General features: G+C 35.2%; 1 protein-coding gene and 1 pseudogene across 1 annotated transcript; one reads left to right on the top strand and one right to left on the bottom strand.

Moving 5' to 3' along the window:
• Positions 1–11,652: 11,652 nt before the first annotated feature.
• LOC129527880 (putative uncharacterized protein C5orf17) lies at positions 11,653–38,352 on the top strand. The gene is made up of 3 exons (XM_055366863.2): positions 11,653–12,101; positions 36,308–36,361; positions 38,092–38,352. The coding sequence occupies exons 1-3, from the start codon at positions 12,075–12,077 to the stop codon at positions 38,293–38,295; spliced, it is 285 nt and encodes a 94-aa protein (XP_055222838.2). The 5' UTR covers positions 11,653–12,074; the 3' UTR covers positions 38,296–38,352.
• Positions 32,502–32,608, bottom strand: LOC115931338 (uncharacterized; annotated as a pseudogene).
• Positions 38,353–72,089: the final 33,737 nt, after the last annotated feature.

The raw sequence follows: 72,089 nt of genomic DNA, 5'->3' as shown, positions 1-72,089 counted from the left end.
GAAAAAGCTTCCAGCATCAGTTAAAATGATCATGTTTTTGTCCTTTATTCTGTTGATACGATGTATTACATTTATTGATTGCATGTGATGAACCATTCCCACATCGCTGAGTTGAATCTCATTTGATTATGATTAATTGTCTTTTTATTGCATTGTTAAAATTAATTAGCTAGCATTTTGTTGAGGATGTTTGCATCTATGTTCACCAGATATATTGGCTTATAATTTTCTTTTTTTGTGTGTGTTTTTTATCTGATTTTGAAACAGGGTAATACTGGATTCATAGAACAAATTTATAAGTTTTATCTTCTCTTTAATATTTTAGAATAATTTGAGTAGGATTGTAATTAATTATTCTTTAAATGTTTGATACGAATCAGCAGTGAAGGCATCACATCCTGAGGTTCTCTTTGATAAGAAACATTTTATTACTGCTTATATATTGTAACTTAATATTGGTCTATTCGGGTTTTGAATTTCTTAATGTTTCAATCTTGGTAGGTTGTATGCTTCTAGGAATTTATCCACTTCTAGGTTTTCCTATTTTTTGGCATATTGTTGCTTGTAATAGTGTCAAATGATCCTTTGAATTTCTGTGGTATCAATTGTACTGCCACCTTTTTCACCTCTGATTTTGATATTTTAGGAGGATCTTTCCCCTTTTGCCTTGATTCATCAGGCTAAAGATTTGTCAGTGCTATCCTTCAAAATAACCCAAGTTCTCATTTTTTAGATCACTACACTTTTATAGTCTCTATTTTTTTTACTTCTGCTCTAATCTTTCTTATTTCTTTTAGTTTACTAATTTTAGGTTTAGTTTACTCTTTTAGAATTATTTAAAATGCATCTTTTGGTTATTTGTTTGAAATTTTTATTACTTTTTCATTTGGGCATTTATTTCTATAAACTTCCCTCTAAGTATTGATTTTGCTGTATTCCACAGGTTTAATATGTTGTGTTTCCATTTTTATTTGTGTTCAAAATATTTTAATATTCTCTCTAGTTTCTTCATTCGTCTAATGGTTGGTCAGGAGCATATTGTTTAATATTTATGTTTTTCTGTAGATCCCAATGTTTCTCTTGTTGTTAATTTCTAGTTTTTCTGTGTTAAAAATACATAATATAATTTATTTAAAAATATTTGAGACTTGTTTTGTGGCCTAAAATATTTTCTATCCTTGAAAATGTTTCATGTACTGAGGAGAAGAATGCTTATTCTGCAGCTGTTGGATGTAATGTTATGTAAACGTCTGCTAGGTCCATTTGGTCTATATTGCAGATTAAGTCCATGTTTCTTTATTGATTTTCTGTGTGAATGATCTGTCCTGTGCTGAAAGTGAGGTATTGAAATCCTCCCTCATTATCCTATTAAAGCCTGTCTCTCTTTCTCTAGCTCTAATAAGATTTGTTTTATGTATCTGGGTGCTCCAGTGTTGAGTGCATAATTTATAATTGTTAAATCCTCTTGCTGAATCAACTCCCTTATCATTATATAATAACCTTCTTTGTTTCATTACAGCTTTTGTCTTGAAATCTATTTTGTCTGATATAATTATAGCTACTCCTTCTTCATTTCCATTTGCATTGAATATCTTTTTATTTGTCTTTATTTTAAATCTGTTTGTGTCTTATAGGAGAAGTGAATTTCTTATAGGCAGCATGTAGTTGGCATACTTTTGACAGGCTTGGTAGAGCATTCCTTTTTGTTGATAATGTTCCACTGAATGGATGTACCATTATTTGTCTGCCTTTCACCTATGCAAGGATATACTGTTTGCTTCTAACTTGGGGCAATTATAAATAAAGCTATTATAAACATTCATGTGCAGATTTTGCTTAGTTATAAGTTTTCAAATCATATGAATAAATAACTAAAAGTGTGATGACTAGATTATGTGGTATGTCTATGATAGGGTTTGTAAAAATGACTGCCAAATTATTTTCCAGAGTGATGTATCATTTTGTATTTTCATTAAAATTAATGTCAGTTTCTCTTGCTCTGTATTCTTACCAGCATTAAATATTATTTTTTAAAAATTAACATATGTAGTGGTATCTCATTATAATTTTAATTTGCTTTTTTCTAATGAAAACTATTGCTTTTCATATGCTTAAATGTCATTAATACATCTTTGTTGCAAATTTTTAATTGGGTAGTTTATTATTATTATTACTATTTAGTTTTAACTTTATATGTTGTATAGTTTTTTAATCAAATATGTGTTTTGAAATATATTCTGTGTGTTTTCTTTTTGTAATATCATCTTGACAAAACATTTTTTTAGTAAAGTGTAATTTCCCAGTTTTCTTTAATGAATTGTGCCTTTAGTATTGTAGCCAAACTCTTGTACTAGTTCATTTTCACTCTGCTAATAAACACATACCCAAAACTGGGAATAAAAGAGGTTTAATTGAACTTACAGTTCCACTTGGCTGGGGCGGCCTCAGAATCATGGTGGGACATGAAAGGCATTTCTTACATGGCAGCAGCAAGAGAAAACTGAGGAAGAAGCAAAAGCGGAAATCCCTGATAAACTCGCTAGATCTCGTGAGACTTATTCACTATGAGGAGAATAACATCAGAAAGACCAGCCCCCATGATTCAATAACCTCCCTCTGGGTCCCTCCTACAACACGTAAGAATTCTGGGAGATACAATTCAAGTTGAAATTTGGATGGGGACACAGCGAAACTATATCATTCTGCCAGGCTTCACCAAATCTTACGTCTTCTCATTTCAAAACCAATCATGCCTTCCCAACAGTCCCCCAAAGTCTTAACTCATTTCAGCATTAACCCAAAGTCCACAGTTGAAAGTCTCACCTGAGACAAAGCAAGTTCCTTCTACCTATGAGCTTGTAAAATCAAAAGCAAACTAGTTACTTCCTAGATACAATGAGAGTACACATATTGGGTAAATACAGCCATACAAAATGGGAGAAATTGACCAAAGCAAGGAGGTTACAGGGCCCATGCAAGTCAGAAATCCAGCAGGGCAGTCAAAATTTAAGGCTCCAAAATGATTTTCTTTTGACAGCAGGTCAGGCATCCAGGTCACACTGATGCAAGAGGTGGGTTCCCATGGTCTTGGACAGCGCCGCCCTGTGGCTTTGCAGGGTACAGCCTCCCTCCTGGCTGCTTTCATGGGCTGGCATTGAGTGTCTGCAGCTTTTCCAGGTGCATGGTGCAAACTGTCAGTGGAGCTACCACTCTGGGGTCTGCAGGATGGTGGCCCTCTTTTCACAGCGCCACCAAGCAGTGCCCCAGTAGGGACTCTGTGTGGGGGCTCCAACCCCACATTTCCCTTCCACATTGCCCTAGCAGAGGGTCTCCATGAGGGCCCTGTCCCTACAGCAAATGTTTGCTGGGCATTCAGTAGTTTCCATACATCTTTCTGAAATCTAGGCAGAGGTTCCCAAACTTCAATTCTTGACTTCTGTGCACCCCTGGGCTCAAAACCAAGTGGAAGCTGCCAAGGTTAGGGGCTGCCACCCTCTGAAGCCACAGCCTGAGCTGTACATTGGCCCCTGTCAGCCATGGCTGGAGTGGCTGGGACACAGGGCACCAAGTCCCTAAGCTACACACAGCATGGTGACCCTGGGCCCAGCACATGAAACCACTTTCTCCTCCTGGAATTTGGGGCCTGGGATGGGAGCAGCTGCTATGAAAGTCTCTGACACGGCCTGGAAACATTTTCCCCATGGCCTTGGGGATTAACATTAGGCTCCTTGCTACTTATGCAAATTTCAGCAGCTGGCTTGAGTTTCTCTTAAAAAAAAAAGTTGGTTTTTCTTTTCTAGTGCATTGTCAGGCTGCAAATTTTCTGAACTTTTATGCTCTGTTTCCCTTTTAAAATGTAATGCTTTTAACAGCACCCAAGTCATCTCTTGAATGCTTTACTGCTTACGAATTTCTTCCATCAGGTACCCTAAATCATTGCTCTCAAGTTCAAAGTTCCACAAACCTCTAGGGCAGGGGCAAACTGCTGCCAGCCTCTTTGCTAAAACATAACAAGGGTCACCTTTGCTCCAGATCCCAACAATTTCCTCATATCCATCTGAGACCACCTCAGCCTGAATTTTATTGTCCATATTGCTATAAGCCTTTTGGGCAAAGCTATTCAATAAGTCTCTGGGAAGTTCCAAACTTTACCACGCTTTCTTTTCTTCTGAGCCCTCCAAACTGTTCCAACCTCTGCCTGTTATCCAGTTCCAAATTTGCTTCCACATTTTTGGGTATTTTTACAGCAACGTCCCACCCCTGGTACCAATTTACTGTATTAGTTCATTTTCATGCTGCTGATAAAGACATACTCAAAAGTGGAAACAAAAAAAGGTTTAATTAGACTTACAGTTCCACACGGCTGGGCAGGCCTCAGAATCATGGTGGAAGGTGAAAGCCACTTCTTATACGGCAGCTGCAAGAGAAAAAGTGAGGAGGAAGCAAAAACAAGAGACCCCTGATAAACCTATCAGATATTGTGAGACTTATTCACTATCATGACAATAGCTTGGGAAAGGCTGGCCCCCATGATTCAATTACCTCCCACTGGGTCTCTCCTACAATACTTGGGAATTCTGGGACATAAAATTCAAGTTAAGATTTGGATGGGGATACTGTTAAACCATATCAGTACTCATCAAACACAAGATCACAAATAATTTTAAAATGTTTTCTTCTAGAGTATTTTAATCTTGCATTTTACATATAAATTATTGTGTATTTTTAGTTTAGTTTTATGTAATATGCAAGGTCTTTAGATCTGTGTCTGTTTGTTTTGTTTCTTTTTGCATATTAGCATTCGATTGCACCAGCACTATTCGTTAAAAATAGTCTTGATTACTCTAGCTTTATATTTTCTTAAAGCTGGTAATATGAGTCTTCCAACTTTGAGTTTCATTTTTTTTTATTAATCTGAGACTTTTCCTTTTCCATGTAAACCTTAGAATCCACTTGTCCACATCTACAAAATAGGCCTGTTGTGATTATAATTTGTACTGTCTTGAACTTATATATCAAGTTAGGAAGAACTGACATCTAAGCAATATTGAGTCTTCTTATTCAAGAACTTGAAATATATCTTTATTTACGTCTATTTTTTCTTTATTTCATGAGTCATTTGTAGTTTTCTGCACAGATGCTCTTTAAATATTTTATTAGATTTATGCATACTACTGTATTCTTTTATTGGTGGTGGTACTTTTATTTCCAATTAATTATTCATTACCATTATGTAAACAGTACTACATCTTGTGACATTGCTATACCTGCTTATTATAACAGTACCAGACATTTTTGGTATATTATTTTGAAATTTTATCCATAGATAATTGTCATCTGAAAATAAATTTAGTTTTACTTCTCCTTTTCTAATTTGCATTATTAAATTATTTTACTTCACTATCTAGGTATTTGAGTACAATAATGACACAGAGTAATGAGACATGACATATCTGCATATTTTCCAGTAGGAGAAAAGGTCTAGTCTTTGTCCATTAGAAATGGTGTTAGATGTACGTTTTTTGTAGATGTTCATTATCAATTTATGGGAATTCCACCTTTATTGCTAGTTTATAAAATGTTATTTTTTTGTTTTAATTATAAGAGTTGGAAGCTTTTCAAATACTTTTCTGCAGCAATTGTTACTGTTATATGAACTACCATATGATCTTATTCTATTAATATAGTGGAGTGATTCACATTCACTCATCATTCACTCACTCACTGACTTCCCAAGGGTAACTTCCAGAACTATGAGCTTCATTCATGATAAATGCCTTATTCAGGTGTACCACTTTTTATCTTTTATACCATATGCATATTTGAGTTAAAGGAAAATACAACTTAGCAAAATTTGTGGAATACAGATAAATTATGCTTAGTAAATGTTATTGTATTAAATGCATGTATTATAAAAGAGAGATATAAAATAAATTAACTAAGCTTTTACCACCTTAAGTAATGAGAGTGAGAATAGGAATTTAAGTCTAAAGTACAGTCACTCATCATTTACCAAGGAAGCTACTTTCTGAGAAATACATCATTAAACAATCTTGTCACTATGCAAATATCAGAGAAGTGCCTATGCAAACCTAGATGGAGTCTCTGCTCTTGTCTGTAGAAGTTATATGATATATCCTATTTTTCCTATTATACCTATGTGCATAAAATGCTACTGCACTAAATACTTTAGTTAATTGTAACACAATGATTTTTGTGTTTTTTATATCTTAACATATAAAAAGTACTGTAAAATATGAGGGGGTCTTCAAAAATTTATGAAAAATATGTATTATAAAAAAACTATTCATGGCTTTAAATTTCTTTTGCACCAAAATAATCTGGTACTAACTTGTTATAATACGTTTGAACAGAATCCAATTTGAGGCACTATAAGACACCAGTTTTAAATGAAGTACTATCAGAGCAACACTAATTCTGCTAACATTGAAACAAGAACATCAACTTTATGATTAAGCTTGGATAGAAAAATGGTAAAATCATTGATGCTTTACAAAAAGATGATGGGGAGTGTCCCAAAGAAAGCAACAGTTAACTCATTTCAAGAAGGGACAAGACAATGTTAAAGAGAAAGCCTGCAGTATAGACCATTCAAATGAATTTATGACAAAAATAAATATTTTTCTTGCACTAATTGACAATCAATAATTAAAAGCAGTAACAATAGCAAACACCATAGACATTTCAATTGTTTAAGCTTACACTATTCTGATGAAAAAATTAAAGTTGAACAAACTTTCCACTCAAAGGGTGCCAAAACCATTGTGCCCAAATTGGCTGCAGACCAGAATGTAGCTTTCAATGGAATTTTAAACAAATAGGATCATGGTCCTGACAATTTTCTTTACAGAATTTCCACAGGAGATGAAACATGGCTTTTCCAGTACAATCCTGAAGACAAAGCACAATCAAAGCAATGGTTACCAAGAGGTGGAAGTGGTCCGGTCAAAGCAAATGTGGACTGGTCAAGAGGAAGTATCATGGCAAAAGTTTCTTGGGATGGTCAAGGAATTCTGCTTGTTTACTTTCTTGAGCCCCAAAGAACAATAACATCTGCTTATTATAAAAGTGTTTTGAGAAAGCTAACCAAAGTTTATCAGAAAACCTCCTGGGAAAGCTTCACCAGTCTTTCTCCACCACAACAATGCTTCTGTTGATTCTCCTCAAACAAGGGCAATTTTGTGAGCATTTTGAAGAAAAATCATAAGAAATCTACCTTAAGGTTCTGATTTGGCTCCTTCTGACTTACTTCTGTTTTCTAATTGTAAAAAAAATATTTCACGGGCATGCAATTTTTTTTTTTTTAGTTAATAATGTATAAAAGCCTGAATTGACATGATTAAATTCCCAGGACCCTCAGTTCTTTTGGTATGGACTAAATTGATCTGGTATCATTGCTTACAGATTACACTGAACTTAATGAAACTTAGGTTTAGAAATACAGTTTATATTTTTTATTTGTACCTTTTAATTCCATTTTCCTTTGACCTTTTTGATATCTCCTCAGTAACTTCTTCCATCACTTTTTCTTTTTTCTATACTTTAACTGTGCATCATTAAATTTCCAAATATTTGAGTATAGCCCTTATATATTTTTATTTTTATTGTAGTATGAAAATACACTTTATATTATTTCTGTTTTTTGAAATGTGTTAATGTATGGGAGGGCCCACAATGTTGTCTATCATTATATGTTCCATGTGAACTTGAGAAGAATACGTGTGCTGTTGTTGTTGGATGGCGCATTCTATAAATTTTGATTGCATTAAATTGATTGATAGTGCTGACTGGGCCACTAGTATCCTTATAGATTTACTTCTATATCTGTCAGTAAGTAATACAGGGGTAATAAGTTTTTGAACTAAAATAGTGTATTTGTTTACATTTATTTCGGTCTTATTACCTTTTTGTCTCATATTTTGATATTATTTTGTTAGGTGGATACATTTATAGTACTGGTATTACTTCTTGAAGAATTAACATCTTTATAATTATGTATTGCTCCTTTTATTATGAATAATCTTTCTTGTAAATTTTTTTGTCTGAAGTTCATATATCTATTCCAGGATTTTTGTGTGTGTGTGTTTGTACAATATATGTTTCTATATCTCTTTACTTTCAATTTACATGAGTCTTTATATTATAGTGAGTTACTTAAAATTTGTATTTTTTGTTTTATTTTATATTTTAGTCTACTTTGATAATATCTGTATTTCAATTAGTGAATTTATAAATTTACCCTTAAAGTGATTATGAATTAATATTACCATATCTGTAATTGTTTCTTATTTGGTGCATTTTTTCCTTCATTCTTTCCTCTTTTTCATTGAGCATTTTATATGATTCATTTGATTTCTTCTTTTAACATACTAATTCCTTTTATGTTTCCATGATTGCTCTAAAACTTTTAATATCCATTAAAAGTAATGTAAGTCCATTATAAAATAACACCATAGCCCTTCACATGTAATACAAGTAACATAACCATGTATACCTAATTCCCCCCTTTTAGCTCTTATAATATTGCTGTCATTCATTTTTTGTTTTTTAATTAACTGTATGCAACATGTTTTCAAATTGTCTCACAGTTCTTGGATATTCTGCTTGTTTCAAATTTACTTAGTTTTTTCATTCTTTTTCTTTTTGCTCTTTAATTTGGGAAGCTGACCTATCTTGACCTATATTTTAAGCTCACCAATTCCTTTTTTATCCTTGTCAAGACATCCCAATATTTCATAACAAATTTATTTATTTATAATCTTTTTATATTTAATTTATAAAATTTAATTTTGGCTGTTACTTAAAATTCTATTTCTGTGCTTACAATGACTATATGTTACTGCATTTTGTAATGTTTTAAATAGAGCCTTTAACATAGTAATTATTGCTATTTCTACATTCCCTGTCTGATAATTCCAACATTTCTGCTAGTTTTTAGTTTTATTCTGATGATTGTGTTTTCATTTGCATTTGGCGTGCCTTATCATTTGATGTCGAAAGTTGTACACCTTCCATCAAGCAATGAGAAATAAGGTAGATAGAACCATGTGTGAGTATTTAACTAATATGACTAAAAATTAAGCTTTAAAAAGTTTTTGCTCTATCTATAAGTGCCAGAGGCTCCATTTCTTCCCAGTTTTTTGATATTTTTCTCTACTCTTGACTTTGGTTTTTCTACATACTCCTGCTCAGAGATAGTCTGTGAAGTTTAGCTCCTTCAAATTTAATACACTGTTATACTGAGTTTGGCTGTTGTACAACAAAGTGTGAAGAATGATGAGCTCTCTTTAATCTTTTAATTAAATCTCAATATTTTGTGTGCCTATGTCTCAGGCTGTTACCTTCCCAAATGTTTATACAGTAGTATTGTTCTTTTTTCAACCTTTATAATCTACTATTTTCCCTGGCTACAGCATTCCCAATATATTTCCTTTAAGCCCTGACCCTGCAAACTATATGCTTTTCCCTCTTAGGTGAGACAGAAAAGCCAATGGAGGCTGGAGTGGAAAAAATATCTTTCTCTCAGCTCAGCAATCAGAGATAACTTGGACCTCAGTTCTTTACTTGATCTAAGGATGATCACTACTCTTTAGTGTCTTTTCTTCCTCCTCTTCCTCCTCCTCTCCTTCCCCTTCCCCTTCTTCCTCTTCCTCTTCTTCTTTCCTCCTTCCCTTCCTCCCCCTCCCCCTCCCACTCCTCCTCCTTCTTCTTCTTGATAGGGGCCGGAAGCAGTGGCTCATACCTGTAATCCCAGCACTTTGCGAGGCTGAGGCGGGTGGATCACCTGAGGTCAGGAGTTACAGAGCAGCCTGGTCAACATGGTGAAAGCCCATCTCTACTAAAAATACAAAATCAGCCAAGCACGGTGGCACACATTCAATCCCAGCCACTCAGGAGGCTGAGGCAGGAGAATCACTTGAATTCCGGAGGCAGAGATTGCAGTGAGCCAAGATGGCGCCAGCACACTCTAGCCTGGGCAACAGAGTGAGTGAAATGAATGAGACTACATCTCAAAAACAAAACAAAACAAAAAGAAAGGCAGGAGTAATGACTTCCAAGTTTTCTACACATCAAAGCTGTAACTGGAAGACTCTCACTATAGTTTTTTAATTTCTCTTTTTAAATTGTTTTTAAAAAACTTTGACAAAAAAGACATAACTTTAGATTTGTTTTTTTTTTTTTTGGAAATTTTCTTACCAGATGGTTTATTGATTGATACTAATCCTAAATCCAAGAGTTGTCATTAAGTATACCAATAGTATTTTAATTATGAGTATCAATCCAAAATTTAACTGTTTATGTAAATTTTAAGTGTAATAATAGTTGTGTGTGTACGTGCATGTACACATTAATACTAAGAAACAGACCCAGCGAAGATAATATGTATGATACAAAATGAGATACTTCTCAACAAACATTCACTCCTTTCTGGCTCCATAAATTTGGGATTTGCTCTCTGGCTTGCTGTGGTCAAAAGAGAGTAAAGTGAGATAGATATAAGCAAAGGCTATACATATGATTCAGGAAGTTGGCCTGTCTTTTTGCTGTTTTGGATCTGCCATCAAAAGACAGTGATTTGAGGAGCTGAATAGTAACCAATGATTTAAAGAGAGTTAGGAAATATATGGAGGAGATTTGCATGTAATCTGCAGCTTAACATTAAGTCAAGACAATCATATATGAGTCTAGTAGAGCAATGGTCACCCTTCAAACATGGAAATATGGGCATAAGCGTTAGAAGCCAGAGTGAATTAGTGTTGATTACACAGCAAGAAATGGCTTACTAAAAATGTAATGTTACTTACAATATGTGGAATTACAACCAAATTTATTAATCAACGTAACTACATCACATGGGTAAAAAAAGAAGTTATATTGTACAATTTAAGATGTAAATACTCCTTTTTTCTCTAATATATGAAGTTAAGTCTTACGTAACTCTCAGTGACTGAAGATAAATACAATTGTGTAATTAAAGAAATTTGCTAAGATAATTATCTCTCCAATTTATAAATGAAATATATTATTTAACTATTTAGATATAAATTATAAGTGATAAACGAGTGAGAAGAACTTTTAGAAGGGGTCAAAATTAATTAAGCAAGATTTTTTTTTTGCTAAATGCCCATCTCACAGGTTTTTAAAAAAATTTTTTTTGCTAAACGATAACTAAGCAAGTTTCAATGTTTTTTAAGATGTATAGGTCATGAATATAATTTTATTAATGTCATATGTGGTGTGAGATAAAATATTTGAAGCATTTTTGAATTGCATCCAGATTCTACACTTTGTTTCATTAACATTTTCAAATAAATCTTAAAGTATTATAAATATTTAATATTTTAAAATTTTGGAACTCATCAAAGATATTGAGAGGTGACAGCGTGCTGGTAGTCCTCACAGCCCTCGCTCGCTCTCGGCGCCTCCTCTGCCTGGGCTCTCACTTTGGCGGCACTTGAGGAGCCCTTCAGCCACCGCTGCACTGTGGCAGCCCCTTTCTGGGCTGGCCGAGGCCGGAGCCGGCTCCCTCAGCTTGCAGGGAGGTGTGGAGGGAGAGGCGACCGCGGGAATCGGAGCTGCGCGCGGCGCTTCCGGGGCTGCGCGCGGCGCTTGCGGGCCAGTTGGAGTTCCGGGTGGGCGTGGGCTTGGCGGGCCCTGCACTCGGAGCAGCCGGCTGGCCCCGCCTGGGCCGAGCAATGAGGGTTTAGCAACCGGGCCAGCGGCTGCGGAGGGTGTACTGGGTACCCCAGCAGTGACAGCCCACCGGCGCTGGGTTGGATTTCTCGCTGGGCCTTAGCTGCCTTCCCTCGGGGCAGGGCTCGGGACCTGCAGCCCGCCATGCCTGAGCCTCCCACCCCCTCCGTTGGCTCCTGTGCGGCCCGAGCCTCCCCGATGAGCGCCGCCCCCTGCTCCAGGGCGCCCAGTCCCATCGACCACCCCCAAAGGCTGAGGAGTGCGAGCGCGCGGCGCGGGACTGGCAGGCAGCTCCACCTGCAGCCCCGGTGCGGGATCTACTGGGTGAAGCCAGCTGGGCTCCTGAGTCTGGTGAGGACATGGAGAACCTTTATGTCCAGCTCAAGGTTTGTAAATACACCAGTCAGCACCCTGTGTCTAGCTCAGGGTTTGTGAATGTACCAGTCGACACTCTGTATCTAGCTACTCTTGTGGGGCCTTGGAGAACCTTTATGTGTAGCTCAGGGATTGTAAATACACCAATTGGCACTCTGTATCTAGCTCAAGGTGTGTAAACACACCAGTCTGCATCCTGTGTCTAGCTCAGAGTTTGTGAATGCACCAATGGACACTCTGTATCTAGCTAATCTAGTGGGGACGTGGAGAACCTTTGTGTCTAGCTCAGGGATTGTAAACGCACCAGTCAGTACCCTGTCAGAACAGACCACTGGGCTCTACCAATCAGCAGGATGTGGGTGGGGCCAGATAAGAGAATAAAAGCAGGCTGCCTGAACCAGCAGTGGCAACCCGCTCGGGACCCCTTCCACACTGTGGAGGCTTTGTTCTTTCTCTCTTTGCAATAAATCTTGTTACTGCTCACTCTTTGGGTCCACACTGCTTTTACACTCACCGCAAAGGTCTGCAGCTTCACTCCTGAGCTAGCGAGACCACGAACCCACCAGAAGGAAGAAACTCTGAACACATCTGAACATCAGAAGGAACAAACTCCAGACGCGCCACCTTAAGAGCTGTAACACTAACCGCGAGGGTCCAAGGCTTCCTTCTTGAAGTCAGTGAGCCCAAGAACCCACCAATTCCGGACACGATAGTATCTCATTGTGGTTTTGGTTTTCATTTGTGTAATGATCTGTGATACTGAGTTTGATATAGGTTTTTTGACCACATGTATGTTTTCTTTTGAAAAGTGATTGTTCATGGCTGTTGCTCACTTTTTAATGGGGTTGTTTTTGCCCTGTAAATTTGTTTAAGTTCCTTATAGATGCTGGATATTAGATCTTTGTCAGATACATTGTTTGCAAATATTTTCTCCCATTCTGTAGGTTGTCAGTTTACTCTGTTGATAGTTTCTTTTGCTGTGCAGAAGCTCTTTAGTATAATTAGATCTCATTAATCAATTTTTACCTTTGTTGCTGTTGTTTTTGGTGTCTTTATTATGAAATATTTGTCAGTTTCTATGCCTATAATGGTATTGCCTTGTTGTCTTCCAGGGTTTTTATAGTTTTGAGTTTTACATTTAAGTCTTCAATCTATCTTGAGTTGATTTAAATATAGATGTATGTGTGTGTGTGTGTATATATATATATATATATATAATGAAAGAGGGGTCCAGTTTCCATTTTTTGCATATGGCTAGCCAGTTACCCATTTATTGAATAGGAAGTCCTTTCCCTATTGCTTATTTTTGTCATTTTTATCAAGGATGAGATGGTTGTAGGTGTGGAGACTTATTTCTGGGGTCTGTATTGTGTTCCATTGGTCTACGTGTCTGTTTTTATACCAGTACCACACTGTTTTGATTTCTGTAGCACTATAGTACAGTTTCAAGTTGGTTAGATATGCCTCTATCTTTGTCCGTTTTGCTTAGGATTGCCTTAGGCTTTGTTTATTTGTTTGTTTCTAATGAATTTTAAGAGTTTTCTTTTCTAGTTCTGTGAAGAATGACATTGGTAGTTTGACAGAAATAGCAAATCTGTAAATTTCTTTGGACAGTAAGACCATTTTAATTATATTGATTCTCTCTATTCTCAAGCATAGCATGTTTTTCCACTTGTTTATGTCATCTTCTCTGATTTTTTGAGCAGTGCTTTGTAATTCTCATTGTAGAGATCTTTCGCATCCCTGGTTAGCTGTATTCCTAGGTGTTTTATTTTTTTGTATCCATTATAAATTAGATGACATTCCTGACTTGATTTTCAGCTTGGCTGTTGTTGATATATAGGAATGCCAGTAATTTCTTTTTTTTTTTTGAGATGGAGTCTTGCTCTTTCGCCCAGGCTGGAGTGCAGTGGCGCGATCTCGGCTCACTGCAGGCTCCGCCCCCCGGGGTTCAGGCCATTCTTCCGCCTCAGCCTCACGCGTAGCTGGGAGTACAGGTGCCCGCCACTTTGCCCGGCTAATTTTTTGTATTTTTAGTAGAGATGGGGTTTCACCGTGTTAGCCAGGATGGTCTCGATCTCCTGACCTCAGGTGATCCGCCTGCCTCAGCCTCCCAAAGTGCTGGGTTTACAGGCGTGAGCCACCGCGCCCGGCCGCCAGTAGTTTCTTATGTTGATTTTATATCCTGAGATGTTGCCAGAATTGTTTATCAGCTGGGACTTTTGGCCTGAGACTATGGGGTTTTCTAAATACAGAAACATGCCGTCTGCAAACAGGGATAGTTTGACTTCCTCTCTTCCTATTTGAATGCCCTTTATTTCTTTCTCTTGCCTGATTGCCCTGGCCAGAACTTCCAATAGGAAGAGGAATGTTGAGGAAGGGCACGCTTGTCTTGTGCTGGTTTTCAAGGGAAATGCTTCTTGATTTTGCACATTCAGCATGATGTTGCCTGTGGGTTTGTCATTGATGGCCTTTTTTTTTTTTTCTTTTTTTGAGGTATGTTCCTTCAATGCCTAGGCTATTGAAAGTTTTTAACATGAAGGGATGTTGAATTTTATCAAAAGTATTTTCTGCATCTATTAAGATAATTATGTAGTTTTTGCCTTTGGTTCTGTTTATGTGATGAATCACATTTATTGATTTGCAGATGTTAAACCAAACTTGCACCCAGGGAATAAAGTCTACTTGATCATTGTGGATTAGCTAGCTGTCTGATGTGCTTCTGAATTCAGTTTGCTAGTATTTTGTTGAGAATTTTTACATCAATGTTAATCCAAGATATTGGCCTGAAGTTTTCTTTCTTTTTTTTTTTTTTTTTTTTTTCGCTGTGTCTCTGCTAGGTTTTGGCACCAGAATGATGCTGACTTAATAGAATGAGTTGGGGAGAAGTCCTTCCTCCTCATTTATTTGGGAATAGTTTCAGCAGAAATGGTACTAGCTCTTCTCTGTACATCTGGCAGAATTTGGCTGTGACTCCATCTGGTCTTGGGCTTTTGTTAGTTGGTAGTCTATTTGTTACTGGTTCAATTTTGGAACCTGTTATTTGTCTTTTCAGGGAATCAGTGTCTTCCTGGTTCAGTCTTGGGAGGGTGTATGAATCCAGAAATGTATCCATCTCTTCTAAGTTTTCTAGTTTGTGTGCATAGAGGTGTTCCTAGTAGTCTCTGATTATTATTTGTATTTCTGTGGGGTCAGTGACAACATCCCATTTGTCATTTCTAAATTTGTTTCTTTAGATTTTCTCTCTTTTCTTCTTTATTAATCTGCCCAGCCACCTATCCACTTTACTATTTTTTTCAAAAAGTCAACTACTTGATTTGTTGATCTTTTGAATTTTTTTTGTGTCTCGATCTTATTCAGTTTAGCTGATTTTTTAATGTCTGTCTTCTTCTAGCTTTAGAGTTGGTTTGCTCTTGTTTCTCCAGTTCCTTTAGCTGTGATGTTAGGTTGTTAATTTGAGATCTTTCTAATTTTTTGATGTGGACATTTAGTGCTATAAATTTCTCTTAACACTGCCTTAAATCCCAGAGATTCTGGTAACTTGTGTATTTGTTCTCATTAGTTTCAAAGAATTTCTGTTTTATCCTTAATTTCATTATTTATCTAAAGCCATCCAGGAGCAGGTTACTTACTTTCCATGTGTTTGCATATATTTGGGCAATTTTTAAATTATTTATTTCTATTTTTATTGTGTGTGGTCCAAGAGTGTGTTTGGTGTAATTTCAGTTCTTTCACATTTGCTGAGGATTGTTTTATGACTATATGATTGATTGTAAAATATGTGCCTTGTGGTGATGAGAAGAATGTATATTCTGTTGTTTTGGGTGGGGAGTTCTTCAGAGGTCTATGAAATCTATTTTGTCCAATTTTGAGGTCATGTCCTGAGTATCTTCTGCCTCGATGATCTAAGTATCAGTGGAGTGTTGAAGTTTCCCCCTATTATTGTGTGGGAGCCTAATTCTCTTTGTAGGTGTCTAAGAACTTGCTTTATGAATCTGGCTGTTCCTGTGGTAGTTGCATATGTATTTAGGGTAGTTAGGTCTTCTTTTCAAATTGAATCCTTTACCATTATGTAATGCCCTTCTTTTACTTTTTTTTTTTTTTAATATTTGTTGCTTTAAAGTTTGTTTTGTCTGAAATTAGGATTGCAACCCCTGCTTTTTTTTACTGATTTCCATTTGCTCAGCAGATTTTCCTCCTTGTCTTTATTTTGAGCCTATGGGTGTCATTGCGTGTAAGGCTGGTCTCTTGAAGACCACATATCAACAAATCTTGCTTTTGTATCCAGCTTGTCACTCTGCTTTTTAAATGAGACATTTAGCCTATTTACATTCACAGTTAGTATTGATATGTGTGGATTTGATCCTGTCATTGTGTTATCAGCTGGTTATTATGCCAACTTGTTTGTGTGGTTGCTTTACAATATCACTTGTCTGTGTACTTAAGTGTGTTTTTTTATTGTCTGGTAATGGTCTTTCTTTTTCATATTTAGTGCTTGTTTCAAGATCTCTTATAAGGTGGGTCTGATGGTAACAAACTCTGTCAGCATTGGTTTATCTGAAAAAGATCTTATTTCTCGTTCCCTTTGGAGTCTTGCTTTGGCTGGTATGAAATTCTTTGTTGAAGACTTCTTTTTTTAAGAAGCTTGTAGAGTTTCTGCTGAGAGGTTCACTGTTAGTCTAATAGGGTTCCACTTGTAGGTTACCTGCCTTTTGTCTCTGGCTGCCTTTAATATGCTTTCATTTCGTCCTTGGAAAATCTGACAATTATGTGTCTTGGAGATAATCTTCTTGTTGTAGAATCTTGCAGGGGTTCTCTGTAATTGCTGAATTTGTCTGTCGGCCTGTCTAGTGAGACTGAGGAAGTTTTTATGGATAATATCCTGAAATATGTTTTTTAAGTTGTTTGGAAAGTTTAATAAGGTATCTGAACATAAAATTAATATAAATTGCTGGTGTCTTTCTATACATAATTGACAAATAAAATTAAATTGTTCATTTCTTAGAAGACACAAAACACAATTGTTAAAAATGTGGAGAAATTCATCTATTTATATTAGAAAATATAATATAAAGGTATCAATTTTCCTCAAGTTTATTTGTACAGTCAATGCCATTGATTTCAATAAGATTTCTACAGAATTTTAAAAATATCTATTAAGAGGATTTGAAATGCATTTGGTAGATTTTATGCCCAAGTATCTATCTAATTACAAAATTAGAAAGAGAAAATAGTAGATTTTACATCCAAGAACAGGCAAAATACTGCCGCAGAAAAAACTAAATGTGGGATTTGCCCTAATACTTATTGAGATGTGAAGCTGTAGTTAATTCTTAGAAAACTGATAGGAAATACTATCGGTACAAGAACAGACAAGATAATAGTTCAGTGGAATAGAAGTGTATTAAATTTATTGGCTGGGAATGTTTGCTGACACCTGTAATTCCAGCACTTTAGGAGGTTCAGGTGGGTAGATCACTTGACATCAGGAGTTTGAGACCAGCCTAGCCAAAATGCAGAAACCCAATCTGTACTAAAAGATACAAAAATTAGCTGGGGGTGGTGGGATGCACCTGTCACTCCAGCTGCTGGGGAGGCTGAGGCAGGATAATCACTTGAACTCAAGAGGCGGAGGTTGCAGCAAGCCAAGATCATCCCACTGCACTCCAGTTTGGGTGACAGAGCAAGACTCTACCTCAAACCAATAAATAGATAAATAAATTTCTTATATCTTGCTGATATGACAAAAGTATCCCTATTACGAATACATAAAGACAATAAGAAAGTGCAATTAAAACCAATAGAAAGTGGGAAAAGTCAGGAATTTACTTTCTGTAGAGAGGAGTCACATAGAGGCAAGCATCATTGATAATGAAGACATTAAAATAAAGGTCATAAGATAAAATTTTATGACCATTTGATGGAGAAAATTAAAACATTTGAAAACATCAGATGTTGAAGTAAATGCTGATGAATGTACAAGTATCCATTGATACAACCACACTGGCAAAGAGTTTATTACTGTATGATTTTATAAAGATGAGGAATTACATGCTCTATACCTTAAAATACTGCTTCCACTTCTTTATACAAGAACAATTCTTTCACGCATTAACTCAGAGATTTATACAAGTATATTCTTATCAGCTATCCACAGTAGCAGAAATTAAGAAACATAGAGGCCATCAAGAGGAGATTTTTACACTCAAATAATGTGATTTGCCACATTTATCCAAGTGAAAGAATTACAAAGCAAGTACTCTAATATAAATAAATATTTATGTACATAACATTAAGCATAATATTAACCCACTGGAAATAAAATCAGCATATAAACTCATATAAATGTAACATAAAATATAATATATATACATATACCCTATAAACAAATACATAAAAATTATATGGACAAATTCCTGGACACATACACCCTCCCAAGACTGAACTAGGAGCAAGATGAATCCCTGCATAGATCAATAACAAGTTCCTAAACAACTGAGGCAGTAATAAACGCCTGCCAACCAAAAAAAAAAAAAAAGCCCACAACCAGAGGGATTTATAGCTGAATTCTACCAGACGTACAAAGAGGAGTTGGTACCATTTCTTCTGAAACTATTTCAAACAATTGATAAGCAGAGATTCCTCCCTAACTCGTTTTGTGAGGCCAGCATCATTCTGATACCAAAACACAGTAGAGGTACAACAACAACAACAAATTTAGGCCAATATCTTTGACGAACATCGATGTGAAAATCCTCAATAAAATACTGGCAAACTGAATGCAGCAGCACATCAAAAAGCTTATCCACCATGATCAAGTTGGCTTCATCCCCAGGATGCAAGGCTGGTTCAACATATGTAAATCAATAAACATAATCTATCACATAAACAGAAACCACATTATTATCTCAATAGGTGCACAAAAGGCCTTTGATAACATTCAACAACCTTCAAGTTTAAAAGTCTCAATAAACTAGGTATTGATAGAAGATACTTCAAAAAAAAAGAGCCATTTATGACAAAGCCACAGCCAATATCATACTGAATGAGCAAAAGCTGGAAGAATTCCTCTTGAAAACCATCACTAGACAAGAATGCCCTCTCTCACCACTCCTTTTCAACATAGTATTGGAAGTTCTGGCCAGGGCAATCAGGTAAGAGAAATAAAATGTATTCAGATAGGAATATAGGAAGACAAACTGTCTCTGTTTGCAGATGACACTATCCTGTATCTAGAAAATCCCTTCATCTCAGCCCAAAAGCTTAAGCTGATAAGCAAATTCAGCAGTCTCAGAATACAAAATCAATGCCAGAAATCACAAGCATTCTTATACATCAACAACAGACAAGTGGAGAGCCAAATCATAAATGAACTTCCAATAACAATTACTACAAAGAGAATAAAATACCTAGGAATACAGCTAACAAGAAAAGTGAAGGACCTCTTCAAGGAGAACCACAAACCATTGCTCAAGAAAATCAAAGCAGGCACAAACAAATGGAAAAACATTTCATATTCATGGATAGAAAGAATCAATATCATGAAAATGGCCATACTGCCCAAAGTAATTTATAAATTCAATGCTATTACCATTAAACTACCAGTGATGTTCTTCAGAGAATTAGAAAAAAACAACTGCTTTAAAATTAATATGGAATAAAAAAACAGCCTGTGTAGCCAAGACAATTTTAAGCAAAAAGCACAAAGCTGGAGGCATCATGCTACCTGAAATCAAACTATACTACAAGGTTACAGTAACCATAAGAACATGCTACTGGTACAAAAACAGACATATAGACCAAAGGAACAATACAGAACTGAGAAATAAGACTGCACATCTACAACCATCTGATCTTTGACAAACCTGACAAAAACAAGCTGTATTAGTCCATTTTAACACTGCTGATAAAGACATATGTGAGACTAGGTAATTCCTAAAGAAAAAGAGGTTTAATGGACTCACAGTTCCACGTGGCTGGGGAGCCCTCACGATCATGGTGGAAGATGAAAGGCAAGTTTTGCATGGCAGCAGACAAGAGGAATCAAAGAGAACCAAGTGAAAGGGTTTTTCCCTTATGAAACCATCAGATCTCGTCGGATTTATTCACTACCACAAGAACATTATAGGGCATACCACCTCCATTATTCAATTATCTTCCACCAGTACCTCCCACAACATGTGGTAATTATGGGAACTACAATTCAAGATGAGATTGGTGGGGAGGGGACACAGCCAAACCATATCACAATCAATGGGGAAAGGGTTACCTATTTGATAAATGGTGCTGGGAGAACTGTCTAGCCATATGCAGAAAATTGAAACTGGACCCCTTCCTTACACTTTATACAAAAATTAACTCAAGATGAATTAAAGACTTATATAAACCCCAAACTATAAAAACCCTAGAAGAAAAATCTAGGCAATACCATTATGGACATAGGCATGTGCAAAATTTCATGATGAAAACATTAAAAGCAATTGTGGCAAAAGCAAAAGTTGACATATAGAATATAATTAAACTAAAGAGCTTCTGCACAGCCAAAGAAACTGTCATCAAAACAAACAGACAACCTATAGAATGGGAGAAAATTTTTGCCATGTATCCATCTGACAAAGATCTAATATCCAGAATCTACAAGATACTTAAACAAATTTACAAGGAATAAAATGAATAACTCCATTAAAAAGTGGGCAAAGGACATGAGCAAACACTTCTCAACAGAAAACTTGCATGAGGCCAACAAACATATGAAAAAATAACACATTAAAAAATGCAAATCAAACAACAATGGGATACCATCTCATGCCAGACAGAATGTGATTTTTAAATAGTCAAGAAACAATAGATGCTGGTGAAGCTGTGGAGAAATAGCAACATTTTTACACTCTTGGTGGGAATGCAAATTAGTTTAACCATTGTGGAAGACAGCGTGTTGATTCCTCAGAGACCTAGAACCAGAAATACCATTTGACCTAGCAATCCCATTACTGAGCGTATACCCAAAGAAATATATCATTTTATTATAAAGATACATACATGCATATGTTCACTGCAACACTATTCACAATAGTAAAGACATGGAATCAACCCAAATGCCCATCAATGATAGACCGGATAAAGAAAATGTGGTATGTATACACCATGGAATACTATGCAGCCATATAAATAAATGAGAGCATGTCCTTTACAGGGACATGGATGGATCCAGAAGCCATTATCCTCAGTAAACTAACTCAGGAACAAAAAATCAAACACCAAGAGTTCTCACTTACGGGAGCTGAACAATGAGAACACATGGACACATGGAGGATAACAACACACACTGGGGCCTGTCATGGGAGACTGGGAGGTGGGTGAGCATCAGGAAAAATAGCTAATGCGTGCTGGGCTTAATACCTAGGTGATGGGGTGATAGGTGCAGCAAACCACCATGGCACATGCCTACCTATGTAACAAACCTGCACATCCTGCACTTGTATCTCTGAACTTAAAATAAAATAAAAAAATAAAAAGATTGAACCAAAATTTAGGGTAGCATTTACCTCAACCAAAGAAAATCTTTAATATGAAATGAGGTAGAATATAAAAACAAATATAACTTCATACGTATGTTCATATTTTCATGCCATAATGGTAGTTCAGGAGGGATGTTTAGTTCAATATTAATGAGTCTATGATATAAAATAAAGTATAAACATACATAGATAATGTATGAAAGAATAAAGTTTTAGAATCCCTGGCCTTTGAACTAATAATATTTTTTATATTTTAAAAGTTTTATAAAAAACAAGAAATGTGTGGCTAGGGTATATGTGACCCACAATACATAGATTATTTTATCTTTTACAAAAATACAAAAAAAAAAAACTTTGCCAAACTCTTTTCTCAACATGAAGATAACTTACTCACTGGAAATTACTTTTACATTTTTCTTCATCCTTTCATAGATATTTTAGGTATTTGCAAAAATACATGTATATTTATTCACTTTTAATAATAAAGTGTTGGATACTATAGTTGTATTCTGAACAGTACTTTTTAACAACGTAACAATATATTTTGCAATATTTCAAATCATTGTATATGAAAGTGACTAATTCTTTATAATAATTTTTTGTATTTCAATACATAAATACAATATGATTTTTTAACATTGTTCTTTCTTAAAGGACATTTAGATTGATTTCCATGTTTTGGTGTTTTAAAACGATGCTCTTTATCTCTCACAGGTGAGATATTGTAAATACAAACACTTCTGGTACAAGGGTTATGTGCATGTCTAAATTAGACACATATTAGCACACTGCATTTTTAGAGGCTATACAAATTTGCACTTCACTGGCAATGAAAAATAATGACTATTTACACTATTTTATGACTAGTGTACTCGTTTTCAGTAATCATCTCCAATCTGTTTGGCAAATATAAAAATTCCTTGTTTGTTTTTTTTTTAATTGACAATCCTCAATGAAAATAGTTTAGATTGGTGCTGTTTGTAAAAAGCAGTTCTTCTGGTTTGGATTTGTTTTGATCATCTACTTCTATAGGAATGTGTCTGATTTAACTTTGTTTCTACCTTTTAAGGTAAGATTTGGTAAATTATGTACTTTTAGAAAACAGATTTCATTGAGGTGATCTACTTCATTTCTATAGCATTATCAAACTAATATGTCATGGCCAAGTGTAGTGGCTCATGCCTGCAATCCAAGAACTTTGGAAGGATTCTTGAGCCCACGAGTTCAACACCAACCTTGGCATCATAGCAATACACAGTTTCTACAGAAAAATAAGCTGGGCATGGTGACCTGTGCCTGGAGTAGCAGCTGAGGTGGGAGGATCGCTTGAGCCCTGGAGGTCGAGGATGCAGTGAGCCATAGTCATGACACTGCAGTCCAGCCTGGGCAACATAGTGGTGCCCTGTCCAAAATAATAGTAATAATAATAACATAATGTATCACAACCTTTTAAATTTCCTCCTTATTTTGTTTTGTAATCAATTATTACACATTAGCAATATGAATTTTTCTCAATATGTAAATTTTTAATCTATTTTTAATCATTATTTGGATTCTTATTCTAATTTCTAGTTTATTAACTTATTATTTTTATTTTTATTAGTTATGCTGTTTTGTTTTCCTTAGTAGTATTGTGTTTTTCTAAAGAATTTAATTGATTGCATGAATCATGTAATTTTCTTCCCAATTTATTCAGTTTATATTTAATAGTGTAACTTTTGCTTTCTTTTGCTAACTTTTGCTGTTTTTTAACCCATTTATATATTTTTACATGCATAATTTATTTTTATGTTCTCACTTATGATGGAGTAACTGGTATCTGAATGACCCTCTTGGGAAAATAATTTATAAAATTAGAGAAATTATATTTGAAAACATATTTCAGGGATTATACATCATTTATCTACCTGTGGTCTCTGTGAGAAGGGAAAAATCACAAGATCAACTCCATATTTTCTCTGGCTCTTAGCCTAGGGACTCTTCCTCAACTATATGCAGCAAGCTGATTCCAATAAGAGCATGATAGACCTGCTGAGGTAAGGAGACAAAAAAACTTGTGACAACTGAATCAGCTAGAATGCACAGAATGCAGTGTTGAAGGTGAAAAGATATGGACAAGAGGCAATCTAGGGGCCCCTGCAACTCTGCAGCTTAGGACCAAACTGAACATGCATGCACAAAGCGAGATTATCCAAGAAATACCAGAGAATGGCAACTCTGTAGTTGGAAACCAAACAGAAACACTACAGGTTGGGCAGTATAGGGTTAGACTAGTGCCTAAAAGTATGGGACATGAAAATTTTGGCTTGCCATAAGATCTCCTTAATATCTATTGCTGACTTTGCAAATAAATTTGCTTTGAGTAAAACAGTGCCATATAAGTAAAATATGCTCTAGATATTAAGCAAAATGTTTTTAAGTGATCAGTGTTTCAAAGAATAAATCAAAATTAGTCTGTTCTCACACTGCTAATAAAGGCATATCCTAAACTGGGTAATTTATAAAGGAAAGAGATTTAATGGACTCACAGTTTCACATTGCTAGAGAGGCCTCACAATTATGGCAGAAGGCAAAGGAGAAAGAAAGGCACATCTTACATGGCAGGAGGCAAGAGAGCTTGTGCAGAGGAACTCTCATTTATAAAACGATCAGGTATAATGAGACTTATTTATTACCCTGAGAATAGTATGGGAGAAACTGCCCCTATGATTCAATTATCTCTGCCTGGCCCCACGCTTGACATGTGGGGATTATTACAATTCAATTTGAGATTTGGGTGGGGACACCCATATCAACACTGAATAATGAAAATACCTCATATCAAAATGTAGGAAATTTGGCTAAAATAGCATTCAAAGAAAAATTTGTATCTTTAAGTATTTGTAGTAAAAAAAAAAGAAGAAAAGTAAAAAAAGAATCATCTAACAAACAACAGAAAAATTAGAAAAGCAACTTAGTGAATAAGTAAACAAGTAAATAAGCAGATATAAATAAATGCTAAAAATAAAGAAAAAAATGAAAAACAAAACAAATGAACTAAGCCAAAAATAGTCTTTTGAAAAGATAAATAACATTTACAACCAAATATACAGACTGATAGGAGAAATCAAAAGGAAATGTAAGGGTTACTAAAATTAGGAATTAAAGGGAGAATATCTCTGTAGAGTATTGAAATATTAAAATATTAACTGAGGATAATATAGATAGCTTTATATCACTAACTTCAAAAAAAAGCTCAGAATAATTCCTCCTCAATGATACATTAAAACATTTGACAAAATTCAGTATATCCATTCATGATAAAAAACTCTCACAACAGTAGGTATTGAAGAAAATACCATCAAACTTTTAAAGGCTATCTCAAAAACCATATGGAAAATATCAACCTTAATAGAGAAAAAGTGAATAACTTTTTCCCAAGATCATAAGCTAGCAAAAAATACTCTCTCTCTTCAAGGATATCCAATCACGCAAGTAGGTTTACTTACTGTACCATACTATAGAGAAGGTTCTAGGTAGTCTATTAAAGTTAAAAAGAAATTATACATATTGGAAAATATAAACGTAAAATTTTCTTTATCTCAGATGACATGGCTGTTTTTGTAGAAATGAAAAGCAACAATGATAACTGTATTCGTCTGTTCTCATGCTGCAAATAAAAACATACCCAAGACTGGGTAATTTAAAAAGGAAAGAGGTTTAATTGACTCACCATTCCACATGAATGGGGAAGCCTCAGAATCATGGTGGAAGGCAAAGGTTCATATTACATGGTGGCAGGCAAGAGAGCATATGCAGGGGAACTTTGTTTTATAAAACCATCTGATCTCATGAGACTTATTCATATTATGAGAACAGCACGGGAAAAGCCTGCCTCCATGTTTCAATTACCTCCTACCAGTTCCCTCCCATGACACGTGGGGAACATGGGAGCTACAATTCAATGTGAGATTTGGGTGGGGACACAGAGCCAAACCATTTCTATAACCAAAACAAGAAAATTGCTAGAATGATTAAGCAGTTTAATAAAATCACAAGTTACAAACTGAATATAGAGAATCAATTGCATGTTTCTACAGTAGCAGCAAATTATTGGAAAATAAAGTTTAAAACTGCCATTTACAATAACATTAAAATCAAAATGTTTCAGAACACATTTAATGAAGTATGTATAAACCTCTAAAATGGAAACTGCAAAGTATGTTAAGGGAAGTAAATAATATCTAAATAAATAGAAGTGGTAGCTAGATTCTAGGCTGACCCTCAAGATTCATGCCTACTGATATATATGCCCTATGTAATCCCCATCCCATAAATATGGGCAGGATCTGGGAATATGATGGGTTATTACTCCTGTGGGAAGATCATTATATATGGCAAATGTGAAGGACTTTTGTAGACGTAAGGTCCCAAATCAGGTGACTTTGACTTATTAAAAAGGAAGATTGGCTTTCCTAGTTTTCTCTGACTTAAACAGTGTAAAATATTTAAAAGAGAGATTAGACACTTTCTAAAGAAAGAGATGCTCTCCTTCTGGTCTTAAAAAAGCAAAGAGCCATGCTGTAAACTACCCGTGGATCTGGGAAGCCTCCCAGTACCAAAGGCCTCAATCCAATCACAACCAGGAACTGAATTTTGCCAACAACTGGAATGATCTGAACAAGTCCCAAGCTCCTCGTGAGAACACCATCTGCGCAACATTTTGATCTCAGCCTAGTTAAGACTCTGAGCAGAAGACCCAGATAAGTCATGCTAGGGTTTCTGAATCATAAAAACTGTGAGATAATAAACATATATTGCCTTAAGGCAGTAAAACTGTGAAAATTTTTATGTATTACAATACAAACTAATAAAATAGAGACGTATCACAATCACAGAATGAAAGACTTCATATTATTATAATTTTCAATTTCCAAAAATCAATATGTAAATTAAGGCAATCCTAATTAAATTTCAAAAGGTTTATTCTAAAAAGTGACAAATTGGACTAAAATATTTTAGGAAATGCAAAAAGCCTAACATTTCTAAAATCATGTTTGAAAAAGAACATACAAAATTGAGGGATTCACCTTTTCGAAGTTCACAACTTACCATAAATCTAGAGCAGTTATCATAATATCTCATTCTCACATGATACATAAATAAATCATTGTATAAATTAATAAATACAGAAATACAATCCCAAAGACACCACTGATTAACTTTCAACAGAGGTGCCAAAGTAATTCAATGTACCTTGATACCTTAAAGATAGCAATGTACCTAATTAGGTAGGTGAAGATTGAAGTTTATTTTTCCACACAAGTGTCTACCTTTAAACAATGTGGAACAAAGTAGATATTTGCGCGAAAAGACGAACTTCAATCTTCACCTATGGTGATACACAAAAATAATTGAAAATGAATTGTAGACATAAATTTTAAAACCACAAATATTAAACACCTACACGACAACATAGGAGAAAATCTATGCAATCTTGGTAAAGGCAAAAGTTTCTTAAATAGCATACAAAAAGTATTACCAAAAAGGGCAATTTTGATAAATTGTACTTTATCAAAATAAAACTTTTTGCTCTTCAGTAGATACCATAAAAAATAAAAAAACATGAATGGATGAGTCATAGTCTAGGAGAAAATATATAACACAGTACTTCCATCTACAATATTCAAAAACCTCCCACAAATTAAGGAGATTAAAAAATCCTATGTCATGTAAAGCACTTGCATAAACATGTCCCAAAAATAATATGTAACTGGAAAATATTTACCTGAAGAGAACAGTGACATTATTGGTCACCAAAACACTGCAAACTAACATCCTTGGAATATATCACTTATATTAACTGGTATGCTAAAGTTAAAAGGGTATCAACTGCAACATTTCATAAGGATGTAGAACACAGAGCTCTCACACACTCCAGAGAGTGTCAATAGGTAAATTTATTTTTATTTTTCTCTTTGGAAAACTGGCTGACCCTCTTTAAAAAGTAAGCCTAAACTTATCATATGACACAGGAGTCAAACATCTAGGTATTTTTCCAAGGAAAATGAATATATATGCTCATAAGATCACTTATAAATGAATGTTTGGAGCCCCTTTAATCATAATACCAAACACCATATACAGACTCATGTCCTACAGTCCATCCAAAGATAAATGAATAAATAATTTTGGTATAATCCCCCAATAATATGTAACTAAGAAGAAATGAAACATAGAAATACTGATAACCATGATAATATGGATGAATTTTACAGACATTATGTTGAGAGGAAGAAGCCAGGTACATAAAGGTATTTGTTGTTTGCTTTCATTTTTATTAAATTCTAGAACGATCGTAAAATCAATAATTAGGGATCCATTGCCCAAGATGGAGTACACAGGTGCGATCTTGGCTCATTGCAACCTCCACCTTCTGGGTTCAAGTGATTCCCCTGCCTCAGCCTTCCGAGTAGCTGGGACTATAGGTCCCCATCACCACGCCTGGCTAATTTTTGTATTTATAGTAGAGGCGGGGTTTCGCCATGTGGGCCAGGCTGGTCTCGAACTCCTGACCTCAAATGATCGACCCACCTCGGCCTCCCAAAGTGCTGGGATTACAGGCATGAGCCATTGTGCCCAGCCTAAGACACACACACACACACACACACACACACACACACACACTTGACTTAATAATATCTGCAGTGGGTTCATTTTTGCTGGCTTTATTTTCCCTAATTTGTCAATACCCGATTAATTTTTGAACTCATATATAGGTTTAACAACCTGTAAGGCAATCATTTCTCATTTGGACCTTGTGATAAGTAAATCATCAAATGCCTTAGGAGTTTATAAGTCAAGACAAATACTGCTACATGCTTCTTGAGTTAGCTATCCTGTTATAATCCCATTCTCAGTTGATTTTTTACACCATAGCAGAACTTATAAGGTTCTTCGTCCATGTGAAAGTTTTGTTGCCACAGCTTTAAATTTGTTCATCTTATACTGAAGTTTTTCAGTTTATTCAATGTTAAAAAAATTAGTCATTATGTCAGATTTAAAATTATTTATATTTATGCATTTTAACTAAAATTATCATTTTGTGGAACAAATCAAATATTAAATATTGAATTTGCTGCACGTTTACCAAATGAATGTTACTATCATTTGACTCACTGTATTTACAATATGAGATATTTGTTTTTTTCTTATAGTAAATGAGTCAGTTTTTCTTGCTTATATTCTTAAAAACACCTGGAATTTTAAAAGTTATTTTAAAAAGCAGGATCAATATTCATATAATTTCATATACCCATACATAAATTCTTGCTCATAATAAATGAAATCTTACAGTTGAAAGTAAATTTAAAAATCATCAAATAACAGCTGGTGAAATTGAAACCCTGCCTTAATATATAACTCAAACACTTATCAGAAAACATTTGCAAACTCAAGGTAGGATAGTGTGAAGGAAATATTTTTTAAAATAGGACTCCATGTGAATTTTAGATAGATTTTTTTTCTAATTATGTGAAGAATACCATTGGTAGTTTTATAGGAGTAGAATTTAATCTATAAATGAACTAAATCTATAAATCTATAAAATGACGTCTTTTGGCCTAGGAACAGAGCTCCTCTTAAAGACTTGCTGGAAAAAAGCTAGAGTGAAATTCTATTTTGCTCCATCTCTCTTACCTTCTGACATTCTCTCAGTGGCTGAAATCAACATCTATCTTTGTCCTATTTGTTTCTGTCATATAGATCAATACTCTACAACAGAAAGCAGAGTGGAAATTTTAAAAAATACATCAGTTGTCTTAGAGAGGATCATTTTTCTTAATGACATTTAATGTTGCATACAAAATAGCAAAACAAATTATTTTGAGAACACATAAAAAATTTAATTTGTTCTAATTGACTATATGTTAGATCACAAAATACTTTTAAATTCACAATAAAATCATACATTTACTCATGAATTTACTGATACATCAAATACTTATCAACTCTCCACTCTATACCAAATATGACTTTAGTCCAAGGGGATGAAACAGGGAGTGAACTCCCTCTGACTACAAAGTTGCTTCCCTTTAGCTTATACCCTGTGTGGAGACACAGAGAGTGAAATAGCTAATCTACAGAAGATCACTTAGAGATAGATGTGGGAAAAATTGGAGAGTGTAAAGGGATTTCAAGAGACAGGGTATGATGTGGGGGATTTATGTTTGTTAGATTGACTAAGGGATGCCTCTCTGATTAGATGGCCCACTAACAGTGTATTAATTCCCCAGCCCTGCCATAACAAATTACGACAACTAAGTTGTTTAAATAAACAGAAATTCATCATCTCCCAGTCCTGGAAGCTAGAAATTAAAAACAGAGGTTTCAGCAGGGTGGTACTCCCTTTGAAACTCTGAGTGGAATGATCTTTTGCCTCTTCCTAGCTTGCTGGTTTAGGATGTCAATGCTTGGTTGGAAGATGATACACCACTTCAGTCTTTTACTTTGTTGTCACATCGTGTTCTCTGTGTGTGTCTCTATCTGCTCTCATAGTATTCCCCTCCTGTGTCCTCACAATATCTTTGTATAAGGAAACCAGTCATATTCGATCAAGAGCCCACCCTGCTCCATTATGACTGCATCTTAACTAATTACACCTACAATGACCGTATTTCCTTTAAGGTTATATTCTGAGATACTAGGGGCTAGAAATTTGGGGGGTAGCCACAATTCAAATCATAACAAACAGTAAGCTTAAGTACAGCAGGAACTGAGCCATGAGAGGGTCTGCAAAAAGAGCATGACAGGTTGATATTATTGCTCCTAATGCAAAAACTCACTTGCAGTGTACATGTAGACTTACCATTCGTTATAGTTTTCCCAAAATAGTTCTAGTTTATTGCTGTGGTCTCAGTATAAATTTAATAGATATCGTTTAACAAAAAACTGCAGGCACCCTCATTGGACAAGAAATTACATGTTCTTCCTATGTGTAAAAAAACACAAGAAGTTCAGTGTCACTGTAACAGAGTGAGTATGGAGGAGATTATTTTACAGAGATGGTGATTCAACCATCTCTGTAAATATGTATATGATTTTGTTTTCCCAGGTAAGGTCTTTGCATATAATTTTGCATCTCTTGAGAGGGGTTTTTAGCAAAAAGGTAAAATGATATATTTATTGAATTATAACACATGGAGAAAATCTGCAAAAATCTTACCTATAGCTTAACAAATGGTAAAAAAAAAAAGTGAATATATTCAGGTAATCATTACTAAGTAATGGTTAGTAATGAGTAAGGTCAAGAGATAGAGCATTACTAGCAATTTTGAGGTTTCTCCATCGTCCCTTCCTAAATATTTCTCCCCTTCCTCACATAAACACCAAATAATTTATAAATTTTAAACACATGGAACCAAACTGTGGGTATCACTTTGTGTTTGGATAATTTACAGTCCATATGATTGCTAGATTAATGCATATTGTTATAATATAATTTAAGTATGTATATCACTGTATTGTATTGTTTCTAATTTTCAACTTTTATATGGTAATGTAAATAATCTTGTATATACATTTGGTGTAAATCAGAAGTGAAATTTCTGAGTCATAGGGTATTGGTATGTTTAGCTTTAATGAATGCCAATCAGTTTTTTGAAGTGGCTGCATCAATGTATACACTCCATACAGTGTAAAGTAGTTTTATGGTTTTATATTTTCACAAAAATTAGTATTGCCATCTGTATTGTTTTATTTCAGATATTCTGATATTTATCAATTGTTATCTTATAATGATCTTAATTTGTATTTGTGTTTTCATAATTATAAGATGTTTGATTAGTGATGTTTGATTTTGTTTAGTGAACATTTGGCCTGGCTGATTTGGGAACTGTTACCTCAATGTTTTGTTTTGTTTTGTTTGTTTGTTTGTTTTTTCAGTGTAAAGAGGTTGTTTTTAATTGTGTATATGTAACATTAGACAAAACTGTTTAAAGTCAATAAATTTTTATTCAAGGAATTCCATGTTGTGATTTCTTCCACTGTCCATTAAGGTCACTTTAGATCCTCTAAAGAGCTGTAGTCAAAAGATTTATCTTCACGTTAGCCGTTTTTAATGAAATGATGCTTATTTTAATCCAGTTGTCCTTTTCAGCCCATAATTCTTTTATTTTGGTTTCTGTCATCTCCTTTTGATATGGATATACTGATGAAGACTTCAAAATTCACCAAGAATCTTTGGGATCTAATTTCTTCAACCAATTTACTTTAGGGTCCTTTTTACTGTTGGTGGTGGATCTGCTTGGTTGTCAATTTGGCACCCTCTCTTAACATGTATGAGTTCAAATCATATTCATTCCTAAATGATCACACTCAAGAATAGTACAGATGTGTGGAAGATGCCAATCCCTTTAACTCCAGACATCATGTTCTCAAGATAAAAGCCTTTAAACAAAAAGCCATCGTATATATGGTCAACATGGAACTGGAATGGAAAATTAATACTGCTGAGGATTTCCCTCATATTCCATGCTGTTTAACTATCTATTCTACAGTCCTAGAATCAATATTTTTTTATTAAGAGACAGGGTCTGTCTTTATTACCCAGGCTGGAGTACAGTGGTACCATCAATGCTTAGTGCAGCCTCCAACTCCTGTGCTCAATCCTTTTGCCTCAGCCTCAGCTTCCTGAGTAGCTGCAACTACAGGCACGTCCCAATACCCAGCTAATTTTTAAATTTTTGTGGAGATGAGGTGTTTGTTACTATCTTGCCCAGGCTGGTCTTGAACTCCTGGTTTTAAGCAATACTCCCACTTTGGTGTGGGGATTGCAGGCTTGAGCCACTGTGCCTGGCCTGGAAAAAACCTTTATGGCTATCAATACTCCCATCAGTTAACTGTCTCAGGTATCATAATATCCCTTCTTACATGTATCAAAACTCATACTGAACAATAAGTTCTGGGTTGCAGAAGAGGATTTATGTTTTGCACCTGTCCATAAGTCTTCGTCCACAAGACCTCAATGTTTTTGACTATCATTGTAGTAAATACTCTATTATTTAGTTAGTTTCTATTAGTAACTGTTACTGTGTACATGTGAATCCTTTATTGGAAATAATTTTTAGAGTAGCTTTTCCAACTCTGTTTCTTGCCCATTAACTTTATGTCCTTTAAAATTTTCCTATTTCAGGCCAGGCGTGGTGGCTCACACCTGTAATCCCAGCACTTTGGGAGGCCGAGGTGGGCGGATCACGAGGTCAGGAGATTGAGACCATCCTGGCTAACATGATGAAACCCCGTCTCTACTAAAAATACAAAAAAATTAGTTGGGCGTGGTGGCGGGCGCCTGTAGTCCCAGCTACTCGGGAGGCTGAGGCAGGAGAATAGCGTGAACCTGGGAGGCAGACCTTGCAGTGAGCCGAGGTAGCGCCACTGCACTCGAGCCTGGGCAACAGAGCAAGACTCTGTCTCAAAAATAAATAAATAATAAAATAAAATTTTCCTATTTCAAAGTTTAAATATATTCTCTTCTGCTATCTTGTAGAGGTCTTATTGTAATTTCCATCTTTACTTCTATCACAGTAAAGGGTGTTATAACAAATTATCATAGACTGGGTGGCTTTTACAATAAACATTTATTTTTCACAGTTCTGGAAGCTGAAAGTCCAAGATCAGTGCCCTAGCATAATTGAGTTCTGGCGAGGGCCCTCTGTCAGGTTGCAGCCAGCTCACTTTCTTTCTTTTTCTTTCTTTCTTTTTTTTTTTTTTTTAATCCTCACATCACAGAAAGATGACAGGCTAGCGCTCTGGCCTCTTTTTTTAAGGGCACTAATTGCATTCATTAAGGGTCCACCCTTATGGCCTAATTACCACCCAAAGGATCCAGCTCCAAAGAGGATCATATTGAGGATTAGATTTTAATATTGAATTTTTGGGGATACACAATATTCAGTCTGTAACTATATATATATATATTATACTGTTTATACTGTAGGATTGTTTATACTGTAGGAGAAAATTTAAGTTTATTTTATTATAGACATCAAATAGTCTAGTATCCTAAAAGTTTGTAGTTTCAACTGTGTCATAAATCACGTATCTTTTTTTGTGAAAGTGTGTACTCACTGGTTTATTCTACTGCTCTGTCTACTATGATACCAATAAAACATCCTCTTTGTGTATTTTTAAAATAATTTTAAAGCAGATTTATTGGAGAAAAATTCAAACATTTTAGAATGTAGCTGTTTACAGTGAATAGTCAATAGTTTTTAGTGCAATCATAGAGTTGGGAAACCATCACTACAATAAATTTTAAAACATTTTTATTCACACAAATAAATTAGCAGTCACTAATCATTCACCACTAATTGTGCGTTGAGAATTTTAGCAACAATATTCCTAATAAATATTGGTCCGTAGTTTTCTTTGCTTGTAATGACTTTGTCCAATTTTGTTATCAGGTTAATATTGGCTTCTTTAAGTGAATTGGGAAGTTTTCCCTTTCCTTCTATACTTTGGAAATGTTTGTACATATATGAAATTAGTTATTTAAATGTTCTGTGGAATTCACCACCGAAGCCACCCGAACCTTGGATTTTTCTTTTGGGAAGTTTGTAAATTGCAAATGCAACGAATTTTACATATAAAATATATACATACTTTGTAATTCATTCTTGTTAGTTCATGCATTTTAGGAATATGACCATTTCATCTATGTTATCTAATTTGTTAGCATATAATTCTTTATAGAATTCCCTTATAATAATTTTCAATTTTTTAAGTTTATTAGTAATTTCATTTCTGATTTTAATGATTTGATTTTGACTTTTTTCTGGGTCAGTATAGCTATAGATTAGCCAATTTTGTCGATTTTTTTCAAAGAAGAAAACTTTTGATTCATATATTTGATTGCTTGTCTATTCTCTATTTTATTAATTTTCACACTGTTATTCCCCTGCTTCTGTGTGCTTTGGCTACAGTCTGTTTGTCTTCAAATGGTGCCATAAGTTGGAAAGTTAGATTATTGATTTGAGTTTGCTCTTCTCTTTTAGTGTAGATATTTACAGCTATAAATTAATGCTGTAAACACTACTTTTATTGTAGTCCATAAATTTGGGCATGTTGTGCCCTTACTTTCATTTATCTCAAAGTACATTTATCTAGTTTGATTTATTTCAGAAAAACTTTCTAGTTTCTCTTTTGACTTTTCCTTGAATTCATTGGTTTTTAGAAGTGCATTCTTCAATTTCCAAATATTTGTGATTTTACCAGTTTTGTTCTGTTAATTTGTAATTCCATTTTGTGATTGAAGAACATACTCTACATGATTTTGACGCTTTTAAATACATTTAGATATGTGTTTTGATAGATATGTTAGATATGTTTTAAACGCATTTAGATACGTGTTTTGTCTAGGGTGGAGAATATACCATGTGCATTTGAGAAGATTATGTATTCTGCTGTTATTGAATAGTGTGTTCTATAGAAGTTTGTTAGGTGAGGTTGATTTATAGTATTGTTCAAGTCTTTTATTTTCTTGTCAATTGCCTGCCTAATTGTTATACCCATTATTAAAAAGGAAGTATTTAAGGCTTTATATTGTTGTTGAATTGTCCATTTCTTTCTTCAATTCTTCTAGTTTCTGTTTCATGCATTTTGGAACACTGTTGTATTTGTGTATATTTTTATAATTCTTATATGCTTGTGATGGATTGGCTTTTATCATTATAAATTGTCTTTATGTCTAGTTATGTCATTTATGTCTTATAGTGTACAGTGCCTAATATTACCATAGTCAATCCATATTTCTTATGGAGAAATATTTATATTCTTATGACATAAATTTTACCATTCTTTAACTTTCAATGTATTTGTGTCTTTGCATCTGAAATCTAAAACGTGTCAGCTGTAGATAGTATATAATTAAATCTTTTTAATCAACTCTGGCAATCTCTTCCTCTTAATTAGATTTGTAAATTCTTTCAAAATTAATATTATTCATGTAGTGTGCAAATTCCTCTGCCATTTCTATTTTTATATGACTCGTATTCTTTTTTTCTACATTCCTCCTTTATTGCTTTCTTGCATTAAGTGAATATTTTCTTGAATGAATTTTAACTCCTTTAATATCTTTAATTTTTTATTGTATTTTTTGTCATTTTCTTAGTGTTCCTGCCAGGGCTTCTAAATACATCTTATTACATGTACTTATATAAAAGTAATTCTGTTGAAACAGAATTATTATCCTCATATGTCTTTATTCCTACTTTTTTGAGGGGGGTATTATTGTTGTATACATTAAATGTACATATGTTAAAAATTTAACAATGTAATATTATAACTTTACAGAATTATATCTATTTGAAAGAGGCTGAGAGAAGAAATAAAAGCAAACATATATTTACAGCATTTGTTAACCTTCTTATTTACCAATTATTGTTCTCTCAATTTGTTTTTGTAGATTCATTACTATCTATGTCATGTCATTATTCCAGTACAGCTTTGTTCTTACCCACCTACTTTGTGTTGTTATTGTCAATTAATTTCATTTTTATATGCTGTTGTTCTAACAATACAATCATAAATATATGTTGTTTTTACAATGCTCTTTACATTAGTTATGAGAAAAAGGAGAATAGATAAGCATCCCTGCTGTATTTTAGAATGTCATAATTACCTTTACTGGTGCTCTTGATTTTTGTCTGTTTGTTTGTTTTCAGTTGCAGTCCATAGGCACTTGCTTTAACCGTGAAGAATTACCTTCAGTACTTCAGGTAAGACACATCTGCTAGTTATGAATTCTCTCAGAATTCATTTCTCTGGAGGCATTTTTATTTTATTAATTTTGAGAAATACTTTTGCTGAATATAAGATTTTTGGCTTACATTTATTTTTCAGCATTTTGAATATATAGGTCCACTATGACTTTCATTGTCCATGATATAAAGGTAGCTATTAATATTATTAGAGTTTCCTTGTACATGATAAATTATGTTTCTGTTATAGTTTTCAAATTTTTCTTTTTATGATTTTGACAATTTTTATAATATGTGTGGGGGGTGGTATCTTTGCACATTTCTAAATTTTAGTTTGTTGGGCTTCTTGTATGTAGATTAATTTATTTTTAATTAAATATGAAGTTTTCAGCTAGTGTTTTTGATCTCCTATCCTGGATCACCTAATATGCATATGTTTGCATGTTTAATACTTTTTTATGTTTCTCCAAGACTCTCCTCATTTTTCTTCATTGATTTTTCCTTATTCTTCAGCACTCGTAATCTCCATAGATCTGCCTTCTATTTTGGGAATTCTACCACTTCAAATATACTATTTCCACCCACCTTATTTTCATTGTAGTTGTTATTGTTTGCCACCACATGGGTGAGCTGGAGTGAGAGTAATCAGTATGCCACTGTCCTTGGATACACTTGGAATAGAGCCTCCTTACTATAAGTGGGGGATTGATTAAAAAAGGAAACTGTAATTTTGTAGCAATAGTTGTCAGATTATACATTTCAACTCAGAACTAGGGGGATGAGAAATGATGCTTACTTGCCCTATTCTCATGAGGTGCTCTTTTCTTTTATTAGGAGCCAAAGGGAGATGGAGCCTAATTTTTTTTACTTGTTTTAGTGGAGCTTCTCTCATGCAAATATGTTTCAGAAAAGAGGATAGGTGGAAGTGGAAAGAAGTGCATCATGGCTCAAGTGAAGCAGACTTTAACTGTTCTTGTTCAGATCTACAAGATTTGGTAGTTTCTTTTAAAAAATGTTTCTTCACTTGCTATATGCCCTTAGAAGAATTTTCAGATGATATAAATTGTTAGTTTTTTTAAAAAACTTTTTTGTTAGTACAATTGTTTTACTGGGGAGTAAGTACATAGAACTCTTTAAGCTGTATTTTTGGAAGTTGTTAGGTACAGTAAGTTCCTCTTCAAAGAGTCAGCTTGTTCAGCTTCCCTGTTCTTTGTTCTCTATTTTCAAAGCCTAACTTCCTCGTTCTTTGTACCTCCTTGCCCCTAGTTACAGTAAACAACCTTCCTGCCAGTCTTAAACTATAATGCACATCTGTTCCCTTGGTTACCCACTCTGCAACTGCCCTTCCTGCCAAAACTATTCTTCCTGCGCAAACCACTCGTCCTGCCACTGTAACCCACATCCCTGCTGTATTTGAAATAGCCAATTGGGATTAGCTTATATTGTGTGGTCCAGCCCCAGCCAGTGTGAACAGGACACAGAAGCAGTGACTAACCGTTTTATGGATAAAAACCCCTTCCCTCCTTTGTTCGGTGTGCTCTCATAGTAGCCAGAAGTGCGAGTGGCACCCTTCTGCAGAAGTAAATTTGCCTTGCTGAGAAATCTGTTGTTTGAGTGCTCGTTTTCCTTGCAACTCTGAGCTCTTATTTTCAGCAATCTGGGGGCTTATCTGGGATTCCCATTCTCCTATGGGGAAAGGGTCTCCGGTAACCTCTCATGAGGAGACTTATTGCACTGCCTCATTGCAGTGGCCTCAGGGTGAGGAATCGGGAGCCACCAGTGTGACAAATAAACCTGGACTCTCAGCAATGAGGAAAGAAACAGACCAACAAGTTGGGGAAAGAAGGCTCACATACTGCGGTGACCAGGTAACTCTGTTCACAGACCAAGGTAAGAAACGTCGCAAGAGTGACAAACTACTTCCTTGGTGGTTGGGATACCTTGAAGGTTGAAAGCGTGTGAATAAGATGCACAATTGAGTGAAAAGCGAGTGTTGAGTCTGCATCTGTGGTTCCATGGTCCCTTCATATGGCTTATGGCAGTGCTCCTCTAAAGGAGTCTGGGTCAGGGGTTTATACTGACCAACTAATGCTAAGAGAGACCCAACGCCTGAGAGGGAAATGGCCAGAGAAGGACAAAGCGAATGAAGAAGAGTGCAAGAAACCTCCACCAGGGGGCGTTGAGCCTCTAGGAAAGGAAAGGTGAGAACTCTCCAGTAGGGTATGTTGAGCCTCACACAAACCTCCAGTAGTGGGGAAGGCAATAAATTTCCAGTAGGGGAAATTGAGCTCTGACATGCTTTCTTCTACTTGTTCTAGTCTATTGTTGAAACTTTCTACTGCATTTTGTATTTTTCTAGGTGTATCTTTCATTTCCAGAAGTTGTGGTTGTTCTTTCTTTATGGTAGCTATCTCTCTACAAAATTTTTAATTCAAATCCTAGATTGTTTTTTGAATTTCTTTAATTGGTTTTCAACTTTCTCTTGTATCTTCTTGAGGAGGTTAATAATCAACCTTCTTAATTCTTTATATGGCACTTCAGAGATTTTTATCTTTGTTTGGATCTATTGCTGTGGAGCTAGTGTGATTTTGTGGGGGAGTTATAGAGCCCTGTTTTGTCATGTAAATGCCCTAAATGCTCCACTTAAAAGATGCAGAATGGCAGAGTGAATTAAAGAAAAAACACCAGTCAAATATCTGTTGTCATCAAGAGATTATCTAACACATTAAGGATTCATAGAAACTTGAAGTAAAGGTGTGGAAAAAGATATTCCATGCAAATGGAAACCAACAGTGAACAGGAACAGCTATTCCTACATCACACGAAACAGACTTTAAAGCAACAACAGTACAAAAAGACAAAGAAGGACATTATACAATGATAAAATGATTAGTTCAACAGGAAGATATTACAATCCTAAATTTATATGCACCTAACATTGGAGTTCCCAGATTTAGAAAATAATTGCTACAAGATGTATAAAATTGAATAGACAGCAACACAACAATAGTGGGGGGGACTTCAATACTCCACTGACAGCACGAGGCAGATTATTAAGAGAGAAATTCAGCAAAGAAACAATGGACTTAAACTATACCTTAAAACAAATAGACCTAACAATTTTTTACAGAACATTCTTCTGAACAACTGCAGAATAAACATTATTTTCATCAGCACATGGAACATTTTCCAAGATAGATCATATAATAAGCCAATGGGTCTCATCTGAATAAATTTAAGAAAATTGAAATTATATCAAGTATCTTCTCAGACTGTGATGTTACAGTTGGTAGTTACTCAGGCATGAGCAGGGAAGGACAGGGTCCCATCCCCAACAGGAATGTTACATGACCCACAGGTGATGGTCATGGGGTTGTTAAGCTGTCTCTCTAAAATAACAATTGGTTGCAGCCAGGGCCAGAAAAAAGTAGTCTCCCAATAGACAGAAAACTTGAAACTGATGAGCAGCAGCTTCCCAATAAGATCAGAGTTGGGTGAGTGGGCTCAAGCATGAAAAGTAAGAGCCAAATTGGTGGAGTTTAACTGGTATATGACCTCTTTAAGGAACCCTTGACTGGTAAGGGAAGAACACTTTGAGTGAGAATGCATAGAACTTCAGTAAACACATTCTGCATGCAGCCCCTCCCAAAATGTTAACAGGCCACTGCACATGTGAACAGCCCAACCTAAGGGAAGAATCAGGAGAGAAAGGATGCTAGACCCCAGAATCATGACAATGTATAAAACCCCAAGTCAAAGGTGAAACTGTGCACTTGAATCCCTCAAGTCGCCTGCTTGGCCCTCTTCCATATGTACTTTATTTCTTTTTGTTCCTGATCTAAAGCTTTCTAATAAACTTTCATTCCTGCTCTAAAACCTGCTTCTGTCTCTCCCTCTGCCTTCTAGCCCTCAGTCAAATACTATCTTCTGAGGAGGGAAGAATCAAGGTTATGTAGACCCATACAGAATTGCCACTGCTAACACACTTTCGTACTGCGTGACTTGGATACATTCCCTAGTGGTAACAAGACCACAGTGGAATTAAAATTGAAAATGAACTCCCAAAGGAAGCCTCAAAACTATGCAAATACATGAAAATTAAATAATCTGCTTTTGAATGATTCTTGGGTTAACAATGAAATCAAGATGGAAATTTTAAAAACTTTTGAAATGAATGAAAATAGTGACAAAACATATTAAACCTCTGGGATACAGCAAAAGTGGTGGTAAGAGGAAAGTTCATAGAATTAAATGCCTACATCAAAACATCTAAAAGAGTGCAAACAGACAGCCTAAATTCACACCTCAAGGAACTGGAGAAATAAGAACACACTAAAGCCAAAGCAGGCAGAAGAATAGAAATAACAAAAATCAGAACAGAATTAAATTAATTTGAAACAAAAAAGTGTAAAAGATAAATGAAACAAAAAGCTGGTTCTTTGAAAAGATAAGCAAAATTTATAGACTATTAGTGAGATGTACCAAGAAAAAGAGAAAAATCAAATAAGCTCTATTAGAAATGAAATTGGGACCCCCACATTGACCAGAATCCATGGACGTGGTGAACCAGGTTATCAAGTACAAGCCTGCAGTTGCCTGGCAGACTGGAAAGCCTCTCTCCATAGAGGAGATAAAGGTGGCACCCCCAAAGGCTCATGAAGTTCGAATCACGATCATTGCCACTGTGGTTTGCCACACGACACCTATACCCTGAGTGGAGCTGATCCTAAGCGTTGTTTTCCAGTGATCTTGGGACATGAAGTTGCTTGGAATTGTGGAAAGCGTTGGCGAGGAAGTTACTAAGCTGAAGGTGGGTGACACTGTCATTCCACTTTACATCCCACAGTGTGGAGAATGCAAATTTGGTCTAAATCCTAAAACTAACTTTTGCCAGAAGATAAGAGTCACAAAGTTTATTTTCTAATATCCATGGGTTGGTAAAGATTACTATCCTTTAATTGTATGAAAATCCAAACTGCTAGGTATTTTGTTAAATTAATATGTGTATCTCATGTGTAGGCATTGTATTTTTGTTTCTAATTTTAAATTGAAATTGAGTAGACACACTTGTAAGTGGGAGCTGACTGATGAGAACACATGGATATATGAGGGGAGGGGAAAAACACACACTGGGTAACTGCAGGAGACTGGGGGAGGGAGAACATCAGGAAGAATAGCTAATTGGTGCTGGGCTTAATACTTGGGTGATGGGATGATCTGTGCAGTAAACCACTGTGACATACATTTACCTATGTAGCAAACCCGCACGTCCTGCTCTTGTACACCTGAACTTAAAAGTTGAAAATAAAGAAAAATAAATAAATTGAGTAGACAATTGTATTTATACACTTTGTAAAACCTATACATATTCCAGGGAGCAGATTGCTAGTCTTTTGATATCATCATTAAGCTAATTCATTGACAATAAGTGAACATTAAATAAATAAGGCAACTAGTGGCTGGGCGTGATGGCTCATGCCTGTAATCTCAGCACTTTGGGAGGCTGAGGCGGGTGGATCACGGGGTCAGGAGTTCGAGACCAGCCTGACCAACATGGTGAAACCCCGTCTCTACTAAAAATACAAAAATTAGCTGGGCGTGGTGGCGTGTGCCTGTAATCCCAGCTATGCGGGAGGCTGAGGCAGGAGAATCTCTTGAAACCAGGAGGCGGAGGTTGCAGTGAGCCGAGATCGGGCCACTGCACTCCACACTGGGCTACACAGCGAGACTCCATGTCAAATAAATAAATAAACAAACAAATAAATAAAGCAACTAAAAGAATATCTACAGGGGATGATATTTAGACTTTACATTTTAACAAGTCTTATTACTCACAGCAGTAAAAAATGCAAACATAATAAGCCTAGTAAATTAGTAATTTAAAAAGTTAAAAGAAATGAATGGATTCAAATCATATTATAGACATGACATGTTATTTTCAGACCATTAAACATGACCATGATGAACAACTGCAGGTGCTTGAAATTTCCACAATTTCATAAAACATTAATTAAACACTAAATGTCAGAAGAAAATCACTAATAGTGCTTCTCAAAGAAAGGTGCATGACCGCCTGTATCTGAATCTCCTACCCACTTGAGACTACTAAAATCATGAATTCATGTCCATTATAAGAGGTTTATGAATTGCAATACTAACTACAGGTTTCTGGGATCCCAACTATATACAAAATATCCCACGTGATCCTATGCACATTACTATTTGAGTTGCACTGCATTAGGGAAGAAAGGCAAAAAGTCTTCATATTCATTGTAATGTTTAATTTTGTGTGTCAACTCAGCTGGACCACAGTGCCCAGATATGTGGTCAAATACTTTCTAGATGTTTATTTGAGGATGTTTTGGGCTGAAATTTAAATTTAAATTAGTGTATTTTAAGTAAATAAGATCACTTTTTAGACTGTAAGTCAGCATTATCCCATGATACAAGATCTGAACATAACTCTGCCAACAGATGATCTTGGGGCTTGAACTGCAACATGAAGTTTTCTGGGTCTCCAGCCTGCCAGCCCACTCTGCAGATTTAGAACTTTCCAGCCTCCATAATCACCTGATTCTTTAAAATAAATCTACTCACACACATACATACACACACACACACACACACACACACACACAGCCCATCGGTTCAGTTTCTCTGAAAAAGCCTGATTTAATACCTCTGTGATGCACTAATTAACCATCATACATTATATTTACCTCACATTAACTTACATTCTATGCAAAACAACCCAAAAGGCCCTGAACCCACTACTGTCCTCAGTGCTGAGCGGAAAAGGAATGCAGAGCTGCCTCAACAACAATTCACAGACCTCAGGGAAACCTTCTAGGTCCTAATCCCTAATCTTGATTCCTCTTAGCCTTGTTCTATTCTCCCTATAAAAGAAAAGCCTTTTCCCGCTTGTTCTTTAAGAAGTTTGCAAATCTTTTGTTTATATAATTTTTATTGCAAAATATTTTCAGTAATTTTTATATTAATTCCAAGTAAGTTTTTAGTTGACAATTTCCTGGTGCTGCAATTAGGATCAACATTGAGTCTCAACTATGAAACCTTGTCATTCTTGACCAGGTAATGGAAACTTGCAAATCCTTTGAACTCCTTTTATCTTAATTGATACAGTGAATTTTTGGTGAGTTCAACACTCAATCCAGCCTACAGATGTCTTGTCTCTTGAAACACAGTAAGAATTTACTTTAACTCCTTTAGGAAAAGAGACTTCTCTTTGGCCTTTCTGTGCAGCCTCTTCTGGTTTTCTTCAAATTTCCAGGCTGGAATTTCATGGGACTGTTTCTCTGGCTTATTGGACATAGGATTGTGCAAGGAAATGAACTGAGAGGGAATCTTTCCTAGTTCTTCGAAGTGTTATCTCTGTTTAATAATCAAATCCTGTGCATAGCTCACTGTACGGGTACCCTTTATTCTCTTCTCCCACTGACTATATACTCTGTAATTATTGCACTACCTCTGTTAAATATCTCCAATGACACATATTTCTAAGAATAATGTAGAACTGAAGTGGCCTTTTTGAGGTTCTTGTGCTCTCCTCTATAATCAATGGTCTGCTTATTAATCAATAGTCTGCTTATTTGTTATGGAATGTGTAAACCAAAAGGTGACTTTCTCAGTGTAAGTTTAATTAGGACATTCAGCAATCTTGATCTACTTAATCTGAGCCTATTTAATCTCTCAATAATATTCTGTCTCCCTCAAATATGTATTTTGTTATTTTCTAATTTCACAAATAATCTTATATGTATTTATCATATAATGTTATGCTCTGATATATATATATGTTCTGAGATATATATATATATATATATGTTTGTGTGTATGTATATAGAGAGAGTGAAATGGTTAAATCTAGCTAATGAACAAATGCATTACCTAACACAGTTATTTTTGTGGTGAGAGCATTCAACATCTACTTTTTTGCATTTTTCAAAAGTACAGTATAGTCTGCTGTACAATAGGCCTCTTGAATTTGTTTCTCCTGCTTATCTCTACTTGTGTATTACTTAAGTAGACTTATGTGTACTTACTACTCATATTTATTTCTCACTTACTCCAACCTCAAAGGCATTCCCAGCCTTTCTCTTTTCTCTCTCTTTTCCTCTCAGGTCCTTCAAATCCATTCCAAGTTCTTCACATTACCTTAACTTCCCTACAATGTCCTACATACTGGGTCAATCTTAGGTATTGTAAGGGAAAGAAACATTGGGGCTAATGCCTATGCAAAAAGAAAGAGAATTTATCAAACTCAAAAGTCTCAGTGATATCTCTGAAGGATATGGTCCTATGTGCCCCTCAAAAACCCTTAAACTAACTGGATGAAATAATAATCTCAGTCAATGAGCACCCCTCCACCTTTTTGACAGACACTAAAGCCATTTGTGCTACTTTAAGACCTTATATGATCCCACCATAATCCCTGAGAATATATCAACGATCTCACCGGTGGGATGGGAAAACTTACCATATAACTTTCCCCTTTCTCAACCACTTTCTGTATCTCCTTCACCCCATAATGCCCAACGTAAGCGTTTATCGTCTACTAGTCTGTTAGACAGATATTAACTTTCTTATTGGCATGTAAATATTTGGTGTTCACCCCAAAGGACTAACCCTTGAAGTCCTGGACTCCTCCCCAATCACTGTTGTTCTCTAACAACTTTGATAGATCAACCCAAATTGCTTACCCCTCTCCCAGCTCCCAAAACTCTTAACCATCCTCACATTCAGACATACTAACTGACTTTCCTGAGCCTCTCTGAGCTGTGGATGTATTGCAAAGCATAATTGTTGAAAAGGATATAGTCCCCCAACATAGCCCTCCCTAAGCTACCCCAGTATCTTTCAAGAACTGAAGGAATTGAAAGTCTCAAACCTATCTTTCAAGGGCTTATGTCAAAGGACACTTTTTTTGTAATTTAGGTCTGGCAATACCCCAATTCTTCCAATAAAAAAGCCTCATTATCTCTTATTAAGTCTGGATTTGTTTTTATTTGTCAGAGAAAAGTAAGTCACATGAGCCCTATGTTTGCCCAGGTTTCCAATCAGAGACACTTCCCAGACACTATCCCAGAGAAGAAAATCTCACTGAATTGAGGTGGTAGAGATCGTATATTTGGAATTCTATGGCAGGTGGAATTTGAGGGGTGGAGTAACAGAACTGAGATATTTAAACAGATAAAGATACCAGAAATCTGCATACGAATCCTGTAGAATATTTGGCTAAATATTAAGCTGGGTATGTTTAAAGTTCCATAATGCCAATGGAAGAATGACTCATAGGGAGCTTTAGGAAGAATAAAATTGGACTTTTCATAGAATTCCGAGATTTTGAATAACCAGAGAGGACAACATTTAATGAATACCTGTAGTATTAAGTATTGAGCCCCCAAAGACTACATACTTCAGGAGTAGTGCTAAATAAAACCCACAAAAAACTGCTGTATTACCTATATAACCATAAAAACAATAATAAGAAAATTCAATAATATACAAAGTAAATTAAATGTCAATTGGTGAAAGGGTACAAAGTTTCAGTTAGATAGGTGGAACAAGTTCTGTTGATCTATTGCACAGCACAGTGACTATAGTTAATAATAATATATTGTATATTTCAAAATAGCTAAAAGAGGTGATTTAAGTGTTCTCATGACAAGAAAATGATTAGTATTTGAGGAGATAGATATATTAATTAGCCTAATTCCATCATTCCACAATGTAGGCATGAATCAAAACATCACACTGTACCCTGCAAATATATATAATTATTTTATCTGTAAATTAAAAATAAAATAAAATAAAACTTTAAACAAGTTTTATTTGCATGGAAAAAATCAACACCATTTAAAGCAGGAAAATAAAATCCAAACCTGAGTTTGTCCTCATAAAATAAACTGGTAAGTATTCCCTCCTCTTATATATGTTTAGTATTTCTGAGGAGTTGCAGTTAATTCTTTAAAGGTGGAGTGGTATTCACCAGTGAATCCATTTTGATCTGAACTTTTCTTTGTAGAAAATTTTCATTAATTCTTTAATCTCTTTATTATACTTCTATGCAGATTTTCTATTTCTTCTTGAGTCAGTTTCTGTAGTTTGTGTTTTTCTAGGAATTTGTCCATTATCTGATGTATTAGCATATAATCATTCATAGTATTCCCTTATAATCCTTTTTGATGTCTGTAATTAGCAGTTATGCCCCTTCTTTCATTCTTGATTTTAATAATTTGAGTCTTCTTTCTTTTTTATAATCTGCTTAACTAAAAGTTTGTCAATTTTGTTACTCTTTCCAAAGAACCAACTTTTAGTTTCATTAATTTTTCTTTATTTTTTTATTCTCAATTTTATTTATTTATGATCTTATGTTTATCACTTCCTTTGGTTTATATCCTCTTTTTTTTTAATTCTGTAGGCAGTAAATAATTAGGTCATGTTTGTTGATCTAGTCTAACAATCTCTGCCTTTTGGCTAGATTTTTAGTTCATATTCAATGTTATTATAGACATACAGGATTATATTTGCCATTTTACTTCTTGTTTTCTTAGTGTTTTGTGTTCTGTTTGTTTCTTTTTTTATTATTATTACCTTATTTGGGGTTAAATATATAATTTTTGTACATAAAATTTCAATTTGTCCCTGCTTTTATTATATTTTTAAGTTTTTTTTTTCTTTTGTGGTTGCCCTGGGGAATGCAATTAACATCTCAGTCTATAATAATCGAGTCCATATGAAGAGCAACTTAATTTTAATAGGATACAAATCTTTTGCTCCTATATATCTCAATTCCTTTTGCCCTCCTTTATGGTATTATTGGTATATTAATTTCATGTTTATACATTATGTGCCTATCAATGTTAATTCATAATTTTGGCTTTGTTGGTTTAATTTTTAATCAGATAGGAAAAACAAATTTAAAAAATACATTTATCTCCTTTTTATATTTACTGGTGTGGTTATCTTTACCAGCATACTTCATTCTTTCATACAATTCAACTGTCAAGTATCCTTTTGTTTTATTGGTATTTCTTAATAAGGCCAGTGCTAATGACAAATTCTCTCAGTTTTGTTATCTGAGAATTTGTTAGTTATTCCTTTATTGTTTTAAAGGTGGTGTTGCTAAATATGGAATTTGAAGTTAATATTATTCTATCAGGATTTTGAATATGTGAACCTACTGTGTCGTGGTGTTTGTGGTTTCTGATGAAAAAATAGCTGATATTTTACTGAGGCTCTTTCCTAGTAATGATTTACTTCTCACTTGTTCATTTTAAGTTTCCGTTTTTGCTTTGTGGCTCGGAATTGTTTCAATATGATGTGTCTCATTTTTATTCTCTTTGACTTTATTTTACTTGGAATTTGTTGAACTTTTTAGGTGGGTAGATTTATATATTTTATCAAATTTGAGATGTTTTAAATTATTATTTCTTCATATTTTTTCCTGCCTCTCTCTGTTTCTTCTCTCCTCCTGGGACACTCATTATGTGTATGTTGGTACTCTTGATAGTGCTCCACGAGTATCTGAGGCTCTGTTTGTTTTTCTTCATTATTTTTGCTTTCTGTTCCTCAGACTGGATAATCTCAATTGCACTATCTTCAAGTTCACTGATTGTTTCTCCAACCAATCACATTTGCTGCTACTGATCAATCCCTGTGTCAATTTTTTATTTATTATTATTATTTGGAACTTTAACTCCAACATTTTTCTTTGGATTTTCAAAAAACAATGTCTCTATACTTCGATATATTCTATCTAGTGAGTATTATGAGGTGATTTTTTTCCCACCAAAATTCTAATTTGAAATCCTAACCCCCCAGTATGTGACTATATTTGGAAATAAGGCCTTTAATGGAGGTAAATAAGTTAAAATGAAGCCATCAAAGTCAAGGCATGACAACCACTCCTTGACCTGAGAACCTCTTGGTAAGCTAGATAGAATAAAGTCCTTCTCAGTCATTTCTGGCTACCCACATGATTTTTTAGGTCCCTAATCAAATCTGATGATTTTATAAGAAAGAGTGGATTTGCGCACACAAAGGAGGTACACAGGTCGAGGATTGTGTGACAATATAGTGAGAAGGTGGAGAAGGAACCAAGGAGAGAGGCCTTAGACAAATTTAAATTTGCCCACACATTGGTCTTAGGCTTCTAGCCTCCAGAATCATGAGAAAAGACATTTCTCTTTTTTAATACACTCACTCTGTGGTATTGTGTTACGGTAGCCCTAGCAAACAAATACACTGAGACACCGTTTTCAAATTTTCTTTTAGTTCTTTAGATGTGATGTATTTCTTCTTTTTCTTTTATTTTTTCTTTCTTTCTTTTTCTTTCTTTCTTTCTTTCTTTCTTTCTTTCTTTCTTTCTTTTCTTTTCTTTTCTTTTCTTTCCTTTTCCTTTTTTGAGATAGGATCTTACACTGTCAGGCTGGAGTGCAGTGACACAATCATGGTTCACTGCAGCCTTTATCTCCCCAGGTTCAGGTGATCCTCCCACCTCAGCCTCCTGAGTAGCTGGGACTACAGACACATACCACCACACCCTGCTACGTTTTGCATATTTTTGGAGAGATGTGGTTTCACCATGTTGCCCAAGCTGATCTTGAACTCCTGGGCTCAAGCAACCTGCCAGTCTCAGTCTTGTGGAAGTACTGGAATTACAGGTATAAGCCACCACACCTTCATTGAACACACTTAAAATATCTGATGTATTATTTTTCAGGTTTTTCTCTGGAACATTTCTATTGATTGCATTGTTACCTATGTATGCATCATACTTTGTTTTTTTCTGTATGTCACATGTACTTTTGTTGAAAGCCTGACATTTAGGATAGTACAATGTGGCAACTCTCAGTATCAGATTCTCTCCTCTGTCTAGGATTTGTTGCTGTTTGTATGTGTTGGTTTTTTTGTAATATTTTTTCTTTTTTTAACATCTAAGTTAAGGGGTACATATGCAGGTTTGTTTCAATGGAAAACTTGTGTCATGGGGGTTTGTTGTACAGATTATTTCATCACCCAAGTATTAAACCTAGCATCAGATTAGGTATTTTTCCTAATCCCTCCCTCCTCCCACCCTCCACCCTTTAATAGGCCAGGTGTGTGTTGTTCTCTTTGTATCCATGTGTTCTCATCATTTAGCTCCCATGTATAAATGAGAACATGTGGTATTTCTTTTTCTGTTCTTGCATTAGTTTGCTAAGAATAATGATCTCCAGCTCCATCCATGTTCAGGCAAAGGGCATCATCTCATTCTTTTTATGGCTGCATAGTATTACATGGTGTACATATACCACATTTTCTTTATCCAGTCTATCACCAATGAACATTTAGGTTGATTTCATGTCTTTGCTTTTGTGAATAGTGCTGCAATGAATATATGCATGTGCATGTCTTTATAATAGAACTATTTATATTCCTTTGGGTATATACCCAGTAATGGGATTGCTGGGTCAAATGGTATTTCTTAGTGACTCTCCTTAACTAATTATGTGAAGTCTCCATATTTTGTATGTGGCCACTGACATTGCTGGAACCTGTAAATGTCATCTTATAAGGAAAGAGGTGTTTACAGATGTGATTAACTTAAGGAGTTTACCATGGGATGATTATTTTGGATTATGTGGGTGGGCCATAGATCCAATCAGAGGTGTTCTTATAAGAAAAAGGCAGAGGAAGTTTATATACCCATATTAGAAGACAGTGATGTGAAGACAGATGCAGAGATTGGAATGATGTAGCCACAGCCCAGGAATTCTAGAAGCTTCCAGAAGCTAGGTTTCCAGATGCTAGGGTTCTCCTCTGCATTTTCTAGAGGAAGCATGGCCCTACCAACTCTTTGATTTAAGCTTATTATAATTAATTCTGAATTCTTTGCTTTCAGAAATGTGAGAGAATACATTTCTGTTGGTTTAAGCTATGTTGTGCTTTTACAAGTTTTTGGTGATTTGTAATTTAAGCCATAGGAAATGAACACAGCATGTCTGTGGCCTACTGGATTCCCAGGAATACTTTGGAATGTATAAAATCCTCTATGAACATTCATACTCCAGATTTTGCTTTGCAGTTTTCTCTTAGCCTAGTGTTTGCCCAAACTGTTATTCACTTCTTCAGACAGCCATAATGCTAAACAATTTTCTGTAATTGTTTTTGACAAATAACCTAGAGGAAAAGGCTTTCATACTGGTGAGCTTCAAGTCAGTTTGTTTAAAGACAGACTTACCATTAGTGTCTTCTGGGAAACCACCAGCCAAGTCAATGACAGTTCTCTGGAAACATTCTTTGAAGGAGCTCCTGTTTTTCTCTTTGGTGGCTGCCACTGTGGGTTTTCACTGGGATTGTAGGCTGCTGGTTTTTATTGGTACTGCAGAGATGGGGATGGAGGAGACGTTAAAACACCACATAGTTTGCCATTCTTGCTGAGTTTCAGCCAGTTTTCTTGCATACATTCTCTCTGTATTGCTGCAAGACTTAGATTTATTTCTAGAGTTTGAAAAAGTTGGTGCTGAAAATTTTGTTAGGATTCTTATTGCTTTTATATAGAAAAAAATTTTCAGAGATTCTTACTTTCTGAATATATGAGGTTATCAATTTTGTTATGACCTCATATATTTTTATTAGTCAATTATTAGCAGCAAATGTATAAGATGATTTTAGGCATTTATTAAACTCAAATAATTATTCATTTATCTCTCTAAAGTTTTAAGTAAATACTATGACTTTCAACATTTCTAAAAATATGTATCAATACTGTGAACAACATTGATATTTAACAAGCTCCCCAAGTAATAATGTCTTAATAATTACTGTATCACTGTATTGAATATTTGGGAACCTGTTGTTCACTGGTAAAGTGATTTTTATCTTTCTTCAACCACACTTTTTTTACATCCTCTGTGGATTAGTTCCTACTTTGTCACAATGCAATCTGATAGGTCATATTTAGCCTCACAAATAGCAATTAATACGTGAGGTTAGAAAGTAATTTTTAAAAACCTCAAGTCTGTATAATTAGATCTCTTCTCTCTAACGTTGTATTGCTCCAGTCTTATAAAATTTTCAAAGTAGAATAGAGGTGGCACGGTGTTCTTGTTTGTTTGTTTTTCTTGTTTGTCAGCTTCTTCCATGTAATATATAGTGGTTCCTGATCTCTTCACTGATGTTGCCTCACATGAGGGGAATGACAAAAAAAAAAGACTATTTTATTAGGCTGATGCTGTTAGAGTTTGTTGTTGTTGTTGCTGTTGTTGTTTTCTTCTGGAATTTGATGTAGATTTAAACAGACACATACTCTTTTGAGGAGTGCTTTGTGTTTATTTCTTTTTAGTAACAACCATCACCAGTTCCTGAATTTCCATTGACCAAATCCTCTGTGAGATCATTCCATCTTCTCTTCACTTAAGTCCTTTTTGAGATGGAATCCAAACAAGGTTACTTCTACACCTGTCCCATGGAAGATGTACACTATTGTCTTGTAGTCCATAGTAGCAACACAACTCACTCTTTCTTTCTCTCTGGTTTGTCATCTCAGATCAATCCAGATACAGCTTGGTATCATTCTGAGTACTAGTCAAACTCCAGAAACAGGACTCATGCAGTAGTTTGTTTCTGTGAAGCCTCTTTCACTTTGTTGATGAAAGAGAAACATAATATATATATATTTTTTTTGAGACAGGGTTTCACTTTTGTTGTCCAGGCTGTAGTGCAATGGCACGAACTTGGCTCATCACAACCTCCACCTCCCAGGTTCAAGCGATTCTCCTGCCTCAGCCTTCTGAGTAGCTGGGGTAACAGGCCTGCACCACCACGCCTGGCTAATTTTGTCCTTTTAGTAGAGACAGGGTTTCTCCGTGTTGGTCAGGTGGATCTTGAACTCCTGACCTCAGGTGATCCGCCTGCCTCAGCCTCCCAGATTTCAGGGATTACAGTCATGAGCCACCGCACCCAGCCGGGAAACATACTACTTCTAATCACTAATTGCAAGGAATCTAATACTTTGCCCCAGGAAGGTCCTCTCCTAGTTGGTTTCTATAAACTTTTTATAAGATAGATTGGAGAGATCAGGAATTCCAGTCTTATAATCTCTTAATACATTCTGCACAGATGGTTTAAAAACGTACTTTAGAATGTGTGCGTTATTGCTACCTGTCATCATTTTACTTACAGAAAGACCTTAGCTCAAAGAGCTTTTATTACAAATGAAAGAAAGATAATGTGATTGGCGTAACAATTTTAAGGAGCAACACTGAATTTAAGAAGATAATTAAGTAACATTTTTGCCAGTGCAATAGATAAATAACTTTGAACCATGTAAATATTATTGATTAAATTGTAATTTACATATGATATCTTGAGTATACTTTTTTAGACTTGGAATACTAAAAAAATTTGCTATGAACAAGCTCGCTCTGAAACTTTACTTGAAACTTCTCAAAATAAGAGAAAATATCTAGGATGTAATAAGGAAAAAAGGATATGATTTATTCAAATATATTGTAAATTTTTAATGATGTTTTTAAGTAACCAGAATGTAAAATACCAGATAATAAGTTATCAGATGGTGAATTGTAGAAGGTGTTTGGAACACAAGAAATAAAAGAATGCTAAGATTCTTGTCTTATGATTAATTAGTTCCACATATTCATTATGATATATTCATATTTCTGTGACATTTAGTGATAACCATTAGAAAAAAAGACATAAAATTCATAGTTTTAAACAACCAACATGAATAAAATGACAACGTTACTCAAGAGAATAGGAGTTAAGAAATTCCTACATTGCCATACAATTTGATTAAGGAAGAAGTAGGAAATGTTTACAGATCAATAAAAACAAAATTATCAAATTGCTCCTGACATATTCATGATAGATGTCTTAGTCAGTCTGAGCTTCCATAACAATGTATCAGGTAATAAAAGATGAAATAATAAAAAACAATTTTTAGATCTAATAACAATAGCAGACAATCATAAGAATAGTCAAATAAAAACAAATCCAGACATAGATAAGGAAAGACTTTATTTTAAAAAGCTGTTGTAATAGGAATAACTGGACAACCTCAGGATTGCAAGTGTCTCAAAACTAAACAGGGAAAAGGCTTTTTTACTATAGCCCGGGTAAGTAGAACTAGCAGGAACTTTGTGGAGAGCATGATAAGCCAGCAAAGCTATCAAGTGGAAAATCAAGGTGCTTCAATAAGAAATGCTTCTTTCTATGGTCAGTAGATGATTGGAATGAGCTGTGAAGGGAGATATTAATGCTTAGTGCTTGCTTAATATTAGGGTAAGCCAAAGTTTAGGAGCCTTTGAGAAGAGAAGCCTGATTCAGGTTTAGTCAGGCCAACTCCATGGGTAACTAATGAGCATTAAAAACATTTTTATCAGGTACTTTATAGGTACCAGGTACTGTCTTATTTTCTTAACAAATGTTAATGTATTTAATCAATGAAGCTGAAATTTTGCAGGGAAAAAAATAGGTGAATTTCATACAGGTTCAGAAAACTACTCAATAAAAAAACAATATGTCAAAAACAGGTCTTGGGCCACACTACATCAGAAAAGAATAGAGACTGGGGATACGACATAAGACTGCTAGACGAGAACTGGAAATAATTGTTGAACATCACAATTGATTACTTTGTGTATATATTCAATATAAATACTTGAACATATATTATTAATACTACAGGGAAAGCAAACATTGATTAATCCAACCATAGAAAGACGTTTATATGGGCCAGGCGCGGTGGCTCTCGCCTGTAATCCCAGCACTTTGGGAGGCCGAGGTGGGCAGATCACAAGGTCAGGAGATCGAGACCATCCTGGCTAACACGGTGAAACCCTGTCTCTACTAAAAATACAAAAAATTAGCCGGGCGTGGTGGCGGGCGCCTGTGGTCCCAGCTGCTCCGGAGGTTGAGGCAGGAGAATGGCGTGAACCCGGGAGGCGGAGCTTGCAGTGAGCCCAGATCGTGCCACTGCACTCCAGCCTGGGCGAGAGTGCGAGACTCTGCCTCAAAAAAAAAAAAAAAAAAAAAGACATTTATACAATAAAGACAGTATTTTAACATAGGCCAATATGGATTAAATTATAATCATTCTCCTTTATTTTTCTATGTTGTTTTTATAACTTAGATTTATAAAAGTGGGTGTTCTCTATTGAAAAATAAAAAGATACACATATACTATGGAAATATATGAAGTATTAAGACATACAGACAAGCAAACTTTGCCTGAAATGTGTGACTAGATGATAAAAAGGGGAAAAATAAAGTGTGATATCTTTTATGCTTTTCTGTTTGAAAAAATTACAACTTAAAAGCACTGTATAGAACATTAAAGTGTACTTTATACATGCATAGACTAATATCAAAATAACACACCCACCACACATATATATATATGTGTGTGTGTGTGCATATATATATATATATATATATATATATATACACATAGGTTTGTCGAGTGAAGCAGTGGAAGTGGAGAAGGAACAAATAAATCTGTAACTGATTATGATCAATTAGCTGTAAACACCACTGCACTTGGAGTGGCCTAAAGTCACATTTTATTAAAATAGAAAAAAAAAACCCTCATCAGAACAAAGAAAGCAAAAGGTAATTATTGAGAATATAAAATACACATGGGTGTTTTCTCAATTTTGGTTACTCCTGTTCCACCATCTACTGGTAGCTTTTGAGAATGCTTTTTGTCTCCCTCAAAACCAATTCACTTTTTCTAAAATATGTTAACAAACCTGTTTATTGACAAAAGTTGTTTCTTCAAAGTTTCCTCTTTACTCGCTTAATAATTAACTCCAGAATAAATCTATAAAGGTATGTTTGTCCTTCAAATACTACCTTCTTTGGCAATTGCAATATGCATTAAACAGGTCAGAGTGTTCCAGTTTCTCTAAGTTTAAATACCACACAGGTAAAATTAATGCTAATTGATGATTTAAATGAATTGATTTAAAATCATTTTTTATGATATATCTTTTATGAATTTATATAGTACCAAAGATATTATAGTTAAGTTTATTTAACTTTGTTTCTCTTTCTCCCTCTGTTTCTGTTGATCGCTCTCTCTCTCTCTTTCTCTCTCTGTGTGTGTGTCTGTGTGTGTGTGTATCTCTTTTTCTCAATATTTGAATCAAGGTTAGGTAGATATGTGGGATAATGGAAACCATATTTTGTTGGTTGTTGTATTAGTCTGCTTGGGCTGCCCTAATAACACAGATTGGGTGGCTTAAACAACAGACATTTATTTTCTCCTAGTTCTGGAGACTGAAAATCCAAGATCAAGATGCTAGAAGGTATAGGTACTGATGCAGACTGTCTTCCTGGCGGGCAGTCAGCAACCTTTCGCTATGCTTTCACAAGTCTTTCCTCTCCGCATGGAAGAGAGGCACAGAAAGAACTGGGGTGTTTGTTCTTCTTATAAAGACATCAGTTCTATTGAACTAAAACCCCACTCTTATGACCTCATTTAACCCTGATTACCTACATAAAGGGCCTATCACCAAATACAGAAATTTGGGAATTTTATTGTCCCCAAATTCCTGGGTTTTAGCTTCAACACAGGAATTTGTGGGAATACAATTCACTCCATTATAGTAGGTGTAAATTGATGCAACTTTTATAACAAGCTGTCTTGTAATACATAACATTTGCTTGGAAGCCTTTATCTCCTTATCCAGTCATTTACTTCTGGGCATTTATTTTAATAAAGTATATGAAACACTGAATAGGGTTTGCTCACAAATATGTTCACCACAGTCATAGAAAATTATAATACTGTACAACATTCTGGAGTAAATAGGACTTTATGAACAAGAAGCTCTCAGTGCCCACAGCCCACCCAGGAGACCACACGCTCACTGAGGGCATCTGTGTCTTGCTGTACCTGGAACCCATTTGTGGAAACCAGTGATCCTGGTTGTACTAAAAGGATCTGATATAAAGACAGAATATCAGAGTAGTTAGTGGAGAGAACCTGATGTATTGGATTATTATTTCCTCTTCTTGGGAAGAAACAAGTGATAAGAGAGATTCCTGGAAGATGAAAAAGGTGCTGGCATGTATATTTATACCCACCCATTTTTTTTGCCCATATATTCTTTAAAAGTTAGCATCAATATAAATATAACAGTAACAAAACATGCTACCACATTATTTGCTCCTGGGGAGTAAGAATACAGGTAATTTTGTTTATATTACATATTTTACCTTGTTTTTACCAAAATAAACAGGATTTATTTAATGCTATAAAATCGTAAATTAAATATGTATGATATGTTCACACTATGTTTGGTATGGATGGAATCCTGTTCTCCCACAACTCACTTATTGAAGCCTTAACCTCTCATGTGAGTGTATTGGAGATAGAGCCTTTAAAGACGTGATTAAGGTTAAATGAAGTCTTAAGAATGGATGCCTGATAAGATCGAACTGATTACCTTTGCAGAAGAGAATGAGATTCCAGAGTTCTCTTTCTACTGGTGAGGACATGGTGAAAAGTCTGCAGCCAGGAAGAGACTCCTCACCACAACCCAACTGGGCTGGCACCCTTATCTTGGACTTCTAATCTCCAGGACTCAGAGAAAACACACTTCTATTGTTTAACACATCCAGTCTCTTGTATTTTTTGTGCTGGCCTGAGCCAGCTAACACAACCTTATCACTTTTTAAGAAGCTCATGCCTGTTTATAATACACGCACACACACACACTCACACATAAATTTGTATATAATTAAAAATATCGGTATTCTAAGAGGCATCTTATTCATAAGAATACATAATTTTCCAAGTCCTAGAACTTGTGAGAAGCTTTAAAATATCACTAATTGGCTTACTTTTTTGAAATACTTTAATGGTAATTTGCGGTAATTACTGCTGCTTTATCTGAAGTTCACACAAAAGGTTATGCTTTTGTGACACTGACACATTGTCACAGCTCTGCGTTTTCCTGACATGGCTCTAAAATTACTTTGCCTCCTGAACTACATGAGTTCCACTTCTGAGGCTTACATTTCCAGGCTTGGGCTGGACCTCAGAAATAGCCCACTGATAACTCTGTGATCTACCTAATTCTGAACCTAGGAGGAATGGGAATGGAGTCTCCATGAAGTCATCCTGGCTGTTGCTCCCATTTTTACTGTTAGAGTAAGTAGTTAGGCAGACATGAGCAGGGCAGAAGAGGCGCTCCCGCCATGCTCCCACCAACCAGGAATGTCAGGTGACCATCAGGTGATGGTCAGGTAGTTGTTAAACTGTCTCTCTAAAATAATAATAGGTTGCAGCCAGCCAGGGAAAGGCACTCTTCCAGCAGGTAGAAAACACCTGAAACGTGATCAGTAGCTTCCAGATAAGATCTCAGGAGTTAGGTGAATGAGATCTTATTAGTTAGGAGTTAAGCATGAGCAGTAGAGGCAAAATGGTGGAGTTTAATAGGTCTACGACCTTCCTCTAGGAACGCTTGACTAGTCAAGGAAAAATGCCTCAAATGAGGACGTGCACAACTTCAGTAAACACACCGCACGTGCGCCCCTCCCAAGTGCTGCCGGGCCACTGAGCGTGCAGACAGCCCACCCCAAAGGAAGAATCAAGAGAGGAGAGATGCAAACCCCGAAAGCAAGCCAAAGTATAAAAACCCCAAATCAAGGGTTGAAAGGGAAAGAATCAAGTTTGCTGAAGACCTGTTGGATTTGCTGCTGCTAACATTACCTCTCAACCACTATCTTGGTGGCTGAGCTCTTCGTCTGGTTATGTGAGATTTTAATTTATTTGGTAATTGAGTTTTGTTTCTGAATCCTTATAATCCCATGTTTCTATTCTATCATAGCTGCCTAGTCTTTTTCTGATTTAATCGTAAGCACATGACACCAAAAATTTGAAATGCCCTCATTCTTCTTAGCATAATTATACCACCTTTCTACTTAGACCAAACCATCTTCCTGTTGACGTACTATATATATATATATATATATATATATATATATATATATATATATGTATTTCTTTTTGAGATAGAGTCTCCCTTGTCACCCAGTCTGGTGTGCAGTGGCATGATCTCAGCTCATTGCAACTTCCATCTCCTGGGCTCAAGCAGTTCTGAGGCCTCAGCCTGCCAAGTAGCTGGGACTACAGGTGCACACCACCATGTCTGGCTAATTTTCGTATTTTTAGTAGAGATGGGGTTTTTCCATGTTGGTCACTCACACTGGTCTTGAACACCTGACCTGAAGTGATCCACTCACCTCAGCCTCCCAAAGTGCTGGGATTATAGGTGTGAGCCACCATGCCAGGCCTTGATCCATGATTTCCAATGTCTACATTCAAACTTGTAAAACGGTGCTGCTTGGTCTTGATCACAATACTATCACAGAAGATTAGACTTAAAAATATCCGTATCCCATTCAAATGAGGTCATTTTACACACAGAGAAATTTTAAAATATTTTGGCCAAACTTACAGGAGGAGTGAATTAATTTCCCGTTGTTGCCGTAATGAATTACCACAAATTCAGTGTCTTCAAACAACATATATTTATTATCTTAGAGGTTCTGTAGGTCAGAAATTGAAAAATCAGTTTCTCAGGGCTGAAGTCAAGGCATCTGCTGGCCCGCTTCCTTCTAGAGGCTGTAGGGGAGAACCCATTCCCTGGCCGTTTCCAGACTCCAGAAGTTGCCTGCATTTCATGGTCATGGCGCCTTGTGCTGGCCTCACTCCAACCTGTGTTTCTGTCATCATATCTTCTCTCTCACTCCAACTTTACTGCTTCCCTCCTGTAAGCAATCTTGTGGTTACATTGGGCTGTCCAACTATAAACAAGCTTGGAGTCAGGTAAAAGTAAACCAGTATGCTATTTAAAAATATTATTGCAATAGGGAGAAATACACTAAGAATAAAACAAGTGTCTCAGGAGTCAGGCAAAATAATTTTTTTTTTAATGAAAAAAGTAAACAAAGCTAGAGGGTGTGAGGAAGTGGAATAAAAGAGCAGTGTGCTTAGGTAGTAGATCAGAGAATGTGTAACCCTGAGGCCGGAGTATTTCCTGAGACAGGCCCTTAAGGAGGGTTGTGTTTGCTGAGGGTAGTCAACGTTCAGGGTCCTGGGGAAAGAGAGAATTTTAACTAAGGTCTGGTTAAGAATGATTTTCTTCTGATTGATCAGTGTGGGCAAAACAGTTCAACCAATCATTTATGGGGTAAAAAAGGACAATTAGGAAAGTGTGTGTCTGATGTTGTTATATGTAAACAAGGGAGTGATCTGTGAGTTTTACCTAAGTCACATAGAGAAGAGGGATTCTTTGCAGTAGCCATTTTTCCAGAAAATAGAATTGTAGAGAGATTTTTTTTTTAAGCTATCACTGTGTTCTACAATCAGAGGGCTTATGTAAACTTCGACATTGTCATGGCTCACCTGAATTATCCAGAATAACCTTCCCATTGTGTGTTCCTTAATTACACCCACAAATGTCCTTTGCCATATGGGGCAAAATACAGTTTTCAGGGATAAGGGACATGTCTATCTTTGGCAAGGGGAAGGCATTTTTCAGCCTATCACAAAAGGTTAGTGGATAATCCTAAAAAGAAATGAAAATTTTTGTTTTTCTAACCAGAGCATTTTTCTACCACAAACTTTAGAGTATCTGTCTTTCTCCAGGTGCCTGCATATACCCACCACCCCATCTGAAAAACCATCTCTTCAGTTTCAACAAACTTCACAAACTTTTTATATACATGCTAACTTTCTGCCTTAATTGCTAACTCTGATTTTAAAGTCTACTCCATGTTTCAGCACCTCACATGTGCTGCCAATATTGATAGCTTTATAAAGCTCAGAGCCCTGGTTTAACCACTTAATGCCTAGTAGGCCTTGGTGGAATGCCAAGCTTTACATGAGTCCCTCAAAGTTCCTGTGTTGGAAACCTAATCCCCAATGCAACAGGATTGAGGGGCATGACTTAATTAGAGGTCATGTGGGCTCTGCTCTCATGAATGCATTAATGTTGTTATTGTGGAAGTGGGTTAGTTATCACGGGAGTGGATTGTTATAAAATTAACTTCAGTCCCCTCTTACTCTCTTGTTCTTACAGTTTCTTGCCCATCCACCTTATTCCATGGGATGACTTAGATTGAACAAGAAGGTTCTCACCAGTTGCTGGCTTCATGTTCTAGGACTTCCCAGCCTCTAGACCTATAAGCCAAAAATGTTTTTTTTCTTTATAAATTAGTCTATCATATTCTGCCATAGCAACACAAAACACACTGAGACATAGAGGAAGCAAACTTTCCAAGCCTGTCCTGTTCCCTTGCCATTCTTGCCACACACTAATAAAATATTCCCAAGGATGTGAGCAAAAACATATACCTTCATGCCACTTTTGGTGTGTGTGCAGATGGGGTTATATTTCCTGACTATCATATATGGTACTCCCCTTGAAAATTATGTATCTACTTATTTAGACTAATTATGTATCTACATTTTTAGACTAAAAAAAATTATTACCTATTTTTTTCATCTATAACTCCAGTGAAATTACTGGAATAATTACACTTTGAAGGCATTCCAGCTGTTCAGTATTTATCATTCTGTGTATACAAAATAATATCATAGCCTGTTTAATATATTTCCATATAGAGCTCATCACCAATATCACTTCTCAGATTATTATAGTCATACATATTATCCACCGTCTCTGGCCATCTATTTTAACTTGAATTTCTGCAATGGATTTCCAATTGGCTGTCCAGCTTCCACTTTCACCTTTAAGAAATCAATTGTGTACATGGTAGCTAAAGGAAAAAAATATATATATGTATGTGTGTGTATATATGTGTATATGTGTGTATATACATATATGTGTATATGTGTGTATACACACACACACATGCACATATATATATATATATATATATATATATATATATATATATATATAGTTGTTCCTTGGTATTAGTGGAGTATGGGTTTCAGGAGCCTGCGGAAATACAAAAATCGTAAATGCTCAAGCTTCATATATAAAATGGCATGGAGTTTGCATACAACCTACCCATACTTTTCTAAATGTTTTAAATGACCTCTAGATTACTTATATTACCTAATATATTATAAATTCAATGTAAATAGTTATACTAGATTTGTATTTGTATAAATTTCTATTGTATTTTTTAAAATTTCTTTGTTACTTTTGATCTATGGTTGCTTGAATCAGCTGATGCAAAACTCATGGATATGAGAGGCTGACTGAATATACACAAACATTCACATTCAAGTTTCTTCAAACTTAACATATGGTAAAGGTATAAAGCTGTCTTACTATTTTCGAATAAAGTCCCACATTGTAAACTAAACTCGTTTTCCCAAGAGCTTGTTAATATATACAGATAAAGGTTTATATGGTAGGGCTCCATATTAAACCCTACCAACCTCTCAGTCTAATACCTTGTTGTGATCTACTGTGTATGTCAATGCCATGCCAAAAGAGATAGCTGGCATTTGGCCTCAGTTTCTGGTAGGTAATATAGATCTTACCTAGTAAGAGTGCCTTCGTTTCAGGTGGGGATGGCCAAACGTCTATATCTTTAAATAGAGTTGTGGCTAATCATGCCAGAAAGACCAACAGCAAGGCTTAGGTTGGGGTCACTGGGTCATGTAATATGAGTCAACTCAGAGGCTGAGCTACATCACATGGAAAAGTAATAAATCAATTATGTCTACCCAAGGGATCCCCAGTAAAACTCCAAAGAGAGGATTAAGTGATTCTCATTGTTTGGCAGTGTGCCAAACACTGTTGCACACTGATATAACAGCGTGTGCACTGTTGCACATTGATATCTCAAAAGCAAGGTGCCCTGACTCTCCAAAGAGAGGACAACAAAATGGTTTCATTTGGAACGTTTCTATATCTTCTTTTGGCTAATTTTAAACTGTATCACAGCTGTGAGAATAATTACTTTCAGTGAGTTATGTGACTTGTTCTAGCGAAGTATTAAAGCTTAAGGGTCTTTTTGGAAACCCTCCAAAATTTCAGATGGCATTAGAAGTGAAAGCAGTTCTGTGGAGTATTTTGCCCTCAAACTTTGCAGTTTGGTTAACTCTGAGCATTTGCTATGAGAAATGGGATGTGCTAAAAATAATCCTAACTTATTGAACTATGTGGTTTAGAAAGAAGAAGGATGAGAGGGAATGACAAACCTCTTATTCCTGCACAGCCTTGAGGTGTCCCGTTTTGTGCAACTGTAGCTAGGCTGCAGTTACTGGAGCAAAAGTTACCAATGAAATTTAGAAATGATGGGTCCAACTTCTGAGGAGTTGGCTCACTGGATGCATTAAGAAATGTAAATAAGAAGAAAAAAGCAAAATTTGAAATCTCTGTTAAATGTTACCTATAATAACTAAAATAAAAGTAAGAGAGTATTGGTGTGGATCCAATGCTGGGCCAACCTTGGATCTTGGCAGGTCAGGGCTTTGACCTCTAGCCTTAGAGCCACTACCAAAGAGAAAATTTATGCTAAGAAGACAATGAAGAAGACTGAGCAAATTTGCAAAAGAATGGAGAAGGCGAAATGAGAGAGTAAAGGGTTTCATCCAGCAGCCTGGACATCTTCATTTTTAGAGTTACTAAGAAAAGGAGTAAATACAGTAGAAATTGATGAAGTCAAAACAGATATCTTAATATAGCACTCTCTGAAGTTGGATGGACAAATAGCCCCTGCTGATTTCACAATGTTGAAGAAATCTAAACAAATCTGCATATTTGCTCTACTTTAAAGAAATTTAAAGAGTCACAGGCAAAGATGGAAACTTAACCTTCAATTGGCTGGGACAGTAAGTCTGCAATCTAATCAAGATAGGAGCAGACAAGTAGTTATGGGTCCTTCTCTGGGAATCCAAGGCTAAATGCATATGAGTGACTGAAATGGTAAGACAGGTAGAAGGTAGAAACAAGTCTCAGACTTCTTGAAATGGAAATTCCATGTCCCGTGGTTACAACGTTTTGATGAAGGATATAATAATAAATAAATACAAATGGATATGTTTGAACAAACTTTGTGTAAAGTGGTTTTGTTTTCTTTCCCTAAATGTATTATGGGAATGGATATTGGGTCTGACTGGTGAATGTGTCCCCTGCCTAGTATTATAAAGCAAACTGCATATAAACCAACCCTTTCCCAAATATCAATTGGCTATAGTAAATGGGAACCATAAGCCCATCCAGGTTGTTACTTTGCTGTATAATAACTCTGTGTGGAAAACAGACTGGAGATTATGGCAAAAGTCTGTGAGTGCCACCCAGAAACAACTCTGAGATTTTGGACCAGAAAATTTCCATGTGGGAGGGAATTATTAGTTTGCTATTGAACATTAATTAAAACTGCCTCTACATCTAAAGGACATAATGTAACCATGAATCCTATTATTCCCATATTGTCTTGGGTGATATCAAAGAAACAGTCTAATAAGGAAAACAGTATCCCTAAGTGTTCCTTAATTAATTGGAAATAGTGTACACCGTAACATGCTACCAGGAGAATACAAGAAGGTACTCCTGAAGAGGCAGACTCTGTTCCCTTAGGGATGATTTTGAACCCCCCTGAAGAGCTGTTAGTCATAGTGAGCACTTGGCCACTTAGACAGAAACCAACTCACAGCTCTTTGCTGACTAACAAAACATTGTTTGGTGTATAGGTGGCAGTTCCAAGGTGTATATGCAGTATCCTATTTGGAAACAGGTACTCTGATCGAGGAAGATAAATGCAAATCAGCTCTGTGGGCTGCATTACATGTGGTTTGCCCTTATGTTTTGTTTTTTATTGACTCAAGGCTGGTAAGTGATGGACTGGTCATATGGTCATTCACAAGGGCTCATTAAAGACATGTCCATATGGGACATTGCCCTATGGGAATCACTATGGGAATTTAAGGAGTACACGAAAGCAGGACATATTAATACTTATCAGAAAATCCCCTTCCAAGACCCCTGCACCACAGGGAAAGAACAACAGAGCCCTATGTTTGGAGCCCTTATGAACTCTGCCCATGCCTCTGTTTCTGTGGCTGATTTTAATCTGTATCTCTCTGTTCTTTTATAAGCTGTAACTATGAAAGAAAGAGCTTTCAGTAAATTCTGAGTCCTCTTAACAAATTGTTGAATCTGAGAATGGTTTGGGAACTCCCTGAACTTACTGTTGGTGTCCAAAGAGAGGGCAGTCTTGTGGAAGGTTGTGTGGCCTCTAACTTTATAATTGGCCTCAAAGTCCTTGAAACTACGTCAAGTCCTTCAGTGTAATTATTATTATTTTTTTTCTGCCATTACATTGCTCAAATTCCTATGATGAAATCCTAGTGAACCTTTATAAGTAAAAGTAGAGATTGAATTATCAAGTGAATTAAATTGACAGACACAGATGTTTGTGAATTATGGTATCTATACTTTGAAAAGGTGTTCACATGCAATATATACACATACACATGCATAATGAATTTGTTGAGTTAATTTTGGTATCTAACAATTTTCATATACAAATCTTAGCAAAATCTTTAGTCTTGTAGCCAAAAAATGCACTTTTGTCTTTTTTTGTTTTTTGATTATGTGTGGATTATTTTGCTTGGTGTTTTTTGCTCATAATACCTAAATGAAACACATAGTTTTCATGTACTGCTAATTTTAACTCATTTGATACAACTTGGGATTTCATAAACTTATTTTATCAGGGTGTTCACTGTTGTTATTTCTTTAGGCACTATTACACCATTCATCCTAAATATACTTTTTTAAGAAATATTTTGAGAAATCATCTTTTCTTTTGTTGAGTTTGAATTCTGTTTCCAGGTGGTCATGACTTTGAACTCTTGCTTCCATCGCTTACTAATTATGTAGCTGTGGCCAAGGTTCAGTTAGTCTCACATTTTTTTCTAGGATAATTAAAGCAGTATCTTTCAAAATAAATTATTATTTCTTTAATAATTGCTGTTATGCCTCAGGGAAAGTCTGTGACAATACAGTTTGAAAAATGCTTACTTCTATACATTATACAGTATTTCCCGCCCCCAACTTTTTCCACAGTTGTGCAGCATTCCTATTATTTGTGTCAATATAAGGGTTACATTCCAAAAACTCCAACATTTAGAATTCTAGAATTCACTTGTGGATTCATTATTGTGTCTTCATTATACAGAAATGTGATCAGAAACATAGTTTTGGCAGAAGTACATTGGTCCCCTGTTTGTAGCTACTCAAGTATTTTAGTGTTTAAAAACCTATACTTAGAATAATGAAGACATGGGCTCTTTTATATTTATTGACTGTGGCCATAAACTTTTCTATTTTATAAGCTTATTGTGGCCATGTGTTCTGACCTACTTTAAATACCTTTCTCCCATTGCTTGTTGCTTACCTCCTGTTTTACCACTAGATGGTACTCATATATTCTTGGTATATTTCAAATACACAACTTTATTTCTCTAATCAGTAGAATTTAAATAATTCAGGAATATAAATAACTCTAAATACCAACTTTAAATAAATTATACTTTTAAATGGCATTTATTAAATTTAATTACAACTATATACTTACGTAAAAATCAAATGCTAAATGCAGATTTGTTTCTGCCTGTATTCCCTTTAATAGGTTTTTACTCTATATGTAGGAATGTAAAAATATAAGAATGATAATAATATTTATTTTACATTAAATGTATACGTGAATATTCTCCTTCCAAATTCTAATTCTTTGTATTGATGGGGTCTATATACCCCTGGATTTCTTCTTAATTAAGTATGTACAGTTTGCCTTTCCGTTAATCAGATAGTTTTCCAATGAAGCTATTGACTGTTAATTAGCTAATACATATGAATATTACCTTATATACGCTAAAACTGTTTTGGCTTAGTGTAATTCAAGCACTATTCTAAATATTTTACATTTGTTAAATAACTTATTGTTGCACCAACCAAATGAGGTAGGTATTGTTTAATCCTCATATGAGAAAACAGAATTAGAGAAATTAAGTAACTTCTCCATAGCCACATATCTGGTAATTTCTAGACATCGGAAGTTGTCTCTTTCAAATCTCACAGTTGTAATTATTATACAATACTTCTAATACAATAACAATGGTGTTTTTATTATAAAACTTTCCACTTTTCTGTACCAGTAGAAAAAATAATTGGGCTTAGGTATACCTTCTCAAATAGAGAAAACGAAATATCTAGCTTTGTGGTCTTCATGGAAAGAAAACAGATTAATATATACACACATAGTTCTTATGGGGTTACAAATTGAATGTTAAGAATCCATGGCAGGGTAATAAATTTTGTTATCATGAATATAGCAACAGAATTTAATGCTCACCTCTTTATTTCTCTACTGCTTAATATGAATGTAGTGTTTCTGTATCAACTTTTTAACCTTTGCAGTTGAAAAAAAAAAAAGCAAAGACTAGTTTAAAGTAAGAATGATAATAATAATGAATAATAACAAAAACCTGACTGTATCCATAGTATCTTTCTAGGCAGATAGCTGAGTACAAAGTTATATTTTGAGCAGGTAGGCAAAAATTTTAATATCATATGACTTTAATTTGATTATCAACACTAAAAGGGAAAAGTTATACCTATTAATTTGCTTTATTAAAACAAATTGGCCAGGTGTGGTGGCTCATGCCTATAACCCCAGCATTTTCAGAGGCCAAGGCGGAAACATCACCTGAGCCTAGGAATTTGAGACCAGCCTGGGAAACATGGCAAACCCCATCTCTACAAAAAATAACAAAAAATGCTGGGCATGGTGGCACACACCTGTAGTCCCAGCTACTGTGGAGGCTGAGAAGGGAGGATATTTGAGCCCGAGAGGTTGAGGTTGCAGTGAGCAGTGATCATGCCACTGCACTCTAGCCTGGGATGACAGAGTGAGACTCTGTCTCAAAATAAACAAATAAACAGAATAAACTAAACTAAAATAAAACAAGTTTCTTAATTTCAAATTCATTAGTGGCTTTTTGGTCATAGAGATTATAAATCAAATGTAAATGGTATTTGATTTCGGAAATTATGGTTTTATATATGTAATGTGCTCTGAGAATTAAGAAACTATTAGGAAGAGTAAATCTCATCAGTATGTAGGGAGAAATATTGAACCTCAGATGGCTAGTAGAAAAACAAAACTATCAAGAGCCATAAAATAAAAAGAATGTATTAACTATATATATATATATACACACACACACACACACACACATATATGTGTGTGTGTATACAATTTTACAACTAAATATGTATATATAGGCACACAATTTTTTTTCAAATTTTATTTTAGGTTCAGGGAATAGATATACAGGTTTGTTAATGGGTCAATTGTATGTCACTGGGATTTGGCATACAAATTGTTTTGTTACTCAGGAAGTGAGCACAGTAAATGATAGGTAGTTTTTCAATCTTCACCCTCTTCTCACCCTCCAGCCTCAAGTAAGCCCTGGTGTCTATTGTTCCCATATTTATATCCATGGGTGCTTAAGGTTTAGCTCCCATTTAAAACTAAGAACATGCCAAATTTGGTTTTCAATTCCTGCCTTAATTCACTTAGGATAATGGTTTCTAGCTTCATCCATGTTGCTACAAATGACAATATTTTTTTTCTTATTATGGCTTTGTAGTATTTCATGGGTTATAGTTACCACATTTTCTTTATCCAGTCCACTGTTGATGAGCATGTAGGTCTATTCTATGTCTTCACTAGTGTGAAAAGTGCTGCAATGAACATAAGAATGCATGTGTTTTTATGGTAGAATGATTCATTTTCTTTTGGATATATATACCCAGTAATGGTACTGCTGAGTCATATGGCAATTCTGTTTAAGTTCTTTAAGAGACCTTCAAACTCTTTACCACAGTAGCTAAAATAACTTACCTTCCCACCAACAGTAAATAAGTGTTCCCTTTTCTCTGCAACTTTGACAAGACAAAATCTGCTTTTATTTTTTATTTTATTTTATTTTACTACGTTTTAATAATAGCCTTTTTGACTGGTATCATGGTATTTAATTGTGGTTTTGATTCACATTTCTCTAATGATCAGTGATATTGAACATTTTTTCATATGCTTGTTGGCCATGAGTATGTCTTCTTTTGAGAAGTGTTTGTTGATGTCTTTGCCCATTTTTTAATGAGTTGTTTGTTTTTTTGCTTGTTGATTTGTCTGTATTCCTTATAGATTCTGGATATTACATATTTGTTGGATTCTTAGTTTGCAAATTTTTTTTCCATGCTGTAGATCTGTTTATAGTTTATTTTGCTGTGCAGAAGGTCTTTAGTTTAATTAGGTCTCATTCATCAATTTTTATTTTTGTTGCAATTGCTTGGAGTCTTTGTCATAAAGTCTTTGTCTTGGCCTATGTACAGATGGTATCTCCTAGGTTTTCATGAATGGTTTTTAAATTCTTAGGTTTTATGTTTAACTCTTTAACCCATTTTGATTTGATTTTTGTATATGGCAAAGGAAAAAAATCCAGTTTCAATCTTCTGCATATGGCAAGCCAGTCATTGAAGCACCAGTTATTGAAAATGGATTCCTTTCTCCTTGATTGTTATTGTTGATTTTTTTGAAGACCAAATGGTTTTAGGCTTGTGGCTTTATTTCTGTGTTCTCTAACTTATTCCATTGTTCTATATGTATGTTTTTCTACCATTACCATGCTGTTTTGGTTACTGTAGCCTTGAAGTATAGTTTGAAGTCAGGAAACGTGATGCCTCCAGTTTTGTTCTTTTTGTTTTGGATTATTTTGGCTATTCAAGATCTATTTGGTTTATATAAATTTTTAAGAACTTTTTTCTAATTCCATAAAAAAATGGTGTTGGTATTATGATAGCATGGAATCAGTATATTGCTTTGGTTATTTGAAATATATTGATTTTTCCTATCCTGGAGCATGAAATATTTTTCCATTTGTTTGTATCATCTCCCATTTCTTTGAGTAGTGTCTGGTAATTATCATTGTGGAGAACTCAAACCTCCATGATTAACTCCATTTCTAGGTATTTTATTCTGTTTGTGGCTTTTGTGAATGGGACTGCATTCTTGATTTTACTCAGTTTGGTGGTTATTGGTGTATAGAAAAGATACTAATTTTTGTCCATTGATTTTGTAATCTGAAACTTTACTGAAGTATTTTATCAGTTCTCAGCATCAGTGGGCAGATACCATGGGTTTTTCTAGGTATAGAATGGTGTCATCTATGAAAAGAGACAGTTTGATTTCCTCTCTTTCTATTTGGATGCCTTTTATTTACTTCTCTTGCCCAATTGTTCTGGCTAAGGCTCCAGTAATATGTTGGATAGGAGTGATGTACAGGGACAGTTTATAGTGCTAAAAATCTATATCAAAAAGTTAGAAAGAATGAAAATTAATAACCTAACATCACACTGAGAGGAACTAGAAAAACAAGAGCAAACCATACCCAAAACTAGCAGAAGAAAATAGTCAAAATCAAAACTGAACCAAATGAAATTAAGAAATTAAAGCAATGATCTGTACAAAAGATTAACAAAACCAAAAGTTGGTTAGTTGAAATAATTAATAAGATGAATAGAACACTAGCTAGACTAGTAAAGAAAAACAGAGAGAAGATTCAAATAAGCAGAATCAGAAATGACAAAGATGACATTACCACTGAAGTGCACAGAAGTACAAGGGGCCCTAATAAACAATTATGAACACCTCTATGCACACAAACTAGAAAACCTAGAAGAAATAGATAAATTCCTGAAAGCATAAAACCTCCCAAAATTGAACCAGGAAGAAACAATACTAGGACAGACCAACAATGAGTTCCAAAATTGAATTAGTAATAAAAATACCTACCAACCAGAAGAAGCCCTGGACCAGACGGAGTTACAGCTGAATTTTAACCAACATATAAAAAAGAGCTGATAACAATCTTACTGAAACTTTTCCAAAAAATCCAGGAGGAATTTCTCCCAAATTCATTCTATGATGCTAGCTTCATTTTTGTATTAAAAACTGGCACAGATACAACAAAAAAGAAGACTTTATGTCAATATCCCTGATGAATATAAATGCAAAACTTCTCAACAGAATACTTGGAGATTATCAAATCTAGCAACACATCGAAAAGATAATTCTGTATGGTCAAGTAGGCTTTTTTCATGGGATGCAAGGTTGGTTCAACATACACAAATCAATAAATGTGATTCATCACATAAACAGACTAAAAACAAAAACCACTTGACCATCTTAATAGGTGAAGAAAATACTTCTTACAAAATGAAATATCCCTTTATGTTAAAAACCCTCAACAATCTAGGAATCAGAGGAACATAATGGAAAATAATGAGTCATCTCTGATAAACCCACAGCCAACACCATACTGAATAGGCAAAAGCTGGAAGCATTTTCCTTGTGAATGCGATAATGGTAGTGTCATCACCAGATGCTGGGAAGAATACGGGGTTTGGGGATGGTTTGTTAATGGGAGTATAATCCTTCTCTTACTATTTAATTTTAGTGAGTAGATAGTAGGTATATATGTTTATTGGGTACATTAAATATTTGAAAATAGGCGTACAATGTATAATAATGATATGAGGGTAAAATAGGGTTTTTCTCACATCAAATATGGATCCTTTCCATGTGTTACAAACATTCCAAATATAAACTTTTAGTTATTTTAAAATGTATAATAAACTAGCGCTGACTGTAGTCACCCTGTTGTTGTGCTATCAAATACTAGATCTTATGAATTCTATCTAGCTATATTTGTGTAGCCATTAGCCAGCCCCACTTTCGCTCAACATTACCTTTCCCAGCATCAGGTAAACGTCATTCTACTCTCTATCACCATGAGTTCAATTGTTTTAATTTTTAGCTCCTATGAAGAAGTGAGAAGATGCTATTTTTTTTTCTGTGCTTGGCTTATTTCACTTAACCATGTCCTCCAGTTCCATTCATGTTGTTTCAAATGACAGCATCTTATTTTTTTTATAGCTTAATAGTACTTCACTGTGTATATGTACCACATTTTCTTTATCCATTCAACTGTTGATGGACACTTAGGTTGATTCCAAATCTTGGCTATTGTGAATAGTGATGCAATATACATGGAGGTATATTGCATATATACCTTTGATATATTTATTTCCTTGCCAGCATTTGTTGCTGTCTATCTTTCAGATATGAGCCATTTTAACTGAGTGACATCAAAACTCTTACAGGGTAGTTTTGATTTGCATTTCTCTGATGATCATTGATGTTGATCACCTTTTCATATACCTGTTTGCCATTTGTATGCTTTCAGAAATGTTTACACAAAACTTTTGCTCATTTTTAGTAGAATTCTTAAATTTTTTGTTATTGAGTTTTTTGAGCTCTATCTATATATTCTGGTTATTATTTCAGGTAAACTAGTTTGCAAATAATAAGTATGCTAATAATTCATCCCTTTGAATATATCATCCCATTTTCCCTGGCCTTTAAAGTTTCTGCTGAAAAACCCACCATTAATCTGATATGGGACTACTTATAACTGTCTAGTTGATTTTCTCTTACCATTTCAGAATTCTTTGTCTGACTTTTGGCAATTTGTCTACAATGTGCCAATAAAAAGATCTTTTTAAATTTTCTATTTTGACCTCTGAGCTTCTTGTATATAAATATCTCAATCTCTTGCTAGACTTGAGAAATTTTCAGCCATTATTTTGTTACATAG

This window comes from Gorilla gorilla, chromosome 19, assembly GCF_029281585.2.
Source record: "Gorilla gorilla gorilla isolate KB3781 chromosome 19, NHGRI_mGorGor1-v2.1_pri, whole genome shotgun sequence".
Lineage (NCBI taxonomy): Eukaryota > Metazoa > Chordata > Mammalia > Primates > Hominidae > Gorilla > Gorilla gorilla.
This window is presented reverse-complemented; position numbering and strand designations above follow the sequence as displayed.

Coding starts and splice junctions, on each gene's coding strand:
- LOC129527880 (XM_055366863.2), top strand. CDS start 12,075: ATGGAGAACCTTTATGTCCAGCTCAAG. Junction 12,102..36,307: donor ACCTTTATGTCCAGCTCAAG/GTTTGTAAATAC, acceptor GTTTGTTTTCAG/TTGCAGTCCATAGGCACTTG. Junction 36,362..38,091: donor AATTACCTTCAGTACTTCAG/GTAAGACACATC, acceptor GCCTCATTGCAG/TGGCCTCAGGGTGAGGAATC.